The 72,089-nt window shown below is 47.7% G+C and overlaps 2 protein-coding genes and 1 pseudogene across 2 annotated transcripts; 1 reads left to right on the top strand and 2 right to left on the bottom strand.

Moving 5' to 3' along the window:
• Positions 1 to 40,531: 40,531 nt before the first annotated feature.
• On the top strand, positions 40,532 to 41,422 carry LOC109739401 (uncharacterized; annotated as a pseudogene).
• A 1,891-nt stretch (positions 41,423 to 43,313) lies between these two features.
• Positions 43,314 to 44,960, bottom strand: LOC109739402 (uncharacterized). Its single transcript, XM_040393462.1, is given in 4 exon segments — positions 43,314 to 43,388; positions 43,391 to 43,774; positions 43,930 to 44,850; positions 44,934 to 44,960. Coding segments are annotated over 4 exon segments (1,407 nt in total).
• Positions 44,961 to 48,317: 3,357 nt separating this feature from the next.
• Positions 48,318 to 59,319, bottom strand: LOC109739403 (F-box/kelch-repeat protein OR23). Its single transcript, XM_020298487.4, has 2 exons — positions 58,250 to 59,319; positions 48,318 to 48,894 (listed from the first exon to the last, which is right to left on the bottom strand). The coding sequence occupies exons 1-2, from the start codon at positions 59,224 to 59,226 to the stop codon at positions 48,606 to 48,608; spliced, it is 1,266 nt and encodes a 421-aa protein (XP_020154076.1). The 5' UTR covers positions 59,227 to 59,319; the 3' UTR covers positions 48,318 to 48,605.
• Between the last annotated feature and the right edge of the window lie 12,770 nt (positions 59,320 to 72,089).

The raw sequence follows: 72,089 nt of genomic DNA, 5'->3' as shown, positions 1-72,089 counted from the left end.
GAACTGGGCAGCAGCAGTGTCGGTCTCGTAGTCTACCGGAGAGGAGAGGGGGAAGAAACAGTAAATACAATGCAAACACAAGCATGACGATGCGTGACATGACAATGAGCGGTGCTAGGGGTGTCCTAACGCGACAGTAGGTGGTACCGGTGAAGGGGGGGAACATCCGGGAGGTATTCCCGATGTTTCGCGCTTTCGGACAGACGGACCGGAGGGGGAAAGTTGCTAGTTCGATAGGTTAGGGAGGTGTGGTGGACGAACGGACTGCGTATTTGGATTCGTCTCGTCGTTCTGAGCAACTTTCATATAGAAAACATATTCATCCGAGTTACGGTTTAAAAGATATGAATTTTCAAAGTTTATTTGAATTTCTGGAATTATTTAATTAACAGAAAAAGGGATATGACGTCAGCATGACGTAGGAGTGACGTCAGCGGTCAACAGTCCGGGTTGACTGGTCAAACTGACACGGGGGACCCACCTGTCATAGACAGTGGGTTAACAGAGGATTAACTAATTAGTTTTTTAGTTAATTAACTACTGGGCCCACCTGTCAGCGAGTGATTAGATTAATTAATTATTTTTATTTATAAAACATTTTCTTTTTCTTTTCTTTTTTAATTATTGCGGCGGGGCCCGCATGTCAGTGACTGGGCCTGCCCAGTCAGCAGTTGACTGGGTCAACCCAGTCAACTGGGGCCCGTGGGGGCCACTGGCAGAGACCCAGGGGTGGCCCCAGGTGTGCCACGTCGGCGGCCGGCGCCGGAGTAACGCCGGCGACCGAACGCACGGCGGCGCGGCTCGGGAGGAGTACGGGTTCCGCGTACAGGGGGTCTCCGGGGGCGTGGCTGGGCGCGTTCGACGCGGCTCGACGTCGCGCGTCCAACGGCGGTGGTCGGAGGGGCTGGAACGGCCGGAGACGAGCGCTATGAACTCGCCGGCGGCGAGGAGCTACGGGTGCCCGACGGAAACATATCTACGGCGAGCTATCGAGAAAGCGGAGGGGCTGGGGGGCATCTACAAACGGCGAGGAGTGCAACGGGCTTGACCCCGTGACCATTTGGTCACCGGAGACCCGTCGGCGGCGAGCTCCGCGGCGCGGCGTTCGGGCGCGCATGGGGGAGCAGCTACGGAGCGTGGGCGAGCTAGCGGAGAGGGGGAGGAGGTAGAGGAGCTCACCGCGCGGCGCAAGAAAGGCCCGTGGGTGGCTTAGTAGCAGTAGGTCGTCGCCGGGGAAGAAGGGGGTCGCCGGCGTCCGAGGTTGAAGGCGAGCTCGGGGAGGCCGTTATAGTGGCTCCGAGCTTCGACGGAGAGGCGGAGGGGGTGTAGTCGAGGGCGGCGACGTCGTACGACACGGCGAGGTGGCGAGTGGGGCACGGTGGCCGCGTGAACGACGGGAACGGCGGCGAGCGCGTCGGGCGTGGGGAAGAGGAGAGCGGCGCGGATCCGGGGGAGGGAAGAGGGAGGCGCGGGGGCCGAGGGAGTGAGCGGGGTGAGTGGGAGAGAGGCCCGAGGGGGCGGGGGCCGCTGGCGCCCTTATCCTCTCCGGCGTCAGTGCCGGCGAGGTGGTGCGGCGGGAGCGCGCCCCTGTTCCGACCCCGGTCGGGGGAACAGGGGAGGGGACGCGGGGGGAGAGTGGGCTGGGCCGGGGGCGCGGGGGTGCGGCCCAGTTTGGGCCGGGGGTCGGGGTTTCGGGGTTTGGGCCGGGGGTCAGTGGGGGGGGGGAGGCCTGCTCCTTTTTTTTTCTTTTTCTCTGACTGTTTCTGTTTTCTGTTTTCTTTTTATTTGTTTATTTCCTTTTCTGTTTTATTTCATTTAAAAGTATTTAGACATTTTATAAAAATGTGTTTCCTCCACCATAATTACCAGTGTATTATTTAGAACCCACTGAACATTTTTGTTTGAATTTTTGAAAACTTTTATTTTCCACTTTAATTATATTTGAAGTTTGAACTAGGAGTTTGACAAGGGTGTGGTTCAAATGTGATCAAGCCCTGTTTAGCAACATGATTAGCTTAATCACAGGGGGTTACTGTAGCATGATTCTTAGGGTGTTACAAATCTCGACGCCCAAGGCACCCCAAGGTAAAATTCAAGGACAACCAAAAGCCAAAGCTTGGGGATGCCCCGGAAGGCATCCCCTCTTTCGTCTTCTTCTATCGGTAACTTTACTTGAGGCTATATTTTTATTCACCACATGATATGTGTTTTGCTTGGAGCGTCTTGTATGATTTGAGTATTTGCTTTTTAGTTTACCACAATCATCCTTGCTGTACACACCTTTTGGGAGAGACACACATGAATCGGAATTTATTAGAATACTCTATGTGCTTCACTTATATCTTTTGAGCTAGATAATTTTGCTCTAGTGCTTCACTTATATCTTTTTAGAGCATGGTGGTGGTTTTATATTATAGAAATTATTGATATCTCATGCTTCACTTATATTATTTTGAGAGTCTTTTAGAACAGCATGGTAATTTTCTTTGGCTATAAAATTAGTCCTAATATGATAGGCATCCAAGATGGGTATAATAAAAACTTTCATATAGAGTGCATTGAATACTATGAGAAGTTGGATACTTGATGATTGTTTTGAGATATGAAGATGGCGATATTAGAGTCATGCTAGTTGAGTAGTTGTGAATTTGAGAGATACTTGTGTTAAAGTTTGTGATTCCCGTAGCATGCACGTATGGTGAACCGTTATGTGATGAAGTCGGAGCATGATTTATTTTTTGATTGTCTTCCTTATGAGTGGCGGTCGGGGACGAGCGATGGTCTTTTCCTACCAATCTATCCCCCTAGGAGCATGCGTGTAATACTTTGTTTCGATAACTAATAGATTTTTGCAATAAGTATGTGAGTTCTTTATGACTAATGTTGAGTCCATGGATTATACGCACTCTCACCCTTCCACCATTGCTAGCCTCTCTAATACCGCGCACCTTACACCGGTATCATACACCCACCATATACCTTCCTCAAAACAGCCACCATACCTGCCTATCATGGCATTTCCATAGCCATTCCGAGATATATTGCCATGCAACTTTCCACCGTTCCGTTTATTATGACATGCTCCATCATATTCATTGCATGATCATGTAGTTGACATCGTATTTGTGGAAAAGCCACCGTTCATAATTCTTTCATACATGTCACTCATGAGGCATTGCACATCCCGGTACACCGCCGGAGGCATTCACATAGAGTCATATTGTTCTAAGTATTGAGTTGTAATTCTTGAGTTGTAAGTAAATAAAAGTGTGACGATCTTCATTATTAGAGCATTGTCCCATGTGAGGAAAGGATGATGGAGACTATGATTCCCTCATAAGTCGGGATGAGACTCTGGACGAAAAAACTAATAAAAGAGGCTAAAGAAGCCCAAAAAAAGAGGCCAAAGAAGCCCAACAAAAAAATGATGAGAGAAAAGGAGAGAAGGGACAATGTTACTATCCTTTTTCCACACTTGTGCTTCAAAGTAGCACCATGATCTTCATGATAGAGAGTCTCATATGTTGTCACTTTCATATACTAGTGGGAATTTTACGTTATAGAACTTGGCTTGTATATTCCAATGATGGGCTTCCTCAAAATTGCCCTAGGTCTTCATGAGCAAGCAAGTTGGATGCACACCCACTTAGTTTCTTTTGTTGAGCTTCCATACACTTATAGCTCTAGTGCATCCGTTGCATGGCAATCCCTACTCACTCACATTGATATCTGTTGATGGGCATCTCCATAGCCCGTTGATACGCCTAGTTGATGTGAGACTATCTTCTCCGTTTTTGTCTTCTCCACAACCACCATTCTATTCCACCTATAGTGCTATGTCCATGGCTCACGCTCATGTATTGCGTGAAAGTTGAAAAAGTTTGAGAACATCAAAAGTATGAAACAATTGCTTGGCTTGTCATCGGGGTTGTGCATTGTGTGATGAAGATAGAGCATAGCCAGACTATATGATTTTGTAGGGATAACTTTCTTTGGCCATGTTATTTTGAGAAGACATGATTGCTTTATTAGTATCTTCAAGTATTATTATTTTTATGTCAATATTAAAATTTTGTCTTGAACCTTTCAGATCTGAACATTCATGCCACAATAAAGAGAATTACATTGAAAATTATGTTAGGTAGCATTCCACATCAAAAATTCTGTTTTTATCATTTACCTACTCGAGGACGAGTAGGAATTAAGCTTGGGGATGCTGATACGTCTCCAACGTATCTATACTTTTGGTTGTTCCATGCTATTATATTATCTGTTTTGGATGTTTAATGGGCTTTGAATATGCTCTTTTATATTATTTTTGGGACTAACCTATTAACCGGAGGCCCAGTGCCAGCTGCTGTTTTTTGCCTATTTCAGTGTTTCACAAAAAAGGAATATCAAACGGAATCCAAACGGAACGAAGCCTTCGCGAGGATCTTTCTTGGAACAAACGCAATCCAGGAGACTTGGAGTGGAAGTTAGAGAGGCAACGAGGTGGCCACGAGGCAGGAGGGTGTGCCCAAGGGGTAGGCGCGCCCCACCCTCGTGGGCCCCTCGTAGCTCCACCGACCGACAATACTCTAGATGCATGCTGGATAGCGGTCGATGTGTGGAGTAATAGTAGTAGATGCAAAATCGTTTCGGTCTACTTGACACGGACGTGATGCCTATGTTCATGATCATGCCTAGATATTCTCATAACTATGCGCTTTTCTATCAATTGCTCGGCAGTAATTTCTTCACCCACCGTAATATATGCTATCATGAGAGAAGCCACTAGTGAAACCTATGGCCCCCGGGTCTACTTTACATCATATAAGTTTCCGATCTATAATTCTAGTTTACTATTTATTTTGCAATCTTTACTTTTCAATCTATACAACAAAAATACCAAATATATTTATCTTATTATCTTTATCAAATCTCACTTTTGCAAGTGACCGTGAAGGGATTGACAACCCCTTTGTCGTGTTGGTTTCAAGGTTCTTGATTGTTTGTGCAGGTACTAGGCGATTTGTGTGTAGTCTCCTACTGGATTGATACCTTGGTTCTAAAAAACTGAGGGAAATACTTACGCTACTTTGCTACATCACCCTTTCCTCTTCAAGGGAAAACCAACGCATGCTCAAGAGGTAGCATTAGACAACGGTGAAACTTCGAACTATGAAGAAGCGATGGCGGGCCCGGATTCCAACAAATGGCTTGAGGCCATGAAATCCGAGATAGGATCCATGTATGAAAACGAAGTATGGGCTTTGACATACTTGCCCGATGATCGGCAAGCCATAGAGAATAAATGGATCTTTAAGAAGAAGACTGACGTGGATGGTAATGTGACCATCTATAAGGCTCGGCTTGTCGCTAAGGGTTATCGACAAGTTCAAGGGGTTGACTACGATAAGACCTTCTCACCTGTAGCGAAGCTGAAGTCCGTCTGAATCATGTTAGAAATTGCCGCATTATACAATAATGAGATATGGCAAATGGATGTCAAAACGACATTCCTTAATGGTTTCCTTAAGGAAGAATTGTATATGATGCAGCCGGAAGGTTTTGCCGATCCTAAGAATGCTGACAAGGTATGCAAGCTCCAGCGCTCCATCTATGGGCTGGTGCAAGCATCTCGTGAAGGAAATATGCCCCAGAGGCAATAATAAAGTTGTTATTTATATTTCCTTATATCATGATAAATGTTTATTATTCATGCTAGAATTGTATTAACTGAAAACTTAGTACATGTGTGAATACATAGACAAACTGAGTGTCACTAGTATGCCTCTACTTGACTAGCTCGTTAATCAAAGATGGTTAAGTTTCCTAGCCATGGACATGAGTTGTCATTTGATTAACGAGATCACATCATTAGATAATGATGTGATTGACCTGACCCATTCGTTAGCTTAGCACTATGATCGTTTAGTTTATTGCTATTGCTTTCTTCATAACTTATACATGTTCCTATGACTACGAGATTATGCAACTCCCGAATACCGGAGGAACACTTAGTGTGCTATCAAACGTCACAACGTAACTGGGTGATTATAAAGATGCTCTACAGGTGTCTCCGATGGTGTTTGTTGAGCTGGCATAGATCGAGATTAGGATTTGTCACTCCGATTGTCGGAGAGGTATCTCTGGGCCCTCTCGATAATGCACATCACTATAAGCCTTGCAAGCAATGCGACTAATGAGTTAGTTGCAGGATGATGCATTACGGAACGAGTAAAGAGACTTGCCACTAACGAGATTGAACTAGGTGTTGAGATACCGACGATCGAATCTCGGGCAAGTAACATACCGATGACAAAGGGAACAACGTATGTTGTTATGCGGTTTGACCGATAAAGATCTTCATAGAATATGTAGGAACCAATATGAGCATCCAGGTTCTGCTATTGGTTATTGACCGGAGATGAGTCTCGGTCATGTCTACATAGTTCTCGAACCCGTAGGGTCCGCACGCTTAACGTTCGATGATGATCGGTATTATGAGTTTATGTGTTTTGATGTACCGAAGGTTGTTCGGAGTCCCGGATGTGATCACGGACATGACGAGGAGTCTCGAAATGGTCGAGACATAAAGATCAATATATTGGAATGCTATGTTTGGACATCGAAATGGTTCCGGGTGAGTTCGGGCATTTACCGGAGTACCGGGGGGTTACGGGAACCTCCCGGGGAGTATATGGGCCCTATTGGGCCTTAGTGGGAGAGAGGAGGAGGCGGCCAAGGTGGGGGCGCACCCCCCACCCAAGCCCAATCCGAATTGGGGTGGGGGCCGGCCCCCCTTTCCTTCTCCCTCTCTCCTCCTTCCTTCCTCTCCTACTCCAACTAGGGAAGGGGGAATCCTACTCCCACCGGGAGTAGGACTCCCCCCTTGGGCGCGCCATGAGAGGGCCGGCCCTCCCCCTCCTCCACTCCTTTATATATGGGGGGAGGGGGCACCCCATAGACACACAAGTTGATTGTTTAGCTGTGTGCGGTGCCCCCCTCCACAGATTTCCACCTCGGTCATATCGTTGTAGTGCTTAGGCGAAGCCCTGCGTCGGTAACTTCATCATCACCGTCATCAGACCGTCGTGCTGACGAAACTCTCCCTCGACACTCAGCTAGATCTAGAGTTCGCGGGACATCACCGAGCTGAACGTGTGCAGATCATGGAGGTGTTGTACTTTCGGTACTAGGATTGGTCGGATCGTGAAGACGTACGACTACATCAACCGCGTTGTCATAACGCTTCCGTTTTCGGTCTACGAGGGTACGTAGACAACACTCTCCCCTCTCGTTGCTATGCATCACCTAGATGGATCTTGCGTGTGCGTAGGAAATTGTTTGAAATTACTGCGTTCCCCAACATCTCAGAGTTGGAACATTCGCTTTGATGAAATGATCAAAGTGTTTGGGTTTATGCAGACTTATGGAGAAGCCTGTGTTTACAAGAAAGTGAGTGGGAGCTCTGTAGCATTTCTCATATTATATGTGGATGACATACTATTGATGGGAAATGATATAGAACTTTTGGAAGGCATAAAGGCCTACTTGAATAAGTGTTTTTCAATGAAGGACCTTGGAGAAGCTGCTTACATATTACGCATCAAGATATATAGAGATAGATCGAGACGCCTCATTGGTCTTTCACAAAGCACATACCTTGACAAGATATTGAAGAAGTTCAATATGGATCAGTCCAAGAAGGGGTTCTTGCCTGTATTGCAAGGTGCGAGATTGAGCACGGCTCAATTCCCGACCTCGGCAGAAGATAGAGAAAAGATGAGTGTCATCCCCTATGCCTCAGCCATAGGGTCTATTATGTATGCCATGCTGTGTACCAGACCTGATGTGAACCTTGTTGTAAGTTTGGTAGGGAGGTACCAAAGTAATCCCGGTATGGAACACTAGACTGCGGTCAAGAATATCCTGAAGTATCTGAAAAGGACTAAGGATATGTTTCTCGTTTATGGAGGTGACGAAGAGCTCGTCGTAAAGGGTTACATCGAAGCTAGCTTCGACACAGATCTGGATGACTCCAAGTCACAAACCGGATACATGTACATTTTGAATGGTGGGGCAGTCAACTGGTGCAGTTGCAAGCAAAGCGTCGTGGTGGGATCTACATGTGAAGCGGAGTACATAGCAGCCTCGAAGGCAGCACAGGAAGCAGTCTGGATGAAGGAGTTCATCACCGACTGTCAGATTTCGGGTTCCGGCAAAACCCTTGAGGTTCGAACACTGGGGTGCGCATGAAGATCTCTCCTCCCTCTAGCTCACTCCCTCACCGCGATATCAAAGCTTAGTGCGTCGAACCCATAGAACAAGAGACACAAGGTTTATACTGGTTCGGGCCACCGTTGTGGTGTAATACCCTACTCTAGTGTGGTGTGGTGGATTGCCTCTTGGGCTGAGGATGAACAGTTACAAGGGAAGAACAGCCTCCTGAGGAGAGGTGCTCTTGTGCTTGGTGAGCTTGCGTGGAGGCTTTGGATGGAATGGCCCCGATCCAAGATGAGTTTCCTGCTATGGTGGTAGCTAGTCCTATTTATAGGGGCCTTGGTCCTCTTCCCAAATATTGAGCGGGAAGGGATGCCACAGCGGCCAAATTCGAAGGGAGACAACTAGTACAAGTTATCCTGACTAAAGGTGGTCTTCGCCTGCCAAAGGCTCTGGTGATGACGCCGTCTTGGGCTCCACGGTGACCTTCGTCCTGCCGTCCTGCTGGTCTTGGTCTTGTTGCACCGATATGGAAACCTTTGCCTGATGCCTCGGGACTCCTCGCCTGCGCTTTCCTCTTTAGCACCAAAGAGGAAACGAGGACATTGCGCGCGCTGGCGCCCGCCCGGCGCTCGCTTGGCCCTGGTCGTCATGGCTTACGTCACAGGAACCTCGCGAGGTGCCCCTTTCCTTGATCTCTCCACCCCTCGCGAGCCAGCCTGGTGAGGCCGCCCCCGAGGAGGTCTTGTGTCATCCGCCTCGCGAGGGTCTTGAGTGTTTGCTGGTGAAGATGGGCCGTACAGGTCCGCTGTGGAGCCACACCGTGGGCCGCAGGCAGGCAAGTCTGGGGACCCCCGTTCCCAGGACGCCGATAGTAGCCCCCGGGCCCAAGGTGCGCTCGGACTTGGTTTCGAGGCGAAGCCAAAGGGCAAGTGCGGAGCGCCACGGGCCCCAACAGCCTGCGGCCTCGCTTGACGCGTGGCGATTGACTGGACGTGGGTGTCTCTGCTTCCCCACGCAGCCTTGATATCCGCCTGCCTAGGCGGCCACGGCATCCTACACAGTTATTTCCCCATTGCTGGTGACGCACTCCCCCAACTCCTCCGCTTCCTCGAAATTCAGCTTCTTCTCCCAATCCGACCCGAGCTCAGCCCTCTCCATTGCCATGGCCGAACCGAACGGAGAAGGGGAAGAAGGCCATGTCCTCAGCCAGACCACCTCCGGCCATTGAGCCCGCCGTCGGTCGATCGCTGGTGCTCAACCAGGAGGCCATGGACAAGGTCCGCCCGGCGCTCGCCACCAGCTTCAACGAATGGGGAGGGACGGTGGCCTGGCCTGCGTCCCGAGCTTCTGTCGATAGGACAGTCACCGAGGTCCAGTTCTTCATTGACGCCTTGTGGGCCGGCTTGGTTCCTCCCTTCTCCGCCTTCTTCAATGCCGTGCTTTCCCATTACCAGATCCATATGCTGCACCTAGATCCCTAATCCGTCGCCCTTCTTGCTTTCTTTGCCTTTGTCTGCGAGGCCATGGTGGGCATTGCCCCCTCCGTGGCCCTACTGCGCCATTTCTTCTCGCTACACCTGACTAGCCCTCGGCAGTGCTCGGGATGCTTGAGCTTCCAGACCGTGGCTGCAACGGCTGGCTCGGGGATTGATTTTGAGCTTCCACCATCCACAAGCAAGTTTCAGACTCGGTGGGTGTTTGTGGACGTCGGCGTGCTCAGCCCCCTACTCTCGCCTCCTTCGGCGCCCACCATTCCCAGCTGCGGCTGGGGCCATGAGAAGCTCGCGGGCTCCCGCCTTGCCTTCGTCTGGCTCAGGTTGAAGAGGCTGAAAGATCTCGGCGTGACTGCGCCCATGGTGATGAAGGAGTTCCTCCGACGCCGCGTCGCCCCGCTCCAGCGCCATTCCCGGGCGATGTGGGCCCTGTCCGGCGACCAGGATCGTATGAGGCTTCAGGAGCCGGGGCTTCCGCCCGAGGCACGAAGAACGGTGCTCGAGGTCCTGACGGGTGACCCCTCGCCAGCCGACATGCCGCAGGAGGGCTGTCTTTTGTACTGCTGCTCAAACATGGTGGAGTTCGCGGGGCAGATGCCCCCCTTCGATGAATGGGGGCTGCGTCCAGTCGGCCTTGAAGGGCCCCGCGAGAACCCTGTCTCCGTGGTCCCCCTCCCTGCCCCCGGCACCGAACTTACCTGAAGAGTGGATGCAGGGGGGCAAGCACCACTGGAGGCCGGAGGCGCGGGTGCTAAGGTGTCGGCATCTCTCGAGGCTCCCGAGGTGCCGCCCCCGGGAGCCCGCAACTCTTGCCCTGGGGTAACAGTTGAGGGGGCAACGGAAACATCTGCTCCTGAGGCCGAAGCTCCCGAGGTCTCAGCAGGTCGTCATGAGGCGGAGCCCGGGAGCTCCCCTCAGCCCAACACTCCCGAGGTCGTCTCCTCGGGCGCCTCACCAGCCGCGCCCTGTGCTGGTTGCCGCATCCAACGCTTCGGCCGGCTCCGTCTGGACTTCGACGCACTCTACAAGAGGAAAGGGTCTCCAAGCTGCAGTAGTAATGCCTTCCGGCCGTTGAAGCAGAGGAAGTATATCGCCATAGACGAGTGAGTACCTTATCTTTGTAATTTCTCGAGTGCTGCTTCCCCTCCTAACAGTGGCTCCTCAGGGTCCCTCCTGCTAAGGCCGCGAAGTCTCCCGAGAAGCAACCTCCTCCTGCCTCGACTCCCTCGCTAGCCTTGAGCGCCCAAGCCAGCGTGCCGCCCCTGGCGTGAGGTTGGCCGGAGAGGCAAACTCGCCAGCCTGGCGCCTCGAGCCCGCGCCTTTGTCATCTCTCCTTCGTGGCCTCGCCTGGGGTGTGGCAAGCGTGCCAAGGGTCCTCCTTTGGTTGTGGACGGTGGCCGGATGGCTTCGATCCTGGCTTCTTCTTCGAGCAACGAACTCCAGACCATCCGGGCCCCTGCCAAAGCCCGGTCGGCGACCCGGGAGGTGCCAGCCCCCATCCCCCTGCTGTAAGAGGGTGAGCCGCTTCGGATCCCGCCAGCAACCCCTGCTGTGGAGGACGGACCCGGTCGCGTGCTTAAGGTTGCGCACAAGCGGAGTGTCGTCCGCCACGAGCTCTTTCAGGAGGCAATGAGCATGATGAGCCAGCTCGGCGGAGAACTCGTGGATGTTGACGCGCGCCTTGAAGCCGAGGGTCTTCGGCTGGTGGAGGAGTGGCATCAACTGAAGGTGGCTAATGCGAAGGCCGAGGCATCCCTGGCAACCTCACGCGAGGCCAGCGCCCGAGCCTTGGAGGAGGCCAGGGAGGCAGACGGTCGCCGCGCGGTTGCCGAGGAGCGCAGGCGGGAGCTCCAGGCCTTGAACGCCTCCTTGGAGCAGCAGGTGGAGGCGCGCAGAGCCTCCTTGGCGTCGATGAAGGGTGCACCTTCCGACGAGGAGATCTCGAGGCGCGAGGAAGCACTGTTGCTGGAGGCCAGAGAGCGCAGCCTTGAGCTCGAGCGGCTGGAGACGAGGGAGCGTGAGGTCGCCTAAGCAGAGGATGTTGTCGGTGCACGCGAGGCCAAGGCCCAGGAGGAGGTCGATCGCCGGGTGGCCGAGGCTCGCGCGGATGTTGTTGGCAGGTACGACCTGAAGCTGAAGCTCGTGGAAGCCGAAGCTGTGGGTAGGACTACTGCCCTCAGGTCAAGGCTGGCTGAGGCGGAACAGCGCGAGAAAGCCGCCGCAGCCGCCCTAGTCTTAGCGCAGGCTGAGCTGGCCTCCGCCCGTGCCGAGCTGCTTTCTCTTCAGCAGCGGGTCGCCAACGCCGAGTCCTTCGCGCAGCAGAGCAGGGAGGAAGCGCTCCGGCGGCAGATGCTGGAGCGCGTGCATGCCCCCATGCTCCAAGGCCTCAGGATCAGAGCCAACGCGGCAGTGGGCACCATCTGTGACGAACATGCCCCTCATCCCACGCGAACGATTACGCCAGTCACCTCCGCTTTTTCATCGATGTGGTGACACGCCTGGAGAATCGATCCGAGAGGGCTCGCGAGCTTGTTGAAGAGAGGAGCCGTGGCCTGCTCGGGCGCGGGTTCTCCCGCGTCTTCAGCCACCTCCAGAACATCTACCCCGACTTCGATTTTGACGCCGCCATTGCCCCTGGACCCAAGGCCATCCGGGGCGACCTGGAGCGCTGGGTGGAAGACAATGTGGATGCTCTAGTCAGGGCCTTCACCTCCGAGGACGACGCGGTGGTGGTCGCGGCGGATGAAGGTGACGTGGTTGACGATGGTGAGGGCGGCGCCGGCAATGGTGATAGTGATGCCAGCAACGGCGACAGTGACGCCAGCGACGCGTCTGAAGGCGACCCAGAGGACGCAGTGAGCGACATGTCCGATTGAGCCCGTGCTTCCTTGTCGCTGACCCTGCATGCGAAAGCTCGGGCACGGCCCTGGAAGTTGTAAGAGCATTTGGGAGGAGGAGCCCCTCATGTAAACAGATTACTGCTTCTATTCCTTAGGTCAAGCTGGAGATGTGTTTTCATGAGCCCGCGAGTCCCACCGCGAGCTTGCTGCTGTAATTTACCTTAGTCTGGACAAGTTCCAAACCGGCTTGTGAGGTCGTGAGCCTGCCGATCCGTCCGAGAGGGCCTCGCGAGAAGCAAGCGCCAGCCATTGCAGGACGTGCACGCAGTGCACGTGCGCCGCGCCCAGCCCCCGCTCGCGAGGGGGAGGCAGCAGGGGCGGACTCCGAAACAAGGCAAGGAACCAGATCGCAAGAAATCGCACGAACCAGAAAAGACACCCCCCGCGCATACGAATGAAAATTCAACTTCAAACTTAAATCCAAAGCCAGAAAACAGGGCTATAGAAAAGAGGTTAAAAGCAAATGGCCGCGCCCGGCGCCTAGTCTAGTCTTCTGGTCTTCCACCAGCGCGGAGCATGGCGCCTCCACTAGGACGTGGGTGGGAGCCCCGAGGCCCAAGGGCGGCTCTCCGGAGACTCTGGGGTGTGTACATCCCCACTCATTATTACGTGAGAGTGTCACGACCGGAGACCTTCACAGGCGTGAGCCTTGCTTCATATCGCCAGACGAGGGCCTCGCCTTGCGCCACCCTCGACCACCGTTGGGGCGTCCGGAAACCAGAACGATGCCAAGGGGCAAAGGGGACACCAGCGGCGCCCTCGGCGACCACGGGCCCTCTGCCGGGGGGAAGGCTCGCCAGTGCCTCCCCGGCAGAGGACCTACCTCTGGGCGACGCCTTGCTCCGTGTGATGCGGGTAGGGGCCTTGCTTCTGGCTCTTCCCGCGCAGCCCCCTATGCGCTTCCCCTGGCGGAAGGGAGGCCGCCACGCTGGGGCCGTCATCCACAGTTGTGACCTGATTCACTTGCGACCCATGGTTAGCGTAAGCCTACTCTTGAGAGATTAGTGGTACCCTCTAGCTGTTGTCGCCGGCATGGTCGGCGAGGTTCCCGGGCGGCTGCTGGAAGGCCTCGACTTCCAGCATCTCCTCTTCCCAACCCGGCTCGAGGGACGCGCCAGGGTCATCTTCCGGCGTGTACTCCTGGTCCATCATGCGGGGCACATAGGCCTTCGGAGCCGTCGCCCCGGAAACCTCGCTGAAGTGCCCCACGCCCCACGCCGCCCGGCCCAGCGCGCTGCCCTGAGGATGGTAAGGCGGCATCCTGCCGGTGCCGTGGGTGGCAATGCTCGTGCCCGCGCCTATCGGGGACGGCACAGGAGCGGTTGGGCGTCCGGCGCCGCTGGTTGCGCCAATGTCGATGAAACCTCCTGGCGTGCCTAGGGGCACGCGGGCGCGGCGAGGCCCGCTGTGCGACCCGGTCGCAGCCTGAGGCACAAGCAAAGACCAGAAAGGCGGTGCTCCCCTGGCTGCAGCGTCCAATAGCTCGGCGATGCGCTCCAGCAGCGCATCTCGGCCGCTCTCCATCAGCCGGCATCGCAGCAGCTCCCGCGCCACTGTGAGTGCGGCCCTCATGTTCGCTTGTTCCCGTCTGGTGTGCGGCGTCGTTGCCGCAGCGTAGCTTGAGGCCCTTGCGGCGGCCCGCGCGCGCCACGGAGTAAGGGTAGACGGCATCAGACCGCGCTGCCCGCGCCCCGCAGCGTTTGGCGGTGCGCGTGTCACCTGGAGTGCGGGGTTGAGGTCTTCTTGGGCGGATGACGCTGCCCGGGCTGGCTAAGCTGCCCAGTGGTCGGCGTCGGCCCTCCGATCGCCGGACATCAGCACTGCAAGGTGCTGGCGGGCCTGCTGGTGGAAGAGAGGCTTCGGCGCACCCCTACCTGGCGTGTCAAATGTCAGATTTCGGGTTCCGGAAAAACCCTTGAGGTTCGAACGCTGGGGTGCGCACGAAGATCTCTCCTCCCTCTAGCTCACTCCCTCACCGCGATCTCAAAGCTTAGCGCGTTGAACCCATAGAACAAGAGACACAAGGTTTATACTAGTTCGGGCCACCGTTGTGGTGTAATACCCTACTCCAGTGTGGTGTGGTGGATTGCCTCTTGGCTGAGGATGAACGGTTACAAGGGAAGAACAACCTCCTGAGGAGAGGTGCTCTTGTGCTTGGTGAGCTTGCGTGGAGGCTTTGGATGGAATAGCCCTGATCCAAGATGAGTTTCCTGCTATGGTGGTGGCTAGTCCTATTTATAGGGACCTTGGTCCTGTTCCCAAGTATTGAGCGGGAAGGGATGCCACAGCGGCCAAATTCGAAGGGAGACAACTAGTACAAGTTATCCTGACTAAAGGTGGTCTTCGCCTGCCAAAGGCTCTGGTGGTGACGCCGTCTTGGGCTCCACGGTGACCTCCGTCCTGCCGTCCTGCTGGTCTTGGTCTTGTTGCACCGATATGGAAACCTTTGCCTGATGCCTCGGGACTCCTCGCCTGCGCTTGCCTCTTTAACACCAAAGAGGAAACGAGGACACTGCGCGCGCTGGCGCCTGCCCGGCGCCCGCCTGGCACTGGTCGTCATGGCTTACGTCGCAGGAACCTTGCGAGGTGCCCCTTGCCTTGATCTCTCCGCCCCTCGCGAGCCAGCCTGGTGAGGCCGCCCCCGAGGAGGTCTTGTGTCGTCTTCCTCGCGGGGCTTGGCCCCTCGTGAGGGTCTTGAGTGTTTGCTGGTGAAGATGGGACGTACAGGGCCGCTGGTGGAGCCACGCCGTGGGCCGCAGGCAGGCAAGTCTGGGGACTCCCGTTCCCAGGACGCTGACACCGACCTAGGAGTTATTCCCAATGCGTCGGGCCCGATGACTCTCTTCTGTGACAACACTGGAGCTATTGCCCTTGCCAAGGAGCCCAGGTTTCACAAGAAGACCAAGCATATCAAGCGTCGCTTCAACTCCATTCGTGAATATATTCAAGATGGAGACATAGATATTTGTAAAGTGCATACGGATCTGAATGTCGCAGATCCGTTGAATAAACCTCTTCCACGAACAAAACATGATCAACACCAAAACTCTATGGGTGTTCGATTCATCACAATGTAACTAGATTATTGACTCTAGTGCAAGTGGGAGACTGTTGGAAATATGCCCTAGAGGCAATAATAAAGTGGTTATTATTATATTTCCTTGTTCATGATAATTGTCTGTTGTTCATGCTATAATTGTATTAACCGGAAACCGTAATACTGTTGGGGAACGCAGTATTTCAATTTTTTTACCTACTATCACGCAAGATCTATCTATGTGATGCATAGCAACGAGCGGGAGAGTGTGTCCATGTACCCTCGTAGACCGAAAGCGGAAGCGTTAAGTAACACGGTTGATGTAGTTGAACGTCTTCGCGATCCAACCGATCAAGTACCCAACGCACGACACCTCCACGATCTGCACACGTTCAGCTCGGTGACGTCCCTCGAACTCTTGATCCAGTTGAGGCCAAGGGAGAGTTTCGTCAGCACGACGGCGTGATGACTATGATGATGAAGTTACCGACGCTGGGCTTCGCCTAAGCACTACAATGATATGACCGAGGTGGAAATCTGTGGAGGGGGGCACGGCACACGGCTAAACAATCAACTTGTGTCTATGGGGTGCCCCCCTCCCCCGTATATAAAGGAGTGGAGGAGGGGGAGGGCCGGCCTCCTAGGGCGCTCCCCATGGGGGGTTTCCTACTCCTACTAGAGTAGGTTTCCCCCCTTTCCTAGTCCAACTAGGAGGGGGAAGGAAGGGAAGAGGGGGGAGAAGGAAAGGGGCCCCCCAAACCCTACCCCAATTCGGATTGGGCCTAGGGGGCGCGCGCCACACCTGGCCGCCTCCTCCTCTCTTCCTCTATGGCCCATTAAGGCCCATTAACTCCCCGGGGGGTTCCGGTAACCCCCCGGTACTCCGGAAAATGCCCGAACTCATCTGAAACCTTTCCGGTGTCCAAACATAACCTTCCAATATATCAATCTTCATGTCTCGACCATTTCGAGACTCCTCTTCATGTCCGTGATCACATCCGGGACTCCGAACAACCTTCGGTACATCAAAACACATAAACTCATAATATCGATCGTCATCGAACGTTAAGCATGCGGATCCTACAGGTTCGAGAACTATGTAGACATGACCGAGACTCATATCCGGTCAATAACCAATAGTGGAACCTGGATGCTCATATTGGCTCCCACATATTCTAGGAAGATCTTTATTGGTCAAACCGCATAACAATATACGTTGTTCCCTTTATCATCGGTGTGTTACTTGCCCGAGATTCGATCGTCGGTATCTCAATACCTAGTTCAATCTCGTTACCGGCAAATCTCTTTACTCGTTCTGTAATCCATCATCCCGCAACTAACTCATTAGTCACATTGCTTGCAAGGCTTATAGTGATGTGCATTACCGAGAGGGCCCAGAGATACCTCTCCAACAATCGGAGTGACAAATCCTAATCTCGATCTATGCCAACTCAACAAACACCATCGGAGACACCTATAGAGCATCTTTATAATCACCCTCTTACGTTGTGACGTTTGATAGCACACTAAGTGTTCCTCCGGTATTCGGGAGTTGCATAATCTCATAGTCATAGGAACACGTATAAGTCATGAAGAAAGCAATAGCAACAAACTAAACGATCATCATGCTAAGCTAACGGATGGGTCTTGTCAATCACATCATTCTCTAATGATGTGATCCCGATAATCAAATGACAACTCATGTCTATGGCTAGGAAACTTAACCATCTTTGATTAACGAGCTAGTCAAGTAGAGGCATACTAGTGACACTCTGTTTGTCTATGTATTCACACATGTACTAAGTTTTCGGTTAATACAATTCTAGCATGAATAATAAACATTTATCATGATATAAGGAAATATTAATAACAACTTTATTATTTCCTCTAGGGCATATTTCCTTCAGTCTCCCACTTGCGCTAGAGTCAATAATCTAGATTACACAGTAATGATTCTAACACCCATGGAGTCTTGGTGTTGATCATGTTTTGCTCGTGAGAGAGGCTTAGTCAATGGGTCTGCAACATTCAGATCTGTATGTATCTTGCAAATCTCTATGTCTCCCTCCTTGACTTGATCGCGAATGGAATTGAAGCGTCTTTTTATGACACCTAGATCGGATATGAACTCCTTCATCCAGACTCCTTCATTTGCTGCTTCCGAAGCAGCTATGTACTCCGCTTCACACGTAGATCCTGCCACGACGCTATGCTTAGAACTGCACCAACTGGCAGCTCCACCGTTCAATATAAATACGTATCTGGTTTGGGACTTAGAGTCATCCGGATCAGTGTCAAAGCTTGCATCAGCGTAACCATTTACGACGAGCTCTTTGTCACCTCCATAAACGAGAAACATATACTTAGTCCTTTTCAGGTATTTCAGGATGTTCTTGACCGCTGTCTAGTGATCCACTCCTAGATTACTTTGGTACCTCCCTGCTAAACTAATAGCAAGGTTGACATCAGGTCTGGTACACAGCATTGCATACATGATAGAACCTATGGCTGAAGCATAGGGAATGACTTTCATTTTCTCTCTATATTCTGCAGTGGTCGGGCATTGAGTCTGACTCGACTTCACACCTTGTAACACAGGGAAGAACCCTTTTTTTGCTTGATCCATTTTGAACTTCTTCAAAACTTTATCAAGGTATGTGCTTTGTAAAGTCCAATTAAGCGTCTTGATCTATCTCTATAGATCTTTGCCCAATATATAAGCAGCTTCACCGAGGTCTTTCATTGAAAAACTCTTGTTCAAGTATCCTTTTATGCTATCCAGAAATTCTATATAATTTCCAATCAACAATATGTCATCCACATATAATATTAGAAAAGCTACAGAGCTCCCAATCACTTTCTTGTAAATACATGCTTCTCCAAAAGTCTGTATAAAACCATATGCTTTGATCACACTATGAAAACGTTTATTCCAACTCCGAGATGCTTGCACCAGTCCATAAATAGATCGCTGGAGCTTGCACACTTTGTTAGTATCCTTCGGATCGATAAAACCTTCTAGTTGCATCATATACAACTCTTCTTCCAGAAATCCATTCAGGAATGCAGTTTTTACATCCATTTGCCAAATTTCATAATCATAAAATGCGGCAATTGCTAACATGATTCGGACGGACTTAAGCATCGCTACGGGTGAGAAGGTCTCATCGTAGTCAACTCCTTGAACTTGTCGAAAACCTTTTGCAACAAGTCGAGCTTTGTAGACAGTAACATTACCGTCGGCGTCAGTCTTCTTCTTGAAGATCCATTTATTCTCTATGGCTTGCCGATCATCGGGCAAGTCAACCAAAGTCCACAATTTGTTCTCATACATGGATCCCATCTCAGATTTCATGGCCTCAAGCTATTTCGCGGAATCTGGGCTCATCATCGCTTCCTCATAGTTCGTAGATTTGTCATGGTCAAGTAACATGACCTCCAGAACAGGATTACCGTACCACTCTGGTGCTGATCTTACCCTTGTTAACCTACGAGGTTCGGTAGTAACTTGATCTGAAGTTACATGATCATCATCATTAGCTTCCTCACTAATTGGTGTAGGAGTCACAGGAACTGACTTCTGTGATGAACTACTTTCCAATAAGGGAGCAGGTACAGTTACCTCATCAAGTTCTACTTTCCTCCCACTCACTTCTTTCGAGAGAAACTCCTTCTCTAGAAAGGATCCATTCTTAGCAACGAATATCTTGCCTTCGGATCTGTGATAGAAGGTGTACCCAACAGTCTCTTTTGGGTATCCTATGAAGACACATTTCTCCGATTTGGGTTCGAGCTTATCAGGTTGAAGATTTTTCACATAAGCATCGCAGCCCCAAACTTTAAGAAACGACAACTTGGGTTTCTTGCCAAACCACAGTTCATGTGGTGTCATCTCAACGGATTTAAACGGTGCCCTATTTAACGTGAATGCAGCCGTCTCTAAAGCATAACCCCAAAACCATAGCGGTAAATCAGTAAGAGACATCATAGATCGCACCATATCTAATAAAGTGCGGTTACGACGTTCGGACACACCATTACGCTGTGGTGTTCCGGGTGGCGTGAGTTGCGAAACTATTCCACATTGTTTTAAATGAAGACCAAACTCGTAACTCAAATATTCTCCTCCATGATCAGATCGCAGAAACTTTATTTTCTTATTACGATGATTTTCCACTTCACTCTGAAATTCCTTGAACTTTTCAAATGTTTCAGACTTATGTTTCATCAAGTAGATATACCCATATCTGCTTAAATCATTTGTGAAGGTCAGAAAATAACGATACCCGCCTGTGACGCCCGGATAATTAAGCTACAGTGAACCTCTCCTAATGATGCCATGTCACCGCTGTCACTGTAGTTAATCTCGCGATGGTTGAAAAAATGATTCAAATTCGAATATAAAATAAAGACAAACAACAAAAGTTTTCAAATATTAAAACTAAAATGTTCGGTTGGTGCCAAATAATGCATAGGTAATTATTGTCGAGAAACCACACTTTTATAAAATGTTTAAGTAAACTAAAATGAATAAAACAGTAGCTAAAACAATTAAATAAATGCCTTTTGAATTTTATAAAATATTAAACTATTTTGTTCAGGGGTAAAACTTTTTAAGACAGTAGTTGGAATTGTAGCTCCATTTTAGGTGTGGGTTTTATTTTTGTAAAACTATAAAGTAGTAAAGAAATAAAAGCAAACAGAAAAGACAAAAGGGAAAATAAAACAGAAATAAAAAGAAAACCCCCCAGGCTAGTTGGGCCTCGGCCCAGCCAGTGGCCTGCCAGGCCGGCCCACTCCCTCCCCTGGCCTATAACCCCCTGGGGGCACCGAACCCTAGCCCGATCCCCATTTCCCACTCGCCCCCACTCCCTCTCCCTCGTCCCACTCCTCCTCTGCCTTCCTCCCCCGATCCAGAACGGATCGGGGCATTGGGGCCCGATCCCGAGCGCGCCTCGCCGTCGCCACCCCGATGCCACACCCCATGCTCGCCGTCGCCCACTCCCCCCCCCCCGATCTCGATCGAGATCGAGGGCTCGACCCCTGACCCGCCCGACGCCGCCCCGCTGTCGTCGCCGTCACCTCGTCACCGGAGCTACCTCAACGGACGCCATCGCCGGCCTGCTTCCTCTCTGTCGCGCCGCCGTCTCCGACTTCCTCCTCAACCCCCGTTGCCCCGATCCCTACTCCCCCCCGTGAGCTTCCTCCCTACCCCCCCCCTTTCTGTCGCCGGCGCCGTTGACAGTAATTAATTAGCTAAACCCTAATTAAACTAAGCAGTGTATGACATGCGGGACCCACACGTAGTTGACCCGGTCAACTGCATAGTTGACTGCTGACGTCAGCATGATGTCATGCTGACGTCATCTTTTACTATTCTGGATAATGTTACTTAAAATGATTAAATAAATCCAAAAATGATTTAAATCTTTAAAATTTAATATAAAATAAACCGTAGCTCGGATGGAAAAACTTTGTACATGAAAGTTGCTCAGAACGACGAGACGAATCCGGATACGCAGCCCGTTCGTTCACCACACGTTCCTAGCATAGTGAACCTGCAACATTTCACCTCCGGTCCATCTGTCCGAAAACGCGAAACATCGGGAATACTTTCCCGGATGTTCCCGCCCTTCGCCGGTACCACCTACTGCCGCGTTAGGGCACACCTAGCACCGCTCATTGTCATGTCACGCATCGTCATTCTTATGTTTGCATTGTATTTACTGTTTCTTCCCCCCTTCTCTCCGGTAGACTACGAGACCGACGCTGCTGCTGCCCAGTTCGACTACGGAGTTGACGACCCCTCCTACTTGCCAGAGCAACTAGGCAAGCCCCCCCCCCCTTGATCACCAGATATCGCCTATTCTTCTCTATACAGCTTGCATTAGAGTAGTGTAGCATGTTACTGCTTTCGGTTAATCCTATTCTGCTGCATAGCCTGTCATTGTTACTACAGTTGTTACCCTTACCTGCTATCCTACTGCTTAGTATAGGATGCTAGTGTTCCATCGGTGGCCATACACTCTTGTCCGTCTGCCGTGCTATACTACTGGGACGTGATCACTTGGGAGGTGATCACGGGTATATACTATATACTTTATATGCATGACACATGTGGTGACTAAAGTCGGGTCGGCTCGTTGAGTACCCGCAAGTGATTCTGATGAGGGGGCTGAAAGGACAGGTGGCTCCATCCCAGTAGAGGTGGGCCTGGGTTCCTGACGGCCCCCGACTGTTACTTTGTGGCGGAGCGACAGGGCAGGTTGAGACCACCTAGGAGAGAGGTGGGCCTGGCCCTTGTCGGCGTTCGCGGATACTTAACACGCTTAACGAGATCTTGGTATTTGATCTGAGTCTGGCCATTTGGTCTATACGCACTAACCAACTACGCGGGAACAGTTATGGGCACTCGACGTCGTGGTATCAGCCGAAGCTCTTCTTGACGTCAGCGACGGAGCGGCGCGCGCCGGATTGGACTGGAACGCCTGCTAGGCTAGGTCTGCTTCCGGCCGCGTACGCAACGTGCAGGTGTGCAATGGGCGATGGGCCCAGACCCCTGCGCGCATAGGATTTAGACCGGCGTGTTGACCTCTCTGTTGAGCCTAGGTGGGGCTGCGACGTGTTGATCTTCCACGGCCGAGCATGACCCAGAAAAGTGTGTCCGGCCAAATGGGATCGAGCGTGTTGGGTTATGTGGTGCACCCCTGCAGGGAAGTTTATCTATTTGAATAGCCGTGTCCCTCGGTAAAAGGACGACCCGGAGTTGTACCTTGACCTTATGACAACTAGAACTGGATACTTAATAAAACACACCCTTCCAAGTGCCAGATACAACCCGGTGATCGCTCTCTAACAGGGCGGCGAGGAGGGGATCACCGGGTAGGATTATGCTATGCGATGCTACTTGGAGGACTTCAATCTTCTCTCTTCTACATGCTGCAAGATGGAGGCTGCCAGAAGCGTAGTCTTCGACAGGACTAGCTATCCCCCTCTTATTCTGGCATTCTGCAGTTCAGTCCACTGATATGCCCCTTTACACATATACCCATGCATATGTAGTGTAGCTCCTTGCTTGCGAGTACTTTGGATGAGTACTCACGGTTGCTTTTCTCCCTCTTTTCCCATTTCTATACCCGGTTGTCACAACCAGATGCTGGAGTCCAGGAGCTAGAGATCCCGAGGATGATTCTACATGGAGTTCGGCTTCGAGGAGTAGTTAGGGGGTCCCAGGCAGGAGGCCTTGCCTTTTCGATCGTTGTTACTTTTGTGCTAGCCTTCTTAAGGCAAACTTGTTTAACTTATGTCTGTACTCAGATATTGTTGCTTCCGCTGACTCGTCTATGATCGAGCACTTGTATTCGAGCCCTCGAGGCCCCTGGCTTGTATTATGTTGCTTGTATGACTTAATTATGTTGTAGAGTTGTGTTGTGATATCTTCCCGTGAGTCCCTGATCTTGATCGTACACATTTGCGTGCATGATTAGTGTACGGTCAAAACGGGGGCCTCACACCGCCGCATGCCTCAATATTCATCGGACCGCATACATCAGTATGTATTATTTCCAATAAATCTGTTGCTCACTCCATTGTTCCGGAGAACGGAGCTTTAGTCATCTTGCCCATGAGGCATGATTCTCAAGTACCAAGTGATTCCAAAAGTCAATCGGTATGGAGTTTCTTCATGCGCTTTACACCAATATGACCCAAATAGCAATGCCAAAAATAAGTTGCACTATCATTATCAACTCTACATCTTTTGGCTTCAATATTATGAATATGTGTATCACTACTATCGAGATTCAACAAAAATAGACCACTCTTCAAGGGTGCATGACCATAAAAGATATTACTCATATAAATAGAACAACCATTATTCTCAGATTTAAATGAATAACCGTCTCGCATCAAACAAGATCCAGATATAATGTTCATGCTTAACGCCGGCACCAAATAACAATTATTCAGGTCTAAAACTAATCCCGAAGATAGATGTAGAGGTAGCCTGCCGACGGCGATCACATCGACTTTGGAACCATTTCCCACGCGCATCGTCACCTCGTCCTTAGCCAATCTTCGCTTAATCTGTAGTCCCTATTTCGAGTTGCAAATATTAGCAACAGAACCAGTATCAAATACCCAGGCACTACTGCAAGCATTAGTAAGGTACACATCAATAACATGTATATCACATATACCTTTGTTCACTTTGCCATCCTTCTTATCCGCCAAATACTTGGGGCAGTTCCGCTTCCAGTGACCAGTCCCTTTGTAGTAGAAGCACTCGGTCTCAGGCTTAGGTCAGACTTGGGCTTCTTCACTTGAGCAACTACTTGCTTGCCATTCTTCTTAAAGTTCCCCTTCTTCCCTTTACCCTTTTTCTTGAAACTGGTGCTCTTGTTGACCATCAACACTTGATGCTCCTTCTTGATTTCTACCTCCGCGGCCTTTAGCATCGCGAAGAGCTCGGGAATTGTCTTATCCATCCCTTGCATATTATAGTTCATCACGAAGCTTTTATAGCTTGGTGGCAGTGATTGAAGAACTCTGTCAATGACACTATCAAACGGAAGATTAACTCCCAGCTGAGTCAAGTGATTATGATACCCAGACATTTTGAGTATATGTTCACAGACAGAACTATTCTCCTCCATTTTACAGTTGTAGAACTTATTAGAGACTTCATATCTCTCAATCCGGGCATTTGCTTGAAATATTAACTTCAACTCCTGGAACATCTCATATGCTCCATGATGTTCAAAACGTCGTTGAAGTCCTGGTTCTAAGCCGTAAAGCATGGCAAACTGAACTACCAAGTAGTCATCAGCTTTTGCTCTGTCAGGCGTTCACAACGTCCGGCGTTGCTCCTGCAGTGGGTCTTGCACCTAGCGGTGCTTCCAGGACGTAATTCTTCTGTGCAGCAATGAGGATAATCCTCAAGTTACGGACCTAGTCCGTGTTGCTACCATCATCTTTCAACTTAGCTTTCTCTAGGAACGCATTAAAATTCAAAGGAACAGTAGCACGGCCATTGATCTACAACAACATAGACATGCAAAATACTATCAGGTACTAAGTTCATGATAAATTAAAGTTCAATTAATCATATTACTTAAGAACTCCCACTTAGATAGACAACCCTCTAATCATCTAAGTGATCACGTGATCCAAATCAACTAAACCATGTCCGATCATCACGTGAGATGGAGTAGTTTTCAATGGTGAACATCAGTATGTTGATCATATCTACTATATGATTCACGCTCGACCTTTTGGTCTCAGTGTTCCGAGGCCATATCTGCATATGCTAGGCTCGTCAAGTTTAACCCGAGTATTCTGCGTGTGCAAAACTGGCTTGCACCCGTTGTATGTGAACGTAGAGCTTATCACACCCGATCATCACGTGGTGTCTCGGCACGACGAACTGTAGCAACAGTGCATACTCAGGGAGAACACTTGTACCTTGAAATTTAGTGAGAGATCATCTTATAATGCTACCGCCGAACTAAGCAAAATAAGATGCATAAAGGATAAACATCACATGCAATCAATATAAGTGATATGATATGGCCATCATCATCTTGTGCCTTTGATCTCCATCTCCAAAGCACCGTCATGATCACCATCGTCACCGGCTTCACACATTGATCTCCATCGAAGCATCATTGTCGTCTCGCCAACTATTGCTTCTACGACTATCGCTACCGCTTAGTGATAAAGTAAAGCAATTACATGGCGATTGCATTTCATACAATAAAGCGACAACCATAATGCTCCTGCCAGTTGCCGATAACTTCTACAAAACATGATCATCTCATACAACAATTTATATATCATCACGTCTTGACCATATCACATCACAACATACCCTGCAAAAACAAGTTAGACGTCCTCTACTTGTTGTTGCAAATTTTGCGTGGCTGCTATGGGTTTAGCAAGAACCGTTCTTACCTACGCATCAAAAACCACAACGATTTTCCATCAAGTGTGTTGTTTTAACCTTCAACAAGGACCAGGCGTAGTCACACTCGATTCAATTAAAGTTGGAGAAACAGACACCCACTAGCCACCTGTGTGCGAAGCACGGCGGTAGAACCAGTCTCATGAACGCGGTCATGTAATGTCGGTCTGGGCCGCTTCATCCAACAATACTGCTGAATCAAAGTATGACATGCTGGTAAGTAGTATGACTATTATCGCCCACAACTCTTTGTGTTCTACTCATGCATATAACATCTATGCATAGACCTGGCTCGGATGCCACTGTTGGGGAACGCGGTATTTCAAAAAATTTACCTACGATCACGCAAGATCTATCTATGTGATGCATAGCAACGAGCGGGAGAGTGTGTCCACGTACCCTCGTAGGCCGAAAGTGGAAGCGTTAAGTAACGCGGTTGATGTAGTCAAACGTCTCTGCGATCCAACCGATCAAGTACCGAACGCACGACACCTCCGCGATCTGCACACGTTCAACTCGGTGACGTCCCTCGAACTCTTGATCCAGCTGAGGCCGAGGGAGAGTTACGTCAGCACGACGGCGTGATGACGGTGATGATGAAGTTACTGACGCAGGGCTTCGCCTAAGCACTACAACGATATGACCGAGGTGGAAATCTGTGGAGGGGGGCACCGCACACGGCTAAACAAATACATGTGTGAATACATAGACCGTAATATGTCCCTAATAAGCCTCTAGTTGACTAGCTCGTTGATCAATAGATGGTTGTGGTTTCCTGACCATGTACATTGGATGTCATTGATAACGGGATCACATCATTAGGAGAATGATGTGATGGACAAGACCCAATCCTAAGCATAGCACAAGATCATGTAGTTCGTTTGCAAGAGCTTTTCTAATGTCAAGTATCATTTCCTTAGACCATGAGATTGCGCAACTCCCGGATACCGTAGGAATGCTTTGGGTGTACCAAATGTCACAACGTAACTGGGTGGCTATAAAGCTGCACTACAGGTATCTCCGAAAGTGTCTGTTGGGTTGGCATGAATCGAGACTGGGATTTGTCACTCTGTATGATGGAGAGGTATCTCTGGGCCCACTCGGTAATGCATCATCATAATGAGCTCAGTGTGACTAAGGAGTTAGTCACAGGATCATGCATTACGGAACGAGTAAAGAGACTTTCCGGTAACAAAATTGAACGAGGTATGGGGATACCGACGATCGAATCTCGGGCAAGTAACATACCAGTGTACAAAGGGAATTGTATACGGGATTGATTGAATCCCTGACATCGTGGTTCATCTGATGAGATCATCTTGGAATATGTGGGAGCCAACATGGGTATCCAGATCCCGTTGTTGGTTATTGGCCGGAGAGATGTCTCGATCATGTCTGCATGGTTCCCGAACCCGTAGGGTCTACACACTTAAGGTTCGGTGACGCTAGAGTTGTTATGGGAAATTTTATGAGGTTACCGAAGGTTGTTCGGAGTCCCGGATGAGATCCTGGGCGTCACGAGGAGTTCCGGAATGGTCCGAAGGTAAAGATTTATATATGGGAAGTCCAGTTTCAGTCGCCGGAATGGTTTCGGGGGTTATCGGTATTGTATCGGGACCACCGAAAGGTGTCCGGGGTCCATCGTGTGGGGCCACCTACTCCGGGGGACTTAATGGGCTGAACAAGGGTGGGAACCAGCCCCCTAGTGGGCTGGTGCGCCCCCCCCCCCAAGGGCCCAAGGCGCCTCCCACCAAACTTGGGGGGCAATATCCCCCCTTGCCCCCCCCCCCCCGTTGTAGATGGGATCTAGGGGACGGCCCCTCTCCCTTCCCCCTATAAATAGTGGGGGTGGGAGGGCTGCCATACCCCTTCCCTGGCGCAGCCCTCCCCCTCTTCAACACCACCTCCTCCTCCTCCGTAGTGCTTGGCGAAGTCCTGTTGGAGAACTGCAAGCTCCACCACCACGCCGTCGTGCTGCCGGAGCTCTGCCTCAACTTCTCCTCTCCCCTTGCTGGATCAAGAAGGAGGAGACGTCCCTGGGCTGTACGTGTGTTGAACGCGGAGGTGCCGTCCGTTCGGCACTTGGATCGGATCTTCCGCGATTTGAATCGCCGCGAGTATGACTCCATCAACCGCGTTCTTGTAACGCTTCCGCTTAGCGATCTTCAAGGGTATGAAGATGCACTCCCTCTCTCTCATTGCTAGCATCTCCTAGATTGATCTTGGTGACACGTAGGAAATTTTTTGAATTATTGCTACGTTCCCCAACAGAATTGTCCAAAGGCATGGTATGGGCAATTCCACGGCCAAAAAAAGGGTTCCACTATAATCCTTGAAGCGGTGGCCGATCAAGAGACTTGGATTTGGCATGCTTTCTTTGGAATGCCTGGATCTTTGAACGATATCAACGTTGTCAACCGGTCACCACTGATGAATAAGATTGCAAATGGTTATTTGCCACCGGTGCAGTTTGTAACAAATGGTCGTACATACAACTATGGCTACTACCTTGCGGATGGCATCTACTCAAAGTGGCAAACATTTGTGAAGCCGTTGAAAAAAACGGGAAGGTAAGAAAAATCTTGATTTCCACAATGCTCAGGCGGCGGCTAGAAAAGATGTGGAGAGAGCTTTTGGGATTTTGCAAGCCCAATTTGCTATTGTGAGAGGACCGGCTAGATTTCGGGATCAAAATATGCTTTGGTACATCATGCACGCTTGTGTGATCATGCACAATATGATCATCGAGAATGAGCGTAGCCAAGATGTAGACTACTCTCAGTATGAGCTCTTGGGACATCCCGTGCGAGTGCGACGGAGGGCTGAAAGGGTGGCCCATTTTGCTGCCTCCTATCATGCCATTCGACGTCCCGCAACGCATGATGATCTTCAGAAGAATCTCATTGAGGAGTGGTTGGCTTAGAATGGCCGACAAAGAGCATCATGATCTGTGCGTTTGATGTTGATTGTTGAACTATTTGTTGTATTATTGAACTATTTTTGTATTGAATGATAAACTATTTGTTTGAGTTGTAAAATAACGAAATTGAACTATTTATTGTTAATTTATTTTGTTTGTGTTTGATCTTTTTGCTTGTGTTTTGGAATGCATATGTTGTTTGTGCTAGAGTCGCGCGCGCTATATTTTTACGCGTTGCTGGAGCCAGCGCTGCCCGTCGCGCCAAACCAGGCGATGGGCGCGCGACAAAGTAGTTTTTAGTACACGGCGCGTTGGGCGGCTGTTGCAGATGCTCTTATGGCTTGGCCCTCTTTCTTAATGGTGGCATCAGCTTTTGGCTTGCATAATTCCGTTTTCAAGATGGCTTCAAACGTAAAAGTGTTCTAACATGGAAGTTGTTCATCTTGACGAGAGAAATGATTTTAACTTTGGGTGTAACATGCTAGAGAGAAAAAGAAAAATCAGAAGAAAAAAAATGCACGGATCTCAATGTAAGATCTCACGAATATAACATCGACTGAGACTTAACAAAGTCTCGGTAGACTGAGACTTAGCAACACTGTTTAACTTTTTGGATCGTCTCAACCCAAGGCCGTGTGCAAATTATGAAGCCAAAAGGATATGTCAGCTTTTGACCTGTGCAAAAATTCGGACCCACTTGCTCAAATTGAGATAGATTTAAATATATTGAGGCGTGCTACGCGTCCGCGGTGTTGGAAATATGCCCTAGAGGCAATAATAAATTGGTTATTATTATATTTCCTTGTTCACGATAATCGTTTATTATCCATGCTAGAATTGTATTGATAGGAAACTCAGATACATGTGTGGATACATAGACAACACCATGTCCCTAGTAAGCCTCTAGTTGACTAGCTCGTTGATCAATAGATGGTTACGGTTTCCTGACCATGGACATTGGATGTCGTTGATAACGGGATCACATCATTAGGAGAATGATGTGATGGACGAGACCCAATCCTAAGCCTAGCACAAGATCGTGTAGTTCGTTTGCTCAGAGCTTTTCTAATGTCAAGTATCATTTCCTTAGACCATGAGATTGTGCAACTCCCGGATACCGTAGGAATGCTTTGGGTGTACCAAACGTCACAACGTAACTGGGTGGCTATAAAGGTGCACTACAGGTATCTCCGAAAGTGTCTGTTGGGTTGGCATGAATCGAGACTGGGATTTGTCACTCCGTGTAAACGGAGAGGTATCTCTGGGCCCACTCGGTAGGACATCATCATAATGTGCACAATGTGACCAAGGAGTTGATCACGGGATGATGTGAGTTACGGAAAGAGTAAAGAGACTTGCCGGTAACGAGATTGAACAAGGTATAGGGATACCGACGATCGAATCTCGGGCAAGTAGCATACCGATAGACAAAAGGAATTGAATACGGGATTGATTGAATCCCCGACATCGTGGTTCATCCGATGAGATCATCGTGGAACATGTGGGAGCCAACATGGGTATCCAGATCCCGCTGTTGGTTATTGACCGGAGAACGTCTCGGTCATGTCTGCATGGTTCCCGAACCCGTAGGGTCTACACACTTAAGGTTCGATGACGCTAGGGTTATAGGGAAAGTATGTACGTGGTTACCGAATGTTGTTCGGAGTCCCGGATGAGATCCCGGACGTCACGAGGAGTTCCGGAATGGTCCGGAGGTAAAGATTTATATATGGGAAGTCCTGTTTTGGTCACCGGAAAAGTTTCGGGTGCTATCGGTAATGTACCGGGACCACCGGGAGGGTCCCGGGGGTCCACCAGGTGGGGCCACCGGCCCCAGAGGGCTGCATGGGCCAAGTGTGGGAGGGGACCAGCCCCAGGTGGACTGGTGCGCCCCCCCCCCCCCCCACAAGAGGGCCAGGGCGCAGGAAAGGGGGGAAAGGGGAAACCCTAGGCTCAGATGGGCCTAAGGCCCATCTAGTGGGGCGCCCCCCTCTCTCCCCCCCTTTGGCCGCCCCCCCAAGCCCCGTCTAGGGCTGGCCGCACCCCTTGGGGGGGAAACCCTAGATGGGGGCGCAGCCCTCCCCCTCCCCTATATATATTGGGGTTTTGGGGCTGCCCAAGACAGGAGAACGTCTCTCTTTCGGCGCAGCCCTACCCCTCTCCCTCCTCCTCCTCTCCCGCGGTGCTTGGCGAAGCCCTGCGGGATTGCCACGCTCCTCCATCACCACCACGCCGTCGTGCTGCTGCTGGACGGAGCCTTCCCAACCTCTCCCTCTCTCCTTGCTGGATCAAGGCGTGGGAGACGTCACCGGGCTGCACGTGTGTTGAACGCGGAGGCACCGTTCTTCGGTGCTTAGATCGGAATCAACCGCGATCTGAATCGCTACGAGTACGACTCCTTCATCCGCGTTCTTGCAACGCTTCCGCATCGCGATCTACAATGGTATGTAGATGCACTCCCCTTCCCCTCGTTGCTAGATTACTCCATAGATTGATCTTGGTGATGCGTAGAAAATTTTGAATTTCTACTACGTTCCCCAACAGTGTCATCATGAGCTAGGTCTATGCGTAGTTTCTATGCACGAGTAGAACACAAAGTAGTTGTGGGCGTCGATGTTGCCAATTCTTCTTGCCGCTACTAGTCTTATCTTGTTTCGGCGGTATTGTGGGATGAAGCGGCCCGGACCGACCTTACACGTACGCTTACATGAGACAGGTTCCACCGACTGACATGCACTAGTTGCATAAGGTGGCTAGCGGGTGTCTGTCTCTCCCACTTTAGTCGGAACGGATTCGATGAAAAGGGTCCTTACGAAGGGTAAATAGAAATTGGCATATCACGTTGTGGTCTTACGTAGGTAAGAAACGTTCTTGCTAGAAACCTTTACAAGCCACGTAAAAACTTGCAACAACAATTAGAGGACGTCTAACTTGTTTTTGCAGCATGTGCTATGTGATGTGATATGGCCAGAAGATGTGATGAATGATATATGTGATGTATGAGATTGATCATATTCTTGTAATAGGAATCACGACTTGCATGTCGATGAGTATGACAACCGGCAGGAGCCATAGGAGTTGTCTTTATTTTTTGTATGACCTGCGTGTCATTGAATAACGCCATGTAAATTACTTTACTTTATTGCTAAGCGCGTTAGCCATAGAAGTAGAAGTAATCGTTGGCGTGACAACTTCGTGAAGACACAATGATGGAGATCATGATGATGGAGATCATGGTGTCATGCCGGTGACAAAGATGATCATGGTGCCCCGAAGATGGAGATCAAAGGAGCAAAATGATATTGGCCATATCATGTCACTATTTGATTGCATGTGATGTTTATCATGTTTTGCATCTTATTTGCTTAGAACGACGGTAGTAAGTAAGATGATCCCTCACTAAAATTTCAAGAGACGTGTTCCCCCTAACTGTGCACCGTTGCGAAGATTCGTTGTTTCGGAGCACCACGTGATGATCGGGTGTGATAGATTCTAACGTTCGAATACAACGGGTGTTGGCGAGCCTAGCATGTACAGACATGGCCTCGAAACACATGCGAAACACTTAGGTTGACTTGACGAGCCTAGCATGTACAGACATGGCCTCAGAACACAAGAGACCAAAAGGTCGAACATGAGTCGTATAGCAGATACGATCAACATGGAGATGTTCACCGATGATGACTAGTCCGTCTCACGTGATGATCGGACACGGACTAGTTTGACTCGGATCATGTGTCACTTAGATGACTAGAGGGATGTCTATCTGAGTGGGAGTTCATTAAATAATCAGATGAACTTCATTATCACGAACATAGTCAAAAGGTCTTTGCAAATTATGTCATACGCTTTAGTTCTACTGTTTAAGATATGTTCCTAGAGAAAATTTAGTTGAAAATTGGTAGTAGCAATTATGCGGACTGGGTCCGTAAACTGAGGATTGTCCTCATTGCTGCACAGAAGGCTTATGTCCTTAATGCACCGCTCGGTGTGCTGAACCTCAGCGTCGTCTGTAGATGTTGCGAAACATCTGACATACACGTTTTGATGACTACGTGATAGTTCAGTGCGTAATGCTAACGGTTTAGAATTGTGGCACCAAAGACGTTTTGAAATGTCGCAGAACATATGAGATGTTCCGAAGACTGAAATTGAGATTTCAGACTAGTGCCCACGTCAAGAGGTATGAGGCCCCTGACAAGTTTCTTAAGCCTGCAGACTAAGGGAGAAAAGCTCAATCGTTGAGCATGTGCTCAGATTGTCTGAGTACCACAATCGCTTGAATCGAGTGGGAGTTAGTCTCCTAGATGAGATAGTGATGGTTCTCCATAGTCACGGCCACCAAGCTAGTAGAGCTTCGTGATGAACTATAACATATCAGGGATAGTTATGATGATCCTTGAGCTATTCGCGATGTTTGACACTGCGAGAGTAGAAATCAAGAAGGAGCATCAATTGTTGATGGTTAGTAAAACCGCTAGTTTAAGAAGGGCAAGGGCAAAAGGGATACTTCATGAAACAGCAAGTCATTTGCTGCTCTAGTGAAGAATCCCAAGGTTGAACCCAGACCCGAGACTAAGTGCTTCTGTAATGAGAGGAACGGTCACTGAAGCAGTACTACCCTAGATACTTGGTAGATGAGAAGGCAGGCAAGGTCGACAGAAGTATATTGGATATACATTATATGAATGTGTACTTTACTAGTACTCCTAGCAGCACCAGGGTATTAGATACCGGTTCGGTTACTAAGTGTTAGTAACTCGAAATAAAAGCTGCGGAATAAACGGAGACTAGCTAAAGGTGAGATGACAATATGTGTTGGAAATGTTTCCAAGGTTGATCAAGCATCGCATGCTCCCTCTACCATCGAGATTTGGTGTTTGCGTTGAGCATAAACATGATTGGATTATGTTTATCGCAATACGGTTATTCATTTAAGGAGAATAATGGTTACTCTGTTTATTTGAATAATACCTTCAATGGTCTTGCACCTAAAATGAATCTTGATCATAGTGATACACATGTTCATGCCAAAAGTAATGATAGTACCACATACTTGTGGCACTGCTATTTGAGTCATATTGGGATAAAACGCATGAAGAAGCTCCATGTAGATGGATCTTTGGACTCACTCATTTTTGAAAGGATTGAGACATGCGAACCACGTCTATTGGTATATATGCATGAAGAAACTCCATGCAGATGGATCGTTTGGACTCACTTGATTTTGAATCACTTGAGACATGCAAATCATACCACATGGGCAAGATGACTGAAAGGCCTCGTTTTCAGTAAGATGGAACAAGAGAGCAACTTGTTGGAAGTAATACATTTGATGTGTGCAGTCCAATGAGTGCTAAGGCACGCAGTGGATATCGATATGTTCTTACTTCACAGATGATTTGAGTAGATGCTGAGAATATTTACTTGATGAAACACAAGTCTGAATTATTGAAAGGTTCAAGTAATTTCAGAGTGAAGTTGAAGATCGTCGTGACAAGAGGATAAAATGTCTATGATATGATCATAGAGATATCTGAGTTACGAGTTTGGCACACAATTAAGACATTGTGGAAAGTGTTTCACAATTAATACCGCCTGGAACACCACAGTGTGATGGTGTGTCCGAACATCATAACTGCACCCATTTGGATATGGTGCATACCATGATGTCTCTTATCTAGTTACCACTATCGTTTATGGGTTAGGCATTAGAGACAACCGCATTCACTTTAAACAGGGCACCACACAATTCCGTTGAGACGACACCGTTTAGAGAAACCTAAGTTGTCGTTTCTTAAAAGTTTGGGGCTGCGATGCTTATGTGAAAAATTTTCAGGCTGATAAGCTCGAACCCAAAGCGGATAAATGCGTCTTCATAGAATACCCAAAACAGTTGGGCATACCTCCTATTTCAAATCTGGAAGCAAAAGTAATTGCTTCTAGAAACGGGTCCTTTCTCGAGGAAAAGTTTCTCTCGAAAGAATTGAGTGGGAGGATGGTGGAGACTTGATGAGGTTATTGAACCGTCACTTCAACTAGTGTGTAGCAGGGCACAGGAAGTTGTTCCTGTGGCACCTACACCAATTGAAGTGGAAGCTCATGATAGTGATCATGAAACTTCGGATCAAGTCACTACCAAACCTCGTAGGACGACGAGGATGCGTACTACTTCAGAGTGGTACGTGATCCTGTCTTGGAAGTCATGTTGCTAGACAACAATGAACCTACGAGCTATGGAGAAGCGATGGTGGGCCCATATTCCGACGAATGGCTCGAGGCCATAAAATCCAAGAGAGGATCCATGTACTTGATGGTCGTAAGGCTGTTGGGTGCAGATGGATTTTAAAAGGAAGAGAGACAATAATGGTAAGTGTCACCATTAAGAAAGCTCGGCTTGTCGTGAAGATGTTTTCCGACAAGTTCAAGGAGTTGACTACGATGAGACTTTCTCACTCGTAGCGATGCTAAGAGTCTGTTGGAATTGTATTAGCAGTCTTGCAGATAGGATGTCAAAACATTGTTTCCTCGAAGATTTTCTTGAGGAAAGGTTGTATGTGATACAACCAGAAGGTTTTTGTCGATCCTAAGGATGCTAAAAGGTATGCTAGCTCCAGCGATCCTTCCATGGAATAGAGCAAGCATCTCGGAGTCAGAATATACGCTTTGATGGAGTGATCAAAGTTTTTGGGTTTATACAAAGTTTATGAGAAACTTGTATTTCCAATAAAGTGAGTGGGAGCGCTACAACATTTCTGATAAGTATATGTGAATGACATATTGTTGATCCGAAATGATGTAGAATTTCTGGAAAGCATAAAGGGTTGTTTGAAAGGAGTTTTTCAAAGGAAGACCTGGATAAAGCTGCTTACATATTGGGCATCAAGATCCATAGAGATAGATCAAGACGCCCGATGATACTTTCAAGGAACGCACATCTTGACATGATCTTGAAAGAGTTCAAAATAGATCAACAAAGAAGGAGTTCTTGGTTGTGTTACAAGGTGTGAGTATTGAGTAAGACTCATGACCTGACCACAGCAGAAGAGAGAGAAAGGACGAAGGTCGTCCCCTATGCTTTAGACGTAGGCTCTATAGTATGCTATGCTGTGTACCGCACATGTAGTGTGCCTTGCCATGAGTTGGTCAAGGGGTACAATAGTGATCCGGGAATGGATCACATGACAGCGGTCGAACTTATCCTTAGTATCTAGTGGACTAAGGAATTTTCTCGATTATGGAGGTGAAAAGGAGTTCGTCGTAAAGGGTTACGTCGATGCGAACTTTGACACTAATCCGGATGGCTCTGAGTAGTAAACCGGATTCGTATAGTAGAGCAGTTATTTGAAATGGCTCCAAGTAGCGTGTGGTAGCATCCACAAGATGACATAGATATTCGTAAAGCACACACGGATCTGAAAGGTTCAGACCCGTTGACTAAATAACCTCTCTCACAAGCATAACATGATCAAACCAGAACTCATTGAGTGTTAATCACATAGAGATGTGAACTAGATTGTTGACTCTAGTAAACTCTTTGGATGTTGGTCACATGGTGATGTGACCTGTGAGTGTTAATCACATGGTGATGTGGACTAGATTATTGACTCTAGTGCAAGTGGAAGACTGTTGGAAATATGCCCTAGAGGCAATAATAAATTGGTTATTATTATATTTCCTTGTTCACGATAATCGTTTATTATCCATGCAAGAATTGTATTGATAGGAAACTCAGATACATGTGTGGATACATAGACAACACCATGTCCCTAGTAAGCCTCTAGTTGACTAGCTCGTTGATCAATAGATGGTTACGGTTTCCTGACCATGGACATTGGATGTCGTTGATAACGGGATCACATCATTAGGAGAATGATGTGATGGACGAGACCCAATCCTAAGCCTAGCACAAGATCGTGTAGTTCGTTCGCTCAGAGCTTTTCTAAGGTCAAGTATCATTTCCTTAGACCATGAGATTGTGCAACTCCCGGATACCGTAGGAATGCTTTGGGTGTACCAAACGTCACAACGTAACTGGGTGGCTATAAAGGTGCACTACAGGTATCTCCGAAAGTGTCTGTTGGGTTGGCACGAATCAAGACTGGGATTTGTCACTCCGTGTAAACGGAGAGGTATCTCTGGGCCCACTCGGTAGGACATCATCATAATGTGCACAATGTGACCAAGGAGTTGATCACGGGATGATGTGAGTTACGGAACGAGTAAAGAGACTTGCCGGTAACGAGATTGAACAAGGTATAGGGATACCGACGATCGAATCTCGGGCAAGTAGCATACCGATAGACAAAGGGAATTGAATACGGGATTGATTGAATCCCCGACATCGTGGTTCATCCGATGAGATCATCGTGGAACATGTGGGAGCCAACATGGGTATCCAGATCCCGCTGTTGGTTATTGACCGGAGAACGTCTCGGTCATGTTTGCATGGTTCCCGAACCCGTAGGGTCTACACACTTAAGGTTCGATGACGCTAGGGTTATAGGGAAAGTATGTACGTGGTTACCGAATGTTGTTCGGAGTCCCGGATGAGATCCCGGACGTCACGAGGAGTTCCGGAATGGTCCGGAGGTAAAGATTTATATATGGGAAGTCCTGTTTTGGTCACCGGAAAAGTTTCGGGTGCTATCGGTAATGTACCGGGACCACCGGGAGGGTCCCGGGGGTCCACCCGGTGGGGCCACCGGCCCCAGAGGGCTGCATGGGCCAAGTGTGGGAGGGGACCAGCCCCAGGTGGGCTGGTGCGCCCCCCCACAAGAGGGCCAGGGCGCAGGAAAGGGGGGGAAGGGGAAACCCTAGGCTCAGATGGGCCTAAGGCCCATCTAGTGGGGCGCCCCCCTCTCCCCCCCCCTTTGGCCGCCCCCCAAGCCCCATCTAGGGCTGGCCGCACCCCTTGGGGGGGAAACCCTAGATGGGGGCGCAGCCCTCCCCCTCCCCTATATATATTGGGGTTTTGGGGCTGCCCAAGACAGGAGAACGTCTCTCTTTCGGCGCAGCCACCCCTCTCCCTCCTCCTCCTCTCCCGCGGTGCTTGGCGAAGCCCTGCGGGATTGCCACGCTCCTCCATCACCATCACGCCATCGTGCTGCTGCTGGATGGAGTCTTCCCAACCTCTCCCTCTCTCCTTGCTGGATCAAGGCGTGGGAGACGTCACCGGGCTGCACGTGTGTTGAACGCGGAGGCACCGTTCTTCGGTGCTTAGATCGGAATCAATCGCGATCTGAATCGCTACGAGTACAACTCCTTCATCCGCGTTCTTGCAACGCTTCCGCATCGCGATCTACAATGGTATGTAGATGCACTCCCCTTCCCCTCGTTGCTAGATTACTCCATAGATTGATCTTGGTGATGCGTAGAAAATTTTGAATTTCTGCTACGTTCCCCAACACGCGGGTGATCTTTTTAAAAGATCGGTCGGGTCGCGAGCCGTCTGTTCTAGCGCATCAAGCAGCCCCTCCAATATTGCAACAAAACTCTCGTCGTCGATTTCTTTTTTGCAACCGAGAGCTTGTCAAGTTGTCGTTGTTGAGCACCGTCGTTCACTGTTGTCGTTTGGAACACTGATGTTGTTTCAGAAAAGCACAACAAGACCTTGTTGCAAAAAATCATTTGTCGGTCGCCACTGTCATCGACAAAGCTCAAATCACGGGCCGCCCCTAATGCCACCAGTGGGAGCTGCCTGCACGCGGGTCCCTGCACCACCAGGGAGGACTCCCCGGGGGTCGACAACGGTGCCGGAGAGGTTGTGTAATGCTGTAGAGAAGACCAAGCCACGTGGATCTCGGGCACGGCCGCCGATCCCGTTCTAGGTATAGGGGGAAGAGGCGTGCAACACTAGTGTGTGTGGCCAGGCAGCTGACTGCCCGGTGTGAGAGATGTCGGCGGCCGACTACCTACGCCCGATCTGCAACAGGGGAGGACAGATGCGAGAGGAAGAGGAGGGTATGAGGGAAGACGATGTAGTTGGGGCATTGTTTCAGGAATCAGAACAGGTGGAGACGTGTGTGGGCCCATAGGGACATGTGTTGCACAGAGAAGGCGATGGACATGGTGTCACTTTTTAGCAGGTTGATGATGAACTTATTTTCAAATTCTATGAATTTATTACAGTGAGGGAACATTTTTGAATTCACGAACTTTTTCTCTTTGTGTGATTTTCGTTTTTTTCTAATTATTTTTATTATCATTTTCAAAAGTCAGCATTTTTTTAAGTGGACAAAAGTCGATGGTTGACCGGCCAAATGCGATTAAAACGACCATGGTACGAACGAACGAGACCGCTTGATCGAGCGCTCGTCTTCATCTTTGGGCCGGCCCACGAGTAGGGGTGTGTGAGCGCCAGGAACTGTTCGGGTGCATACTTCTCGCTTGACGCGAGAGTTAGGGCAACATCAACTGGGATTGTGAGACTGGGACGACCAACTCACGGGAGGCCATAGCCTCGTTTTTATTTTCTTATTATTTACTTTTTTTCTTTCATTCTTAATTTTTTATATTTTTAAATATTCTGAATATTTATATTTATGTTTATTTAGCGTTCTCAAAAAGTTAAAAGTGTATAAAAAATGTTACTAATGTATACAAAAAATGTACAACAATGTGTATGAAAAAAAATGATGTTTAGAAAAAATGTTAATACAACAGTTTTAAAATATTTATTATATATTTAAAAAATAATTAATGTGTATATAAAATGTTCCTAATGTATATAAAATGAACATAAAAACATAAATTTTAAAAATGCTGATCATTTATGAATAAAATCTTAGTCATATATTTCACAAATGTTAACTGTGTATAAACATAAATTTTCAAAACAATGATCGTCTATAAAAATGTTAATATAAACTTTATAAATTTTAAACATGTATTAAAAAATGTTCTGATATATACCAAAAATGTAAAATGTATATGAAAAAAGAAGTCATCAAACATGTATTTTTTAAAATTTTAATGATATATTTGAAAAATGTTAATCATGTATAAAAAATTCATGATGTATACATGAAATATACAAATATGTATGCAAAATATATAAATGCATGGAAGAACAAATAAAAACGGAAGAAAGAAAAGAAACACAACAGAAACGAAGAAAAACATAAAATCCGAAGAAACCGCGAGAACTCATGAGGATATGAAGAAAAACAAGGAAAAATAATAAAATTGATGAAAATTACGAAATAAACAAAAACAGAGAAAAATAAAGAAAATAGAAAAGAAAAGAAAACCCCAATGAAAACATAGAAAGGAGCAAAAGAAAAAAAGATAAACCCAGTAAAAATTGGAATAAAACAAAGAAAACAGTGAAAAAACAAAAAAGAAGAAACAAAATAACCACCGAAGAAACAGAGAAAACCGTTAGAAAAACAAAAAAATATTAAAAAAAACAAGGAGCACACGAAAAAGGCAGACCCGCTATTAGCCTGGAGGGGAAAGCTTCAGGCGAGACACGTAGATAGTCTTGCATGAAGCGAGATATAACTCTCGCGACGTTCGAGCCGGTCAGCACATCGATTGAGACTTTGCTAAATTTCAGTAGCCATTCTCCTAAAGCAAAGGTAAAGATGGTTATTGAAGATATGTAGAACGATCCCTTGGTGACTAGGTCGAACTCTCCCCTCCAGGATTCGTCGACGAACCTGTGGATTCATCTCTCCTCTGCCTGCTCCTCTGACGGCTAGTGGCAGGGAGAGAAATCCCAGTGCCTCCGCTCCGGTTAGTAGTTTAGGTTCAGTCATTGCAGGAGCGACACTCAGACGGATGGCGACGCTTCTTTTTCAAGTTTCTTTTCCGGGCTCTGATCCTTCTCGAGTTAGTCCTTGTGGATGGAGTCGACGGAGTTCTGATGTGGATTCCTGTCATTTTTTTGGTACGGTGAGGCTAGGATTTTTCATAATGTGGCGAGATTTGTTGTCAGGTACTTCATACCTATTCAACGACGCGACGACTACAGCTTCAGCGCGCTGGTTCTTAGGGGCACGTGCACGAGGATTTCTCAACCGTAGATTTTTATTATGTTTCAAATGATTTGTACTTTTGATGAACTTTGATAATATATTTGGATTTTCTTTTTTTTAAAGACATGTAGAAATCTTGCTTGCTTGCTACTCCCAACAGCGTGGATTTCCCCAAACCGGATAAAGATTCTTTAGACTTTGAACAGGGTATGCTGTTCAATACCCTACACAAGATCAATCTCCAGATAGCCCCAACAAGAACAAAGATTCTAACGACCAATATATTCGCACGTAACCGACGCAGTGGCATTCCAAATTCCACCGGCGGATACACGCACGTACCACGACAGATCTCCCCTGCGCAACAACCGCATGAACGGCGCCATGGGTTCCCGCGGCCGCATCGACCCGGCGGAGGAGGCGCGCCACCGGCAGGTGATGGGCGGCCTCGGCGTGTACGACGCCGACTGGGCGCTGTCCAAGGCGCTGGAGCAGTCCGACGTCCAGTCGGGGCAGAACAGGCTGCTCCTCACCAAGGAGCAGGTGCGGGGCGGCCCCATCCCCAAGCTCTTCCCGGAGCTGGAGGAGCTCCGCGGCGACGGCCTGAACGCCGAGAACAGGGTCCCGGTCAAGGTCCTCGACGCCGACGGCCGCGAGAAGGACGCGCAACTCCGCTACCTCAACTCCAACAAGGCGTACCGGGTCATGGGGTTCGACTGGAGGCGGCTCGTGGAGGAGAGCGGCATGTGCAAGGGAGACCGCCTCGATCTGTACGCCTGCGGGCGCGGCGACGGCGACGGCGACCGCTGCCTCTTCGTGTTCAGGAGCTAGGGCAGTGGCGCCGGCGATACATCCCGGAGCAGCAGTGAAGACGGCCGGGGTCTGCGGCGGGTCACGTCGTCAATGGCGGCCATGCTGATAGAGTGATAGTTAGACACTTAGACAATAAAATCCATCCTTTGTCAAATAAATTAAAGGGATAGATGGAAGCGGATTTGTAGCACCTGGGTGCTACCCCTCTATATGAACATTAAGCTTAAAAAAACACTGAGAAATTTGAAAAGTAAAAAAATGTTCGGACAGTATTTTTTTCGCCACGAATACGTTTTCTGGATTTTTTTCACGAAACTTCACAAGGAAGTAGATTGGGAACCCAGGTTTGATATCCCCAAATTTCAGATTTTTTGGTATTTTTTTACATTTAATATTCGTATAGGGCTGTGGAGCACCCAGGAGCTCCTGTGTATTTTCCAGGGATAGGCGCACTTTACTGCGCCTGATAATTACTGTGATGATTTATCAATTTTGATGGTTTATGTATGGCACGCTTCAGTCATACAACCAATACAGATCACCCATTATATACTATTTCTGTTAATAAAATGGTTCCAATGTATTTGCACTTTGCAGATGTTCAATGTCAATATATATACATGTGTAATAATACAGTCTGGATGGCAGATAATTTCATCAAGCAATATAACTTTATTGTCAACTCAGAGTTTGGTTTCTATGAAAGAACAATGGCTACAGAAAAACAATACACATCTGCTTTGCACATTAATATTTGTCATCACATTAAAGAACTACAACAATACTTTCTTGACATGCAGTCTGTAGATTCCTTGTATATGTAGTTCCAGCCTTCCAAGAGTCTTAAACATTTCTAAAGAAAAGGTTTAACTCAGCCTAATAGTACCTTTTCTCTTTGAAGCCACGATACTGATGTCAATCTCTTACCATTCGTCCTGCAACCAAACACATTCAGAGGCCCAAACTTCTACTACTAATCTAGTAATCCTAGATATGCAAGCTGGAACAATTTCAATTCCATTGCATGTGTAGGTCAATGCATCTCTGAGTTTCCAGCAAAAAAGACAACAGAAATATAAGAAAAATCTAAACAGACTTTGAAGACCAATCACAGCACACGTTTCACTATGAATGAACAAATTTCCATACATTAATTTACACTTGCTTATGGGATTATTATTTTGTGAATAAGTTTTAATGAGGTCTTCATCTAATGCGGGGATATGTTATATGAATCCAAGAGATTTACTAAAGCAGGGTAACTTGATAATCTCTCTCGATTATTATCTATCTCCAAATGGAAGAACATGAGATATAATATCTGAACACTGATTTTCTCAACAACAACCAATTGGTTTACTAACTATTTGTGCAATCATGATAACCCATGCATGCTTCATATTTTGTTCTAGGACATTTACGTATAGCCAATTGTAGCAGAAATAAGTTGGATAGTCTTTTTTTCCTTGAACCACCGATCTGCATCCAAAGTACTTCTATCAATCAAATTTGAGAAAAAGAGAGGGCATATCCATAGATAAATATAATTATTTAATCACCACGGAGTCAGTTTCCTAGGTAAGAAAACAATGTCTCTACAATGTCTACACAAATAGAAACCGTGGAGGGCGACATGAGTGCTTGCTTACCTGTTTGTTGTTCCTGCACTAATCCTTATGTATGTATGGACTATGGAAGCAGTGAACACATCAACTTATTCCAATGCATCAAAAGTGTTTGGTTCTAACATAAAAAATAAAGTTCCACATTATGGAGGCTCAGTTAGGCAATAGTACAAGCTTCAATTGAAGGGAAAGCAAGAGTACAGACTTGGTAACTATAGAATTATTATGGAGTTGAGGAACTCCTTCCAACTAAAACATGATAGGATATTAGATGATAAAGAATACAGTGCCGATCATTTGTCAGTTAGGACCAAAAGTGAATCAGAGCTGGCGAAGCCAAACCCCAACCCCTCAACTGCCATCTTCCTCTCCTCAGCAGTCCGTGGATATCTTGATGGACAAACCTTGTCTTTGATCTCGGGATCCAAGTCACCACAGCGTCCACACATCTTCCTGTCATGCAGAGATATCTCTGCCATATTTACCGCAGCTTCCACAACACACCTGATGTATCGCATAAAGTTGCCGTCAGGTTGGAAGCCATATATGGTAAGCTTAGCCAGATTCTTGTGCTTGAAAGCAGGGGCATACGGCTTCCACTTCAGGTCTGCCTTTTCGCAGAAACCATTTTCCTTCTGAAACTCTTTGTCTGTCGCCATTATGCACCAGTGATCCCATACTGTGATGCACAGAGCTTTTAGGGAGGGTGCAGCTTCAAGAATAAACATTGTCCAAGCTAAATCACATCCTTCAGGAAGATTGTCCAGATTCACATGTTGTAGTTTGCTGAGCATAGTCGTGAGCAGCTTCGGGCATTCTGGTAGAACCCAAATCTGGGATGGAAAAAAAATACAAACTCAGTGCAAGTTCCATATAAACTACATTCTCAACTCGCGGAGAAGAACCCCTCAAGTTACTATTGTTACATATATAACCATCATATGTAAATTGAGAAAGGACGGATATGATTCAAAAAATTAATGAGTACCTTTTCACTTCTAAAATCCAGATGCAGATCGGTTATGGAAGGAACATTAGCAAGGAACGTAGTTAACTCAAGAGTCTTATCCGAAGAGACGCCAGTTTTAGTGAGGCTCGGCTTTGAAAGCTGCGGTACAAAACCAAAATGAAGGGGATCTTCATAAGAGTACCAACCAGTATAGCTCACCCGTTGGAGTTTTGGTAGACATATCAGCTCGATTCTCTCAAATTGCCCATAGTCAACCTCGAGCTCAACAAGTAGAGCATGTTCTACTTGGAGTACAGAATGGATCCCCGAGTCGCAATAGGTTAAACGTAAAGACTCCAAGAGCTTGCAAGTGCTGAGGATGTTGGGAATGTCCAGTTCACCAAACCTCATATTGCGCAGCCACGGGCGCCTAAGGCCAGCGAATATATCCGGACAAGCACCGATAAAATCATTGAACTGCTTCCCGAAGCGGAGGAGATCGTCGGGAGAGGATATCTTATAAGCCTTCTCCGTTGTCATCTCAAACTCAGCTGCGTCAACCGTCCGGGTCGCCATGGCACGGGCAACGGATTTGGCAATGGTGAGAGAGTCATCTTGCGTCAAGATAAATCTGATTCTGAGATTGCTGATGGTGATCTCCGGGCTCCTTGTGCTCAAGATGCTATCCGTTACATGAGCCACGGCACTGTTGGTCCGGAGCAACTCACTGGTGATGACAACCCGATCATGGAGACCTGGAATGGAACTAACACTCAGGAAGATCCGCGTGAGCATGGCAGGGACCTTCAGCATTTGCTTGGATAGGATGCAGGTCCTTATAGCATCGAGTGTGTCCACCCTGTCAAGGATGTTGAGCAGAAGGTCATTGGGCAGATTGCTAAGCATGTCGCCGTTGCCAGCAGCGTCTTCGTTGCGAGTCGCTTTCCGTGTTGCATTTAGCTGGAACAACAACAAAAAAGAGTCTCTTGAGGATTAATCTTGCGCAAAAGATAAACATCAGACGCAAAAGAAGAATAAATTACATTGCGGCGACCATTTTTGTTCTTCATGTCTGATCGGATCAACCTTATTGGATTTGTGACAATGGCGGACGAATGAGATGGCCTTATTGGACCCCCCCCCCCCCTATCTATTTATTAGGCCGGGGCAACAAAACAGACTAATCGGGGGCGGAAACCAAATCGAATCGGAGAGCAACGTATTCGATCACGACCGCCGGCAGGTTCTCTGCCAAAAGGGAGGAGATTATTAGATGAGAGGGACGAGGATTTTGACTACAACTTCTCAACAGACATGCTACGAATAAAAATTACTCCTTTTGGACTGCGCTTGCCGCACAAACCGAAATTGATCTCCTATCTGAAATCGACTCTTCTTCCGCTTCCGGATCCGGCGGGATTATTTCACCAAAAACGCAGCCAAGCATAATAACCCAGGCAGTAGAGGTAGTGACCGGCGGCGGACGCAGGGGCGGGGCGGCAGGAGATGGCGGCGTGGTAGAGTGGTGGTATTATCCGCCATCAGCCATCAAGCATGGCTGCACGCTGTTTTTTTTCCTCCTTTGTTTCCCTCCTTCCTAAGAAGAGTATGCCATTGGAGCTAACAGATTTCAGGCCTATATCCGTTGTGCACAGCATACCAAAACTGACGAGCAAGGTTTTTGCTCGGAGACTGCAGTGTCAGATACCACATCTTATCCACTCTCTTCAGTCAGGTTTTGCTAAGGGAAGGTCTATTGTAGAAAACTTTGCCATGGCCGCGGATATGGTTCAGACTGCTCACAAGAGAAAACTACCTATGGTTGTGCTGAAGCTTGATTTTCGGAAAGCCTTTGACACGGTTAGCTGGCAATGCCTCTTCACCATCATGGAAGCTAGGGGTTTTCCTCGGCGCTGGATTCGTTGGGTCTCCTCTCTCCTATCGACTGCCAGCTCCAAGGTTTTGATTAATGGGCAGCTTGGGGAGTCCTTCAGTGCAAAGAAGGGTTTAAGGCAAGGCGATTCCACGTCACCTTACTTGTTCATCCTGGTTGCAGACATGCTGCAAAGGCTTTGTTGTGCCCAGTTTGAAGCTGGAAACCTGGTTCACCCGCTTGGATCTGATCGGATGTTTCCAGTGTTACAATACGCGAATGACACGCTGCTGCTCTTCCAAGGCAACCTGCAACAAGCCAATGTCATCAAGCAGATCCTAACTGCCTTCTCGGATTTCTCGGGCTTACATATCAATTTTCACAAAAGTACTCTAGTTCCTATTTGCATGGACAGCACGGTTGCCAGTCAGATTGCTGCTCTCTTTGGATGTCCTGTGTCCTCGTTCCCCTGCACATACCTAGGGCTTCCTCTCTCCTTGCATAAAATCAGACATGGTATGCTTCTGCCAGTTATACACAGGGTCGATAAGAGGCTGTCTGGATGGTTAGCTTCTCTTCTGTTTGCTGGAGGCCGGTTAACTTTGATAAACTCAGTCCTAGCTAGTATTCCTAGCTACTTTATGACTTGTTTTCTATGGCCGAAGGAGTCCATTGCTAAGCTTGAGAGTTTGTTGCGGGTGTTTTTTGGCAAGGCAGAGCTACTGTTAAGGGTGGACAATGTTTAGTTGCATGGGAGTATGTCACTTTGCCGAATGAGTCTCGTGGGCTCGGTGTGAGAGATCTCTCTGCTCATAACAGTGCCATGTTATGCAAGTTTGTGGCCAAGATCCTGCAACAATCTGATATCCCTTGCTTTCAGTGGTTTGCAGTGCAAAATTGCAAGCAGCAGCTGTTCTCTAGTGCCTATCACAGGGACACGCCGCTCTGGAAGAACTTTAAGCAGTTCATTCCTTTCGTAACTGCTGCCTCCCATTGCGCTTTGGGTGCTTAAGCAGTTCATTCCTTTCGTAACTGCTGCCTCCCATTGCGCTTTGGGTGCTGGGCATCTCATCTCCTTCTGGAAGGACAAATGGCTACCTGTGGGACGTTTATGCTACGAGTTCCCAGTATTGTTTTCCTTTGCCAAGCATGCATGGTGCAGTGTTGCTTCCCAGTTCTCAGACAACGGTTGGGATATCCAGTTACACCCCAATCTTTCCCAAACGGCTAATCGGGAGTTAAATGTTCTCTAGGGTATCTTGCTTAGTATCCAGCCCTCCCCCTCGGACCAGGATCAACGGGTCTCGTCTATTTATGCCAAGCAAATGTCTACTGCTTTCTTCCATCACCTGCTAACTTTCAGAGGTGTCACCAGCAGCTTTCAACAATGGGTTTGGGATCCCATTATCCCTTTGAAGCACAGAATTTTCCTATGGCTAGCCTACTGGGATCGTCTGAATACTCGGGACAATATGGCTAAAAAACAGTGGACCTCTATTGCCTCGCATGCTTCCTGCGACATCTGCCCAGCTATCGAGTCTTTCAGCCATATAGCTTTGAGATGTGGTTCTGCCTCTGCTTTGTGGGAGAGATTTGACCTTCTTGAAGTTGCTCTTAGCTCCGTGGATTTATTGGCTTTCTTACAGCATGCTCACTTGCGCTTGCCCGCTTCACGTAAGCTACATGTTCTGATTGTTGCTGCCCTGGTCACTCTTTGGCATGCCAGAAATGACTGGATCTTCAATTGTAAGCGTTGGTCTCTGCCTTACACCAGGATGTATGCAGCTGAGCTTTTATCTCTTTGGAGTCACCGTGCACGAAGTCCAGAAGACAAAAATGCTCTTGTATGCTGGTCACAGACACTGTTGGCATAGCTTAGCTTAGCTTAGGTTTTGTTTCGATATGTTTTTGCCTCTTCTTCCATATCTCCCTTCCTTTGACAGGGCTGCTCATGGCCTTGCACCACGGTGCATAATTTGAGCATCTTGTATGTGACCTTTGACCTTGGCTTCTAGGCTTAGCCTTTCAGCCTTTTGAAATATATAAGGTAGAACATGATCTACCTTCCATTTCAAAAAAAAAAGCATGGATGCACGCACACACCTTTCACCATCAATCATGCATGCAAACACGGATGGCCGGACTTGCGCAAAGCATCCCTGGTTTGCTTTCAGTTTGCAAACAAACGTACATCCAGATCTGTTTGCGAACTGATAAGATACCGCATTGGATGACAAACTATGTCTGAAAAGCTACGTTCAAAAATACGTGGGTCCAAATTGAAGATGCTCTAATAACCTTCACTATAGGACCGCCATATTCATCCGCGCTAATCTTTGTCTCAGTCACGTTCTAAAGATACCCCATAATCGCCCGTTGTTTTTTACACAGCAACAAATCCAGTCAACATGAACATTTTGAACTAAAATGTCATTACACTGTTAATCATATTTTATCTATTCCCAGTTCCAAATTTCAGTGAGATAAACCTCTTGCACAATTATCTGAAAAACGTAGAAGTTATCAAAATCCAAAAAGATTAGGACACCACAACTCACAACCAGAAACATACTGCAGATTCCACCAAACAATGTACTTACAAGCTTTGTATGCGGATATACTTACAGCACATATCACAGCGCCTGATTTATATAGTGCACCATTCAGTATTATTATTTATATACAAACGGTTACACAAGTTTAACAATGCGAAGTACGCACAACAGTCTCCGGCATCCACCGACATCATTAGAAGTTCATCATCATTTTTTACATGTAAATTTGCAAGCGATAGCACCCCTGTTATCTGAATCTGTACAGTAGATGACGAGCACCAGCAGCTCTACAACTCAACTGTACAAAGAGCTGCAGTTCTGAAGTCGATAGGCACACTGACGGGGGGATATGTGGTGAACACTCTCCATTTCCTTGCCAGCGGGTTATAAACCTGAAACTCCAAAGCCAGCCTCTTCTTTAACTGCCTCCGAGGATGGAGGGTTTCGGCAGGAAGTTTGGCAGATTTAAGCACATGCAGTTCACCGTTCAATGATACGAAGCCACACAACTCGGTCTCTGGGATCTTTCTCCTCAAAGTAGCCTCCTTCGACCACCCGTTTGAAGCAAAGTCATACCTGCACCAAACAACATTCAGAACTCAGAAGTATGAGTGCATGCCTATCACAGCAATATAATAGGTACTACATGGCATACATGCACTTGAGAACATAGAATTGCTTGTAGGTTACAGATAAGAAAGATTACAAACGTTGTACTATGAAAACAACTTAAATAGTAAAAGAACTTACACACGCACTATAAAAAAATGGAAAACTATTCGAGCGTTTGCAGCTTGCGGTTTGTGGTTTGCTACTAAGATGGATAAGCCCATTCAGTCAGAACTGAACGATTGATATATTAGAAGATGACGGAACTCTCTACATGATTCTGACAATAATAGCATTTCAATTCAGGGAATTAAATTTTGTTAAGGTCTACAGCCTTTTGATACAAAGAATACATTTGCATAGATCAAAGGAACAAAAATCCCCACCCTTATGACAAATTTGGCCCCTGGACTCTCCACTTGAATTGCATTTGCTGAATACAGTACTACTACCTCCATTCCAAAATACAAGACGTTTTGGTAGGCTAAACATTTTGGTAGGCTAGTTTAGTCCTCCATGAAGTTCGATCCAAGCACCACCGCGCAGTGTTCCTTAAGCTCGACTTTCAGAAGGCCTACGACACGGTCCACTGGCCCTTCCTTCGGGAAGTATTGCTTCGGAAGGGCTTCGACGACCGCTGGGTGACACAGGTTATGCAACCCGTCACCTGCGGCCGGACGGCGGTCAACATTAACGGCGAGACCGGGCCTTACTTCCCCACCTTATGTGGGGTTCGCCAGGGTGACCCGTTCTCCCCGTTCCTCTTTAACATGGTTGTCGATGCCCTTGCGGTCATCCTTGATAAGGCCAAAGCCTGCGGCCATATCCGGGGCGTTGTCCCCCACCTTGTGGACGGAGGAGGGGTCTCCCTCCTCCAATATGCGGACGACACCATTGTCATGGTGGAGGGCTCCGCGTCCGACATCGCCAACCTGAAGTTCCTCCTCCTGTGTTTCCAACAGATGTCGGGACTCACCATCAACTTCGACAAGAGCGAAGTGATGGTCCTCGGCTACTCCCCGGACGAAGCTTTGTCCATTGCGGACCGGCTTAACTGCCGCCTGGGCACCTTCCCCACCACCTACTTGGGGGTGCCCATTAGTGACTCCAGACTCACCGTCGCGGATCTTCGCCCGACGGTGACTAGGATGCAGCACAGGGTCGAACCCTGGAGGGGACGCTGGCTGTCGAAGGCTGCCAGGGTGATCCTAATCAACTCCTCGCTGGCTAGCCTTCTCTGGTTTCTCATGAGCTTCTACAGCCTGCATGAGACCCTCCATCAGGAGGTGGCCAAATACCAGTCGAGGTTCTTCTGGGCTGGCGAGGGCGACAAGCAGAAGTACCATATGGTGAGCTGGCCCGACATCTGCAAACGCAAAGACCAGGGGGGCCTTGGGATCCTGTCCTCCCGACGCATGAACATTGCCCTCCTGACCCGATGGCTGTGGCGTATTGCCAATGGGGAGGGAGGCCTCTGGCTCTCCATCATCCGTAATAAGTACCTCCATGGCCAACCTCTTGCCTTTTGCCAACGTACGGGTGGTTCCCAGTTCTGGCAGTCCGTGATCCAGCTTCTGCCCGTACTACGCATCAGCACATCCATCTCAGTTGGCTCCGGAGCCTCGACCTTGTTTTGGTTCGACCGCTGGCTTGAGGACGCCCCCCTGGCGGCGCGTTTCCCAGAACTTTTTGCCATTGCGGCTGACCCTCGGGTCTCTGTCGAGACGGCCCTTATTGACTTAGGGCGTCTCGCCTTCCGGCGCCCCTTTGGCCCCCTCGAGGTGGCCGTCTGGGACTCCCTCCTCCAAGACATCGCACTTATGCCGATGGACGTGGCGGAGGACCGGGATGTTCTGTCCTGGCGCCTCAAGCCCTCTGGACGTTTCTCCACGAAGTCCCTATACGGCGCCATTGCTCCCTCGACGGCCCTGGAACCTTTTAGCCTGATCTGGGACATCCGTCTCCCGCTGAAGATCAGGATCTTCCTGTGGCAATGGATCCGTGGACGCCTCCCCTCTGGGGTTGAAGTCCTCAAGCGTAATGGCCCGGGTGATGGGATGTGCCCCATTTGTAGCACGATTGAGGATGCTAACCACATCTTTTTCTCGTGCCACTCTGCCCAGTTCCTTTGGGTCTGCTTCCGCGAAACGGTTGGCGGACAGTGGTGTAATACCAACTTTCCCGACCTGCTTGCCGAGCTTAACGCCTGCCCTGCTCGCTACCGCCATATTAGATGGCTGTGCGTTGGGGTTCTCGCCTGGACGCTTTGGAACATTCGAAATAAGCTTGTTATTCAGAAGGTGCCCCTCCGTCGTGCGACTGACGCAATCTTCAAATTGTGTGGTTACCTGCAGCTTTGGCGGCCGCTTAGCCGCCCCCAGGACCGAGACGTCATCACCGCCCTCCTCTCCGATCTTCGCTCGATGGCGCTCCGCGTGGCTCCCCCGCTGCTGCCTCCTCCACCTGAGCCTGACTAGACCGCCTGGCGGTTATGTGGTTTGTGGCATGTGTGTTTTGGGTTTAGGGCTTGTTGTGTTGTGCCCTCAGCATTGACCCTTTTGTGTACTATTTGTCCCTGTGGACCTCCGTATGCGTGTGCGTGTGTGTGTGTTGGACCTTGTTGGATGCTTGTTGTGCGGTTGGCTTTATAATATAAAGCGGGGCGAAAGCCTTTTTCGGTAAAACAGGTCATTTGCCATAACACATTGACCAATCCAAACTGTATGTAACCTCACGCATTCCAGATAGTTGGAGGGATCTATGCATCAGCTTTATGTATATAGCATGCCTGAGGCCGCTGCTTGGTAGACTCGGTGCAGTTCCAAATGGCAAACAACCTTTTATACCCTTCTCTCCCAAGAAATCTGTTGCAACATCTCCCTCAAGAAAACGTTGCCACATTTGACAATTGGAAAGCCAACAATATTCTACAATATTTTAATCCATGAAATTTATATGCTTACAAGCTTTTGGCACAATGTGATACTTTCACTTCCTAATAACAAAGTAAGAAAGCACATTAAATTATTCAAGAATGTATTTGCCCATGCACAAGTTAACCTCCGGTTACAGAAAATATTGTTCATTCCATTTAGACCTTTCTGTCACATATGGCAACTATAATTATCAGAACTAGTGTCGGGTATCATTTGCATGCAAAAGTTAACTGTTTAATATTAACTAATCAACTGTTTGTCTCTGGTATACTAATTGCCCCGCATCAACATATGTTAGTAAGACCAACAAACTCTTTCTTTGTCAACAAAATCATAGATTTAACGTGCACCCACTTAACTGAAAATTACTTGCAATTGCCATCAGTAACATGTCTACAAAATGTAAACAGGATTGTCCAAAATAAGATCAGGACAGCAGCTATGAAAACCCCATGACTCAATATTGAAGAAACACTGTCCAACAAAAATGCAACACAGATATATAGATAAGCACCATGACGCCATATATTTGACTATAACGGATCACACATTTGTATTTAAAACCTCTAAAGAGATGCTTGCCAGTCAGCCTCCATTATTAGCATTCACCGTCCTTTCATTTGCTCTTAACGATCCAAGATATGCTTAATTTTGTGTGTTGCAAATGTGCAAGGAGAACACAATGTCAGATACAAGTAAGGTACTTCCAATGGGAACGCCAATCAAGCTCTTGATATCATCTGTGGGTTTGCGGTTGTTAGGGAAATAGCAACTTGTATTCCCATGGGGCCATAGGCCAACATATATAGATATACAGGTGAGGAAAATATGCAGACAGCCCCTTATACAACAGGGAAAATACGATAGCTAGCTTCCACCCACCCCTATCCATGGCTAGTTCTCCGGTGATATTGCTGTCTTTCAGATCCCTCTTTACAGACTCCTCCAATGTTCTACCTCGACCTCTCTTGCATTATCAGCACGCTTTTGCAGTCCACTATGCATTGGAGCTTCTGGAGGCCTGCACTGAATATGCCCAAACCATCTAAGACGCTATTGAACAAGCTTCTCTTCAATCGGTGCTACCCCAACTCATCCCATATATCATCATTCTGGACCCGATCCTTCCTTGTGTGGCCACACATCCATCTCAACATGCACATCTCCGCTATACCTAACTGTTGAACATGTCACCTTTTAGTCGGCCAACACGCAGTGTCATACAACATTGCGGATCAAATCGCCGTCCTATAGAACCTACCTTTTAGCTTTTGTGGCACTCTTATCACAGAGAACGCCAGAAGCTTGGCGCCACTTCATCCATCCGGCTTTGATTCGATGGCTCACATCTTCATCGGTATCACCATCCTTCTGCAGTAATGACCTCAAATATCGAAAGGTGTCCTTCTGAGGTGCCACCTGCCCATCAAGGCTAACCTTCTCCTCCTCGCGCCTAGTAGTACCGAAACCGCACCTCATGTACTCTGTTTTAGCTCTACTAAGCCTAAAACCTTTCGATTCCAAGCTTTGTCTCCATAGCTCTAACTTTCTATTAACCCATGTCCGACTATCATCGACTAGCACCACATCATCTGCAAAGAGCATACACCATGAGATATCTCCTTGTATGTCCCTTGTGGCCTCATCCATCCATCACCAAAGCAAAAAGATAAGGGCTCAAAGCTGACCCTTGGTGTAGTCCTATTTTAATCGGGAAGTCATCGGTGTCGCCATCACTTGTTCTAACACTTGTCACCACACAATCGTACATGTCCTTGATGAGGGTAACGTACTTTGTTGAGACTTTGTGTTTCTCCAAGGCCACCACATGACATTCCACAGTATCTCATCATAGTCCTTCTCCAAGTCAATGAACACCATATGTAGGTCCTTCTTTTGCTCCCTGTATCTCTCCATAAGTTGTCGTACCAAGAAAATGGCTTCCATGGTTGACCTCCCAAGCATGAAACCAAACTGATTTTTGGTCACACTAGTCATTCTTCTTAAGCGATGCTCAATGACTCTTTGCCATAGCTTCATTGTATGGTTCATCAACTTAATTCCACGGTAAGTAGTACAACTTTGAACATCCCCCTTGTTCTTGAAGATTGGTACTAATATACTTTGCCTCCATTCTTCTAGCATCTTGTTTGCACACAAAAATGAGGTTGAAAAGCTTAGTTAGCCATACTATCACTATGTCTCCGTCTCTCTGAGGCCTCTCCACACCTCAATGGGGATACAATCAGGGCCCATCGCCTTGCCTCCTTTCATCCTTTTCAAAGCTCTGGATTCGCCACACAAAACGCCCGCTAGTATCATCAAAAGAGTCGTCTAGTTCAATGGTAGAGCTCTCATTCTCTTCATTGAACAGCTTCTTGAAGTACTCCCGCCATCTATGCTTAATCTCCTCTTCGTGGGAAGTATTCTGTTGTGGATAAGTTCGTTTGAATCCTCTTCATGGGATGATTCCTCCAAAGAGGAATATGGTGGATGAAGACAGAGGACATTGCTTTGATCTTGATGGTGCACATGGGAGAAGAATAAGCAGTCAAAGCATGGTGGTTTTGTTGTCGGCCATGAGGTGATCCGTAAGAGAAAGCAATATGGGCACCATAGACCGATGGTTAATTATTTTGATCCAAATCCGGTGTATCCAGAGCGATACTGCCGGTTCAAGATGGCTCCGGATTTGTTCCTCCACATTGCCAACAGTGTGAAGCAACATGATCGATTCTTCGAGCAAAGGAGGAATTGCATCGGAGATCTTGGACATAGCACTATCCAAAAGGTGATTGCAGCATTGCGCATGATGGCATATGGTATTCCTGCAGATTATTGATGATCACTTGGCAATGGGAGAGAGCACTTCCATCAAGTGTGTGAAGCAATTTGCAAAGGCGGTGGTTGAAGTGTTTGGGCCGGAGTATTTGAGAGCACCTAATGCTCAAGACACTCAGAGACTTTTGAAGATGAAAAAAGCACGTGGGTTTCCAATATGGTCGACTCAATTGATCGCAAGTACTAGAAGTGGAAGAACTGCCCTGTGGCATGGCATGGACAGATCAAAAGACATGTGATGGATGTCACCATCATTCTTGAAGCCATGGCCAATCAGGAGACATGGTTTTGGGATGCCTACATCTTGCAACGACATCAATGTGCTCCAGCTATCACCACTCTTTGGGGAATCACCACCGGCGTAGTTTCAAGCAAATGGCCTCACATACAACATGGGCTACTACCTAGCGGATGGAATATATCCGAAGTGGGCAACCTTGCGAGGCCAATTTCAAGCCCCCAAGGTAAGAAAGAACTTCAATTCCATTATGCTCAAGCAGTTGCTAGGAAAGATGTGGAGAGGGCATTCGGGATTTTGCGAGCCCAGTTTGCTATTGTGCGAGGACCGCCTATGTTTTGGGATCAAGAAATCCTTTGGCACATTATGACAACCGCCCTGATCATGCACAACATGATCATTGAGCATGAGCGTGGGAAAGATTTGGATTACTCCTATGAATTGATCGGAAAGCCGGTGTATCCGCGTAGAAGGGAAGGCCACATCTGACACTTTCTTCAAGTTTACCATGACATTTGAGATGCGGATACTCACGAAGATCTTCAAAGAGATCTCATCGAGGAGTGGTGGACATGGAATGGGCAACAAGACCACTAGTTCTACCTCTATGTTTCATGTCATGTGTAATGAACAATTTGTGTTGAATTTGATGTTGTGGAGCTATGTAATAATTAAGTACTATTTGTGTTTTATTTGTTTTGGATTAATTTGGCATGACTTTGATATTATTTGTTTTGGATATATTGTGTTGAACATGCTTTAAAATGTTTGATAGTTGAAGACGGCCAAATTTTTAGGGCAACACTGTTACGGCAGAAAATTCTCTGGTGCCCAAAACCTTCTCTCTCCTGCCCTAAAACCAATTGTGGGCACCAGCTTTTACATCATCTGTAGGAGATGCTCTAACATTTTACACGGCACTTCTGAACAGTTTTAGGCTTGCTTCTCTAGTAGACCACAGTATAGGTTCGGTACTTCCGAGCAAATCCACCCACTACCTTCGAGTTGTGCCTTTGGCATTTCTGTAGAGTTTTCAATTGAGAACTGATTTGTCAACTACGATACTAACGAGCCATAGGCTTTACCCGGTACTTCCAGCCAGTTCTATACACGCAGAAATGAGCCACATTTTTGCTGTCCGAAGCCACCTTCTATACCCCCGGTCTAAGTAGCCCCTAGCCCGAGGGGCCCTCTTTATATTTGACACGGCCAGACCCATTACTGTAAGAGGGGTCCTGGTGGACGAACAACACGAAAAGGAGGGTCAACGGGAGAAAATACAAAGGCACAATACTTCGTCAGCGATGTCTAGCACGGTCCCAAAGAACGACACCCGACAGCCTGTACAACACGAACTTCAATGGAAGTCTTATCACATTATGGTGATGAGAACGTATCAGAGTTGAATACTTAGGCGATCAAATAGCATTCTAATCTCATCGTGCAAGCAGTAATAATTATCCTCTCCCCCAATTCTCTCAATCTACCATGATTATCCCTCTCATTGCTATCACAGCATGACAACACCAATTAGCCAGACTGGGCGTCAACATTTGACGGTAGAATATCCACAAATATCACATCAAGCCCCAAAAACAACTGCATTGAAGAAAGTTGCTAAAATGTGCACCAATGTATCCATGTATCAAACATATGATGTTAATAAGGCAATAATCTATTATTTAGTTGTGAATAAAAATTTCTACGAATCTGGTCAAATTTTCATTGTAAATATGGCTTCCTTTGTTATAAGAACAGCTAAATCTTATCTGGCCGCTACAGGAGCAACTGTTAGTGGTCATTATGGAGAAATCCTTTACAAGGGAGATAGGTTAGCCATGTTTATATATGAAAAATCAAGATCTAGAGACATAATGCAAGGTCTTTCCAAAAGTGGAACAAATCTTTGAAGCACGTTCAATTGGGGATTGGAATAAGACTATAAGAGTATACCAAGAATTCTTGGGGTCCCTTGGGATCCTTGTTTGGAGTTGCGCTAACACAGACAACTAGACAAGACTATGTTATCTTCTACTCCCTCTGTCCCATAATGTAAGACGTTTTTTGGCACTAGTCCAGTGTCAAAAAACGTCTTATATTATGGGACGGAGGGAGTAACATGAAAATCATCTAATGCAAACTTAGTGTGCAAGTTAGGCTGGTACTCCCCAAAGTTCTAAATAATCTGATTCATTTTTAGTTCAGTGCTCGCGGTGTTTGCCATTTTGTCATCTAGTGAATGAACTGGAACACAATGCATAAGGGAAGTGCCATTAGATTTAACAGATGTTAGAGACATAATAATAAAAGTAAAATCTTCATAAATGTTATGCTACTATTCCAAATTCATAACGCACTGGTACATAGGTACCTGTAGATTACAGAAGAAATTTAGTACCTGTTCAAGCAAGTTCCAGTTTTAAGTTGTTTACATTTACAGCACGGAAACCATCTCATAGCAGTTGATAAAAACAAGTTGAAAAATCAAATAAAATGATATGTCAATGTCACACCAAAAGAATTTCAGTAAAACTTTGACCCTTAAATTATCGGTCAAAAGACCCCAGGTTGCAAATATTTTACCGTTGCGAACAGCAGGCATTAATAAGCATAGGATGAGGACAACCTATCAAAGCTGATATTTGCTGCCTTCCAATACATTGAGTCAGAACATCATTCAGGTTGGCTTAAAACCGAGTAACAAAATAGTGTGAACATGGTGATCTAAGTCTCATATAAAGCAAGAGCAGAAGACAATGTGTGTCAATGTTAAGAACAAGTTGTGAAAGCACAAAAGGGAGCGAGAAGTACCAAGGTATTCTTTCATGTTACAAACATGTTAATTGCGTTTTATATGGATAAGAAGCACTAGTCTGTCATCAAAACCATCACATACTCAGCACAAAGAGAGAGACTGCACAAGGAAACTGAACTAATTGTTCCTTCATCCCCCCCCCCCCCCCCCCCCCCCATGTACATCTTACCAAAATAAACTAATTGCGTGGCCAAATAGAAGAACAAGGTGAAGCAATAACAACTATGTATCTGTCCAAACTCTTCATTGATGAACTACACGAGATTAACGAGTAGTAAATTTGATCACTACAGTGAAATAGGCAGACATGTATACTTAACCACCATCTAGAAAAACAAACTATATTAACTACAGATAATTGAAACTACGCATTAAGGAAACAATAACACAATAATACGAACTATAAACTACAAACTGAAGCAAGACAAACAGGAATGGTGTATACTTAATATTGTGGCAAATTACAAGCAAATCGGAGATAAATTGCCTGACCTGAAGATATCGTCTCCATCGAGCATGAACACATCTGTAACCTTCCCATCCTCTGCAGAGATGACGGCCACCGGCCCAAGTCGACGTCTCTCCCCTTCCACCCACATATCCCCAATCTCCCTCCACTTCCCGCTCCACAGTCCGAGCGCCATGGCGTCCCGGCAGTAGAGGTCATTCGGCACCACTCCCCCCACTGTGGTATACCTGTCGTACCCGCCCATCACCCAGAATTCATCCTCTCCCACACCCCCTGCCCCGTGCGCCACGAATCCCACGCACCCGGCCCTCTCCCGGGGCATCGCCGTGGCCATGTGCCAGGTACGCGTGGCGGCGTCGTACCACTCGGTGCTGCTTGTGCGGCTGCCAGAGGAGGGGAGCGTCGGGTGCCTGGACCCGCCGCCGGCGACGACGACCCCGCCGCCGGGCGCGGGAGCGCAGGCGAAGCTCCCGCGAGGGATGTGCATGTCCGGGAGACGCTCCCAGCGGTGGCGAGAGAGGGCGAGGTCGAGTCGGTAGGCGGCGGCGGAGGGTAGGGGGTGGCCAAGGGGATAACTCCGGGCGTCGAAGTGAGAACCGCCGAGGACGTAGAGGTGGCTCCCGACGGCGATTGCGGCGAAATTGGCGAGGCCGTATAGCTGCGGCGAGCAGGGGATCGGCGGGAGGGGCCACCAGGCGGTGGGGGCAGCGGGGTCGAGCAGGATGGGGGAGGCGAGGGATGGGTCGGTGGGGAAAAGGCATACGAGGTGGCGGGAAGGCAGGCGGAGGCTGCGGCGGAGCGGGAGAAGCGTCGCGGCGGAGAGGAGGAGCCGCCACGCGCGGGAGGTGGCGCGGAGGCGGGACTGGTCGGGGAACGTGAGCAGGCAGAGGATGACGGCCGCGACGTCGTCCGGGAGCCCCGGGATCAGAGACCCCTCCGCGCCTGGCCGCAGGATTAGGGATCCGGCGAGCCGGCGGCTAGGGGACGACGGCGAGGACATTCCATCCACCACCTCGTCAAAGCTCACAAGTCATGACCGGTGAAAAGGGAGAAGGCTATTTGAGTCTTTGTGCGTCCGTTGAAGGCCTACCACAGAATTGGGTGGATTTATTTTTTTATTTATTTTTATTTCGAGTCAAGAGGGCTGGAGAAACCAAAAGCCAATCAACGGCTTCCCTTAATTAATTGATACTCCCTCCGTCGCAATGAATAAAGCGTGCACAAATTTTAAAATTTAACTTTGATCATAAATTAGACCAACTAAATGTGGATTATATGTCGATAAAAATTATACCGTTGAATTCGTATTGAAAAGAAGTTTTCAATGGTCTAGTTTTAAGTCATCAAAATATACACTATTGATCTAACTTACGGTCAAAGTTGAATTTTAAGAAGTGTGCGCGCCTTATTCATTTGAACGGAGGAAGTATATCAACTTCTACATCTCAAAAGAGATAATAGATCTCACAACACCAATCGCATAAAGCTGGATCGAACATCGTGATGTAAGGGAGAGACCAGAGAGATCTCATTTCAATACGTCATCATCGCTACCATCTCATCGATTTCGTCACGGAAACAACTATAACGAAAACAAAGGACCTACAAGAACTAAGAAAACTGAAAAGGGACGATTCCCCACTCCACTGACCCCGAAGAGGTCACCGAATGGGGAGATGAGGGGGCCGAGGCGGAGACGTGGAGGAGACACGCCTTTAGGGCTGGACGAAAAGCTCGAAGCTCGCGAGCATAATGAGCTCTTGATAGTTCGGCTCGTTTCAACTTGTGCTCATTAGTTAATGAACCAAGCCGGAAAATGTTTTTTGCTCGTTAAGATTATCGAGCTTAACGAGCGAGCAAACGAGTTTCACGAGCTAACTCGTTTAGCTCGCTAATTTTAAAAGGTTTGACATGAGACCACTAGTTCAAATTATCCCACTAACAAAAGGAGTTGCTAGTTAGCCCATCTTAGGGGCCTAGCACCCCAGTCCACTTCGGTACTTCTTCCTGACCTAGAAGCTAGCCGTCAGGAGACCCTAGAGTCAACCAGGAGCCAGCCGCTAGGACCCAAACATCCTTGTTAAATTTATGTCGTTCTGAATTTTTTTATGGGGTCCTGGGATTCTTCTATGGTTTTTGTTACCTTAACGTCCTTATTTAATTTATTTTATTGTGAATTTGTTATGGGATCATGGGATTCTTCTGTGTTGTTTATTACCTTAACGAGCACTCATGAAACTCGCGAGCATAACAAGCCCATAATGAAGTGAGCTGAACAGAGGTTTTAACTCATTAATATTAACGAGCTTAACGATGATGAGCTTAATTATAACAAGCCGAACGAGGTGAGCAGCTCGTTAATACAGCTCTACACGCCTTTGTATTGTTGCCACTAAGGATAAAACGACAGGGTTTAATCTTATTGCTAGATTTCTTCTTGTCTACATTATGTCATCTTGCTTATTGCGTTACTTTGTTTCTTGTAAACTTAATACTTTGAGATGCATGCTGGATAGCGGTCTTGGGGTGGAGTAATAGTACTATATGCAGTTGGATTAACACTCTAATTCTCTCGAACGTAATGCCTCTAGTAAATTATGCCATGAATGATCATGGTTATAAATTACCACTATTATGCCAGTTACCCAACAGTAATTTGTCCATGCCACTACCTGCTTTTGAGACAGATGTCACTAGTGAACCTATGGCTCCCGGGTCCATTCTCCATTAATACAAAGCTCTCATAATTTTGCTCTTTTTATTTTCCTTTACTTTTTGTCGTTTACTATTATCATTATCTATTTGCTTTTATTGGCAAGACAAGGGGACTGACAACCCCCTTGCCAAGTTGGGTGCAAGCATTTTGTTTTGTGTTTGTGTGCGGGTGTTGTTTACATTGTTAGCTTGTAGACTCCTACTAGTTCGATAAATTTTGGTTCTTAACTGAGGGAAATGTTTTCTGCTGTTGTGACACATCACCTTTCTTCTTTAGGGAATCCAACAACTCCAATGGGAGTAGCAGAACGCTAGAGAACCGAGAGAGGGAAAGGGGCTCCGAAGTTTCTTGCTTTGTTCTTTGGGCACTGGAGCTTGAGGATAATGGAAGCAGGAGCAAGATGGAAAGCGTGGAGATTGATTTATTTTACAGTGCGCCTTTTATAAGCCAGAAAAAACGTTGAAGGGGTGGACTATGTGGTAGTAAATTTCACAAGTACCCAATGTGGTATGTGTTACGTGTGCACGTGAATCGAGGGTTTTTGCTAGTAATGACGCCAAAAATCTGGGCCCGGTCTCTTTATTTACAAGACGTGCCAATAGCAATGGCCTCGAGCTGCACTAACACGACATAATGATTACCCAAGGCATCTTTCGGCTCTGCAGTGCATGGTAGCACTTCAGGTTTGGTCGAAGTTGTCAGAACACGGCCAAACCAGTGCCCCCATCCCGACACAAGAAGACTTCGTCATTAAGATAACTAGGCATTGAAAGGGTCTTCGGATCTGACGAAAAGAAAAAAAAACCTAGGAAGCTCAGTTGGGGCTCCTCGGACAATTTTGGTCGCTTTGGAGACAAACACCCAAAGAAGATGACTGAACCAATTTACAAGGCCAAAGACCTAAGATGAACGACAGTCGTATGAGGATAGTCCTCGGCTTGAAGACCGGGTCAGGGGCTAATGATGGTATCCTGAATAGGGGGGCGTTAACCACGTCGGCTCCGAGACATGGGTTGGGTCGAGGACCCCCAGATGACCAACCAGTGGGCAAAATTCGTCAGGCCCCATGGAGGAATCAAGATGAAATCTTCCGAAGACTTGGAACATACTCCAAGGCATGAATGCAATCTTCGACGTGTTTATCTTCGGATGTAACCGACCTATGTGCAAGATGAAATCTTCCGAAGACTTGACACATACTTCAAGGCATGAATGCAATCTTTGGCGCGTTTATCTTCGGGTGTAACCAGCCTATGTGTAACCCTAGGTACTCCAGTGTCTATATAAACCGAGGGGTGTAGTCCGTAGAGAAAAAGCAACCCATTTATACACGATCTTAAAGTGGATCAACCTATATTCTGTACCCCATCCACAATCAATACAAACAAAGTAGGTCGTAGGGTTTTACATCTTCGAGAGGGCCTGAATCTGGGTAAACATCGTGTCCCCCTTGTGCCCTGTTACCATCGTCCTAAGGCTACTAGCTCGCGACCCCCTACCCGAGATCAGTCGGATTCGACTCCGTCACCGCGAAAGGGAAGCCGCAAAAACCAACAGGAGACCTCTAATAATTGGATGTAGTTGAAGAATCAAAAACCCCAAAAACCTCTCGAACCTTCCAGGAGAAGGTGTTGTCACGGCAATCCCTGATGTAGTTGCACAATTCAACCCGAGATCGGCAGTGATCTCGATGGCCAACAATGGCACTTGGGAAGGCAGCACAAGAGTTAAAGCATTATAACCATAACAATACAAGTCATGATATGGGTAATACATGGGGTACAAATTAAAATAGAATTGTGTATATATGGAATCTCAAAGCTACTTACATAATAAGATCATGAATTCTCTATTTTTTAAATGTATTTTATTTTCAGGAAAATAGCAAATTGTCTGAGCATTGTATTGACTTTTTTTTTGTTTCGGACCACTTCACTGGATTAACATAGAAGCCACCAACTTACATATATATCCATCATGGAATTAACAAATGCACACCAACAATAACTAAGAAATGCAGTTTCGACTGTTCAGTTTGAGAATTGTAGGTGGCTTAAGGTGCCAACTTATTTGTCAATGTAGTCGTACTATGCTAGATTGATTACTGATTACACATGGTGAACTTGTGAATGTGCATCCGCCCTTCGCTCTATGTGTAACTCTTGGTTCCCCGGTGTCTATATAAACCGAGAGTGTAGTTCGTAGAGAAAAACCAACTCATTTATACACAATCTCGAGGTAGATCAATCTACATTCTGTACCCCATCCACAATCAATACAACAAAGGTTTTACATCTTCGAGAGGGACTAAATTTGGGTAAACATTGCGGCCCTCTTGTGCCCTGTTACCATCGTGGCAAGACTACCAGCTCGGGACCCCCTACCCGAAATCTGTCGGATTCGACTCCATCACCGCGGAAGGGAAGCCGCAAAAACCAACGGGAAGATTTCTCAAACCTTCTAGGAGAAGGGGCTTTCACAGTAATCCCCAATGTAGTTGCACAATTCAGCCCCGATGAGATCGGCGGTGATCTCGATGGTTGACAGCGGCACCTGGGAAGGCACCACAAGAGTTAAAGTGTTATAACCATAATAATACAAGTCATGAATTGGGTAATACACGGGGTACAAATTAAAAATAAATTATGTATAGATGGAATCTCAAAGCTACTTACATAATAAGCTCATGAATTATCTATTTTTTCAGATGGATTTTATTTTCAATAAATAAATAAATTGTATGAGCATTGTATTGACTTTTTTGTTTCGAACCATTTCAATGTATTATAATACATGGAAGCCGCCAAGTTACATATGCATCCATCATGGAATTAACAAATGCACACCAACAGTAACTGAGAAATGCAGTTTCGACTGTTCAGTTTGAGAATCGTAGGTGGCTTAAGGTGCCAACTTATTTGTCAGTATAGTCCTACTATGCTACTAGATTAATTACTGATTACACATGGTGAACTCGTGAATGTGCATCCGTGTCAGGACCCCGATTCTAAGTCACACCGATCTAGCCTATAACACCTCATATCACATTGCGGCCTCACGCACGGTACTCCCACGGGTGTCGCCTTACCATGGCCCGGGACCGTTTGCGCCTTTTGGCTCACGTATATGACAATGTCGCTAGCATCCATATGACAGAGAACCCGGGCCGACATGGCTAGTCGTGAACCCAAAGCGGCACTAACGTATGGGGACAGGCATACATGAATCAACATCGAACGTGTCGGTCAGCAGCGTGTGAATCCGGGCTGTAGCACTGGGCTAACAGGACTCCGGGAACCCGGGCTGTAGCAGGCTAGGCAGGACTCCGGATGTCACCGCGTGACATTTCCCCGAAGGGACAGACACAAGAACGATATGAAACACATGCCGGCCAGTCAAGTGTCCAGAGCAGTAGTGCTGGGCTAGCAGGACTCCGGTGAACCGGGCTGTAGCGGACTACTATGGCTCAAGGAGGCACTAGACTACATTTCCCCATAAGAGAGGCTGCCAAGGATAAACAACTAGATTGTCGGATCCCACACATACCAAGCATTTCAATCATACACACAATATGCTCGATATGTGTAAATACAACATGGCATCACAACAAAACTCTACAACTCCAAGTACTTTATTTAAAGGGCTCCAGAGAGCCTTACATAACATGTTCATACAGATAGGGGTCACATGACCCGACACTCAAGTCATACAATCATACAAACACATGCGGAAGCAACTTGTCTGGGTACAAACACTAGAAAGAAAGAAGGCTTGACGAAGCCTGTCTATCTACGTAGGCCCTTCACAAGCCTAGATCACCACCTGGGTGGCAAGTCACTCGTCGTTGTCGAGTTCTACATAGAACCCATCGGAAGGGGCGGTGTTGTCGTCTGAAAACAGTAATTGAAGCAACATGAGTACAAAGGTACTCAGCAAGTCTTACAACAGATCCTACTATACATGTTCATTCTCAAGAAGGTAGTGGAGTTATTGCAGCAAGCCAGCTTTGACTCTTGGCTAAGCTATCCTACGAGACACCACTTGTAAAATAGTTTTCGCACACGAGTCCACTAATCACCATTTCAATAGTCCACCGTGGATCCTCCCTCGTCATCCCACGAGAGAGCCATCCGCGGTACTCACACTTATCTTGAGGCTTTTAGTAGTATCCATTTACTTTTCTATGAACTGCATAAGCGACCAAGTAGTCCTTTACCGCGGACGCGGCTATTCGAATAGTTTTATACCCTGCAGGGGTGTACTTCGTCACACACGCTCTCACCACTTACCGTCGCTACACGACATGTACTCGGCAACCTTCAAGCGGAAGCCCAACGTGGGTGTCGGCCACAGCCTACCTAAACACTCAAGTCTCTAGTCCAGGTTTATCACCTATTCAGGTTCCATCCGCAGGGAGTCCGGCCGAGGTTTCCACATACGGCCCCAAACGATGTGTGCAGGGTTCCCGGACACCAAACGGGCGACTCGGTACACCGTGCCACGAGCCTACCGCATCACAGCCCACCCCTTGGTCAGCGCTGTCCACGGCCTCCAGCTTACTACAAACACCAAAAACTACGTGCAACTCCTGGACAGAGGACAAGGGTGATTAAGAAGCCAAGGGGGTCCATTGGTTTCGGGCCCAATGCGTGGTAGTAGCTGAATCTTAAATCACGCATACAGATCTTAGTTCTTAGGGACGGTCTCAATGAAACAACCCACCATGTACTCCTACATGGCCTCCCATCGATACCTTTACCAAATCGTATTCAACACCTCACTCTCATTACCGACACACGCTTTCACTCTAGTTCATCACCCTGATGAGCCAGACCTGACACGACTCTAAGCGTAGCAAGCATAGCATTGTAGGAACACAACATGGCTCAATCAACTCCTACACATGCTAGTGGGTTTCATCTAGTTACTGTGGCAATGACAGGTCATGCAAAGGAAAGTGGGTTCAACTACCGCAACACACAGCAGTTTGAATCGCGTTGTCTTAATGCAGTAAATGAGAGCAGAAGCGAGAAGATGGGTTTGTATCGAAATGATCAATGGGTTGCTTGCCTGGCGGAGTGGTGGTGGAATGCTGCCCTTCAGTTGGATACTCGTGAATATCCTCGGAGGCAGAACCTACCACGATGAACACATCGAAGCACAATCAACACCAAGAAAAGTGCAACAATATGATGCATGCATGAGACATGGCAAAATGGATGTATTGGGCTAATGCAACTAAGACCAGATGGGTTTGGACTATTTTGAATCAAAGATTCAAATTCCAAGTTCATAAATGGCCCATGTTAGTGCTTTATCTTGTTCTGCATTAAACAGTAGGTTAATTTGCTTAAACATGCATGAAACCAGTACAGATGGATAGAATGGATTTTTCTGATCATTTTTCATATATAAATCTTTTCATTCTGAGCTATAGATTATTTTCTATGATTTTTTGAAGTTTGTGATATTTTTTGGAATTTCCTGTATAAGAATAATTCCAGTAATTAAATTATTTATTGCATCAGCAGTGTGTCATGATGACGTCAGCAAGTCAACTGGGTGGTCCAGGTCAAACCTGAACGGTGGGACCCGTCTGTCAGTGTCACAGGGCTAATCCTATTTTAGTTAATCTAAACTAGGAAATTAACAGGGGCTGGCCCCACATGTCAACGACCCAGGGGAGTCAAACCCCTCGTCAACGGGCCTAACACGCCGGCGGTTAGCCGCCGGCGAGGTCAGCGGCGCTCCTGTGCCTCGGGTTTGCTCTACGGGGCACCGTTCGAGGCGCCGTTGGGCTCCACGGGTAGCTGACGCAACGGCGCGTCCGTTGGTGGCCGTGGTTGGGCCTGGGGTGGCCGGAGTCGACGGCGGCGAGCTCTTTTGCGGCCGCCGGAGTTCGGGTGCCGACGAAAACGACGACACGGTGCACAGGAGGATCAATGGTTAGTCTCTACGGGTGCTGCAAGTGCTCACGAAGATGACAGACATATGCACTGGACCATTTGGTCACCGGAGCCTCGTCGGCGACGAGCTCGTGCGGCGGCGTGTGCGGTGCTGTTGGTTACGGTCGAAGCAAAGGGCGGCAGCAAGAATGAGAGGATGGGGAAGGGGCAGAAGCTCACGGCAGAGGCGATGAGCTAGGTGGCGCTGTCGGGGACGAACTGCTGCGGTGGTGACGGCGAAGGGGATCTCCGGCGATGGGCAGTGAAGGCGAGGTCGAAGCAGTGGCTTCGGGGCAAGCGGGCGCTCGGGGCTCGACTTGCTCGAAGGAGAAGGCGACGGCGGAGCTGCTGGACACGGTCAGGTGACGCGGAGACGGCGGTGGATACGGCTACGCCGGCGAGGTGGCAGCGGCTGCGCCGGCCATGGTGGAGGAAGGCGAGGGAGAGGTGCAGGGGACGAATGGAGGTGTCCAGGGGCTCGGGGGCGCGTCGTGGAGGTCGTCCAGCTCGTCCACGGGCGAGGCGGCAAGCAGGTGGCGCCGTGGCGAGCTCGCGCACGCCGGGGTCACCTCTCTGCCTGCTCTGGCGGGAGCAAGCAGCTGACTGGCCATGGGCCAGCACAGTGCTGGGCCGCCAGGTGGGCTGCCAGGTAAGTTTCCCTCTCTGCTTTCTGTTTTTCTTTTTATTTGTTTCTGTTCTATGTTTTGAAATAGTAGAAATACTATTCCATTTAGGAAAAACCTGAAAATATTCAGAGGCACATTTGAAAATATTCTCAACAGCCTAAAAATACCTTCAAGATTATTTGGCATTTCAAAATATTTATAGGATTTAAATTGCCCAAATGCAAATACTCATGGCTTGGTGCAAAATCCAGAATAGCCTCCAAAAATATGAAACCATTTTTGGCAGAGGGTTTAGCCAGGACCAAAGATGGTGAACATTTATGGAGGGCATTTCAGGTTCATTGAAAAGGATTTTAGTAAACCCTAGTTGTGTTCAGGGGGGTGCTGGGGGTTTCTGTCATCCCCATTTCAAGTTTCTGTGAAAAGTAGACATGATGCAACACTCTAATGCATGAACTAGCTAGGATGTGACAACTCACCCCCACTCAAAAGAATCTCGTCCCGAGATTTAGGATCCGTTGGGAAGAAGGTGGGGTACTCAAGTCGAAGACGATCCTCCCTTTCCCAAGTAGCTTCTTTCTCGGAATGGTGTGACCATTGAACCTTGAGAAACTTGATGTTTTGGCATCGAGTGGTACGCTCAGCTTGATCAAGGATTCGAACGGGATATTCCCGATATGTGAGATTATCTTGGAGATCAAGCGTTTCGTGGTCCACTCCACGGATAGGATCCGAGAAGCAACGCCTGAGTTGAGAAACGTGGAAGACGTCATGAACCTTGGAAAGATGTGGAGGTAGTTCCAATTGGTAGGCAACTTCTCCTCGCTTGGCAAGAATGCGAAAGGGTCCAATGTAACGAGGAGCCAATTTGCCTTTGATACCGAATCGATGGGTTCCCTTTAAAGGAGTAACCCGAAGGTAAGCCTTCTCGTCAACCTCAAAAGTCATAGCCTTATGTTTGCGGTCATAATGGCTCTTTTGGCGAGATTGGGCTGTTTTCAATTTCTCACGAATAATGCGAACCTGCTCCTCTGCTTCCTGAATCATATCCAGGCCAAAGAGTTGTCTTTCCCCGGTTTCTGACCAGTTAAGAGGCGTTCGACATTTTCGTCCATAGAGAACCTCGAAAGGAGCTTTGCCCAAGCTAGCTTGATAACTATTGTTATAAGCGAACTCGGCGAATGGAAGGCATTTCTCCCAATCCATGCCAAAAGAGATGACAGAAGCTCGGAGCATATCCTCCAGAATTTGATTAACTCGTTCTACCTGACCACTTGATTGAGGGTGGAAGGCGGTGCTAAAGGAGAGACGAGTTCCCATAGCATTCTGGAAACTTTCCCAAAATCGAGAGGTGAAGAGATTTCCACGGTCTGAGTTAATTTCCAATGGAACACCATGAAGAGACACTATTCGGGAGATGTACAAGTCAGCTAGCTGGCTCACGGTTATACTCTCACGAACAGGTAGGAAGTGGGCTACTTTGGAAAGACGATCGACAACAACGAAGATAGCATTATTCCCTCTCTTGGTCCTGGGAAACCCGGTAATGAAATCCATACCGACTTTATCCCATTTCCATTCAGGAATAGCCAAAGGTTGAAGGGTGCCAGCAGGCCGTTGATGCTCTGCTTTACCACGACGACAGACGTCGCAATTAGCAATGTATTGAGCAATTTCTCTCTTCATCCTAGTCCACCAAAACCTCTGGCGTAGGTCTTGATACATTTTAGTACTACCGGGATGAATGGTGAGAGGAGATTCATGAGCTTCCTTAAGGATCAATCGCCTCAGGTTGCGTACCTTGGGAATCACTAGACGGTCTCCAAAGAACACAACACCTTGGTCATCAACGGAGAAACAATCCGCAACTCCTTTCTTGATGTTTCTCTTAATACGGGAGATTCCCGGATCTACCTTCTGAGCTTTGATGATCTGATCCATAAGGGTAGGTTTCGCCACCAGGGTGGATAGGAACCCTCGAGGAATAATGTGAAGGTTAAGCTTACAGAATTCCTCGTGGAGAAGTGGTTGACTTTGTTGTAACATCAAGTTGTTACAATAAGATTTACGACTTAGCGCATCAGCCATGACGTTGGCTTTGCCCGGGGTGTAAGTTATTCCTAAGTCGTAATCTGTGATCAGCTCGACCCAACGTCTTTGCCTGAGATTCAAATCCGGTTGGGTGAAAATGTATTTTAGACTTTGGTGATCGGTGAAAATCTCGCAACGATTACCGAGAAGGTAATGTCGCCATGTTTTGAGTGCATGGACTACGGCTGCAAGCTCTAGATCATGTGTGGGATAATTATCCTCATGTGGACGCAACTGTCGGGAAGCGTAGGCAATCACATGACGATCTTGCATGAGTATGCAACCTAGTCCTTGTCGCGAGGCGTCGCAATAGATAACAAAGTCCTTAGAAAAATCTGGTGGTATGAGTACGGGAGCAGATGTCAGGCGTCTTTTCAGTTCCTGGAAGCTGAACTCGCACTGTGGGGTCCACTTGAACTTTTTATCTTTCTTGAGGAGTTCAGTTAGAGGTTTAGCAACCTTGGAGAAATTCTCGACGAAGCGGCGACAGTAGCTCGCTAAGCCAAGGAAACTCCGAACTTGCTTGACCGATTCAGGTGGAGTCCAGTCAAGGACGGCTTGAACTCGCTCGGGATTGACAGCAATACCCTTACCAGAGATTACATGGCCTAGATAGGTCACTTCTGGCAACCAGAATTCACACTTAGAGAATTTAGCATAAAGGCGATGCTCTCGAAGTTTCGTCAATACTAGTCTTAGATGCTCGGCATGTTCTTCCTCATTCTTGGAGTAGATGAGTATATCATCGAGGTATACTACGACGAATTTATCCAAATACTCCATGAAGATCGAGTTCATTAACCGAGAGAAGGTGGCTGGAGCATTGGTTAGACCGAAGGACATGACGGTGTACTCGTATTGGCCATAACGAGTAACAAAGGCCGTTTTAGGAATGTCCCCGTTCTTGATATTTATTTGATGGTAGCCCAACCTCAAATCCATTTTAGAGAAGACTGAGGATCCAGCGAGCTGATCATACAGGTCGTTGATCCTGGGGAGCGGATACTTGTTCTTGATAGTGACTAGGTTGACAGGTCGGTAATCTACAACCATCCGATCCGTACCATCCTTCTTCTTGACGAAGAGGACGGGGCAAGCCCACGGAGAAGAACTAGGACGGATGAAACCCTTTTTCAAGGACTCATCGAGTTGTTTCTTAAGCTCGGCTAGCTCTAGGGGTGCCATCTTATAAGGTCTTCTAGAGATTGGGACGGTTCCTGGAACAAGGTCTATCACGAACTCGACATCCCTGTCAGGTGGAATACCTGGCAGTTCTTCTGGAAAGACATCCGGGAAGTCGCGGACTACCGGAACATCTTCAAGGTCTGGAAGAGGGTTGGCATTTAATGAGTAAAGCTGACGCTTAGACACTCGGGTCAAAACATTGACTGTCTTGCCCGACGGATGGGTGAGTTGAACAGTTCTAGTAGAGCAATCAATCTTAGCATAATGAGCTGACATCCAGTCCATACCCAAGATGATATTTATGTCCGAGGACTTGAGAGCTATTAGCGATGCAAGGAAGACCAATCTGTCGACAAGAATTTCATTTCCATGGCTTATCCTAGAGGTTTGCCACTTAGAACCGGGGGTTTGAATTACCATGGAGGTGGGCATGTCACAAAATGTGGTGTTGTGCAATCGAGCATAGCTCTCAGAGATAAATGAATGAGATGCTCCAGTATCGAAAAGAACAGTTGCCGGATGGTAATTAACAAGGAGCGTACCAAGGACGACGTTGGGATCCTCATGAGTTTCTTCGGCTGAAACATAATTGACATGGCCACGTGCAGTGGTGGCTGGCTTGGCGTAGTAAGTCTTTCCTGCTGGCTTACCACGGCCAACGGACTGTCCAGGTTGATTGGGGTTGTTTCGGGGGCACTCGCGCAAATAGTGACCCGTTTCTCCACACTTGAAGCATGTCACAACATTGGGGCGTGGAGCAGCATTAGCAGCGGGGCCACCATAGACCTTGGGCGGTGCATACTGCTGGTTGGGGTGAGGCGCCTCGAAGGATGGCCTCCGAGTGAACCTAGGTGGCAGAGCAGTGTTTGGAATCCAGACCCGGCGCTTCTGAGATCCGGAGCCGGATGAGGAACCAAAATCGCGAGAGTGCTTGCGTGTAGCGTCATAGTCAGTCTGTCCTGTCTCAGCACTGATGGCCTTATTGACCAATTTCTGGAAAGAGGTGCACTCGTGCAGACGAAGATCACGGCGAAGCTCGGGGCTAAGTCCCTTGCGGAACCTTGCCTGCTTCTTGGCGTCGGTGGATACCTCTTCAGGAGCATAGCGTGCTAGATTTCCAAACTCACGGCTGTATGCATCCACAGTCAGTCTGCCTTGGGTGAAGTTGCAGAATTCTTCCCGCTTACGATCTATGAGACCCTCCGGAATGTGATGCTCACGGAAAGCCTCACTGAATTCAGCCCAAGTAGTGATTTGGCCGGCTGGGCGCATAGCCTCAAAGTTTTCCCACCAAAGGCTA

Source organism: Aegilops tauschii, chromosome 6, assembly GCF_002575655.3.
Source record: "Aegilops tauschii subsp. strangulata cultivar AL8/78 chromosome 6, Aet v6.0, whole genome shotgun sequence".
Classification (NCBI taxonomy): domain Eukaryota; kingdom Viridiplantae; phylum Streptophyta; class Magnoliopsida; order Poales; family Poaceae; genus Aegilops; species Aegilops tauschii.
The sequence above is the reverse complement of the archived record's forward strand: the minus strand, read 5'-3'. Positions and strand labels throughout refer to the sequence as shown.

Bases quoted from the DNA above. Each gene is read 5' to 3' on its own strand.
- LOC109739403 (XM_020298487.4), bottom strand. From the start codon at position 59,226: ATGTCCTCGCCGTCGTCCCCTAGCCGCCGGCTCGCCGGATCCCTAATC. The intron at 48,895-58,249 runs GTCAGGCAATTT...TGTTTGGTGCAG, and splicing joins GATGGAGACGATATCTTCAG to GTATGACTTTGCTTCAAACG.